At 37.0% G+C, this 70,482-nt stretch overlaps 6 protein-coding genes and 1 long non-coding RNA gene across 11 annotated transcripts; 2 read left to right on the forward strand and 5 right to left on the reverse strand.

Moving 5' to 3' along the window:
• The first annotated feature begins 8,669 nt into the window (after positions 1-8,669).
• Positions 8,670-12,151, forward strand: atp23 (ATP23 metallopeptidase and ATP synthase assembly factor homolog). Of its 2 annotated transcripts, none has more exons than XM_027153943.2 (6): positions 8,670-9,008; positions 10,145-10,190; positions 10,270-10,351; positions 10,562-10,699; positions 10,787-10,870; positions 11,528-12,151. In XM_027153943.2, the coding sequence occupies exons 1-6, from the start codon at positions 8,858-8,860 to the stop codon at positions 11,729-11,731; spliced, it is 705 nt and encodes a 234-aa protein (XP_027009744.1). In that variant the 5' UTR covers positions 8,670-8,857; the 3' UTR covers positions 11,732-12,151. The 2 variants fall into 2 exon arrangements, with proteins under 2 accessions (XP_027009744.1, XP_027009745.1); XM_027153944.2 differs by having other exon boundaries at positions 8,912-9,008; positions 10,275-10,351.
• Positions 12,152-12,642: 491 nt separating this feature from the next.
• On the reverse strand, positions 12,643-13,682 carry LOC113647276. The gene is made up of 3 exons (XR_003441633.2): positions 13,543-13,682; positions 13,295-13,375; positions 12,643-13,070 (listed from the first exon to the last, which is right to left on the reverse strand). It is a non-coding gene; the product is annotated as an uncharacterized LOC113647276 (long non-coding RNA).
• On the forward strand, positions 13,571-23,643 carry rpap3 (RNA polymerase II associated protein 3). The gene is made up of 17 exons (XM_027153941.2): positions 13,571-13,865; positions 15,985-16,154; positions 16,337-16,483; positions 16,574-16,684; positions 16,941-17,068; positions 17,714-17,835; positions 17,970-18,040; positions 18,116-18,253; positions 18,390-18,517; positions 18,688-18,809; positions 19,268-19,338; positions 19,537-19,626; positions 19,814-20,046; positions 20,502-20,703; positions 20,826-20,923; positions 21,131-21,231; positions 23,378-23,643. The coding sequence occupies exons 2-17, from the start codon at positions 16,005-16,007 to the stop codon at positions 23,461-23,463; spliced, it is 1,998 nt and encodes a 665-aa protein (XP_027009742.2). The 5' UTR covers positions 13,571-13,865; positions 15,985-16,004; the 3' UTR covers positions 23,464-23,643.
• Positions 23,644-23,768: 125 nt separating this feature from the next.
• LOC113647274 (hemicentin-2-like) lies at positions 23,769-29,029 on the reverse strand. Its single transcript, XM_047803909.1, has 8 exons — positions 28,907-29,029; positions 28,744-28,806; positions 27,081-27,329; positions 26,698-26,952; positions 25,654-25,902; positions 25,270-25,524; positions 24,107-24,179; positions 23,769-23,897 (listed from the first exon to the last, which is right to left on the reverse strand). The coding sequence occupies exons 1-7, from the start codon at positions 28,968-28,970 to the stop codon at positions 24,115-24,117; spliced, it is 1,200 nt and encodes a 399-aa protein (XP_047659865.1). The 5' UTR covers positions 28,971-29,029; the 3' UTR covers positions 23,769-23,897; positions 24,107-24,114.
• A 1,112-nt stretch (positions 29,030-30,141) lies between these two features.
• Positions 30,142-34,810, reverse strand: mapk12b (mitogen-activated protein kinase 12b). The gene is made up of 12 exons (XM_027153959.2): positions 34,677-34,810; positions 33,862-33,991; positions 33,716-33,774; positions 33,515-33,626; positions 33,277-33,306; positions 32,080-32,127; positions 31,820-31,934; positions 31,272-31,343; positions 31,004-31,083; positions 30,829-30,907; positions 30,559-30,732; positions 30,142-30,457 (listed from the first exon to the last, which is right to left on the reverse strand). The coding sequence occupies exons 1-12, from the start codon at positions 34,793-34,795 to the stop codon at positions 30,381-30,383; spliced, it is 1,095 nt and encodes a 364-aa protein (XP_027009760.2). The 5' UTR covers positions 34,796-34,810; the 3' UTR covers positions 30,142-30,380.
• A 1,338-nt stretch (positions 34,811-36,148) lies between these two features.
• mapk11 (mitogen-activated protein kinase 11) lies at positions 36,149-54,208 on the reverse strand. 3 transcript variants are annotated; one of them, XR_007138601.1, is made up of 12 exons: positions 53,944-54,187; positions 49,059-49,188; positions 44,648-44,706; positions 44,348-44,459; positions 44,171-44,200; positions 42,380-42,427; positions 42,119-42,233; positions 40,609-40,680; positions 40,193-40,272; positions 39,888-39,966; positions 38,407-38,491; positions 36,149-38,280 (listed from the first exon to the last, which is right to left on the reverse strand). XR_007138601.1 is itself a non-coding variant. In XM_027153862.2 (12 exons), exons 1-12 carry the CDS (start codon positions 54,054-54,056, stop codon positions 38,207-38,209), a joined length of 1,086 nt encoding a protein of 361 aa, XP_027009663.1. In that variant the 5' UTR covers positions 54,057-54,208; the 3' UTR covers positions 36,149-38,206. The 3 variants fall into 3 exon arrangements, 2 of the variants coding, with proteins under 2 accessions (XP_027009663.1, XP_027009662.1); XM_027153862.2 differs by having other exon boundaries at positions 38,407-38,580; positions 53,944-54,208; XM_027153861.2 differs by lacking the exon at positions 36,149-38,280 and having other exon boundaries at positions 38,450-38,580; positions 39,847-39,966.
• Positions 54,209-63,527: 9,319 nt separating this feature from the next.
• LOC113647222 (fibrinogen-like protein 1) lies at positions 63,528-70,448 on the reverse strand. Of its 2 annotated transcripts, none has more exons than XM_027153849.2 (6): positions 70,359-70,448; positions 68,207-68,348; positions 66,485-66,576; positions 66,101-66,218; positions 64,990-65,175; positions 63,528-64,453 (listed from the first exon to the last, which is right to left on the reverse strand). In XM_027153849.2, the coding sequence occupies exons 2-6, from the start codon at positions 68,292-68,294 to the stop codon at positions 64,146-64,148; spliced, it is 792 nt and encodes a 263-aa protein (XP_027009650.2). In that variant the 5' UTR covers positions 68,295-68,348; positions 70,359-70,448; the 3' UTR covers positions 63,528-64,145. The 2 variants fall into 2 exon arrangements, with proteins under 2 accessions (XP_027009650.2, XP_027009651.2); XM_027153850.2 differs by having other exon boundaries at positions 68,207-68,312; positions 70,359-70,426.
• Between the last annotated feature and the right edge of the window lie 34 nt (positions 70,449-70,482).

The following is a 70,482-nucleotide window of genomic DNA, read 5'->3' on the forward strand; positions in this document are numbered from 1 at the left end:
GTGTTCTAGCTTAGCATGGACATGAAGGCATACTAGCTTAGCTTGATAAACTTGACATCATTTAGATGTTCTAGTTTAGACTGGACATTAAGGTGTTTTAGCTTAGATTGGACATTTAGGCGTTCTAGCTCAGATTGGACATTTAGATGTTTTGTCTTAAATTGGAAATTTAGGTACTCTAACTTAGATTGGACATTTAGGTGTTTTAAATTAGATTGGACATTTAGGCATACTAACTTAGATTGGACGTTTTAAGGCATTCTGTCTTAGATTAGACATTTACGTGTTCTAATGTATATTGGACGTTTAGGTGTTCTAACATAGATTGAACTTTTAGGCCTACTAACTCTGATTGGACATTAAGGCATTTTGTATTAGATTGGACATTTAGGCATTCTAGCTTAGATTGGACATTAAGCCATTCTGTATTAAATTGGACATTTATGTGTTCTAACTTAGATTGGACATTTAGGCGTTCTTAGATAGGTAAAGTTGGTAAAGTTGTTCTACTCTGAACCGTTTTGGATGATAAAATAATTTGGATGATAAAAAAAATTGTTAAACAGTAAACAGAGCAACTACTGAGATAAATAATCATCAGGGGCTCTGTTTACTCATTCATTCATTCATTCATTTTCTACCGCTTATCCAAACTTCTCGGGTCACGAGGAGCCCTTGCCTATCTCATCGGGCGTCATCGGGCATCAAGGCAGGATACACCCTGGACTGAGTGCCAACCCATCGCAGAGCACACACACTCTCTCATTCACTCACACAATCACACACTACGGACAAATTTCCAGAGATGCCAATCAACCTACCGTGCATGTCTTTGGACAGGGGGAGGAAACCGGAGTACCCGGAGGAAGCCCCCGAGGCACGGGGAGAACATGCAAACTCCACACACAAGGCGGAGGTGGGAATCAAACCCCCAACCCTGGAGGTGTGAGGCGAACGTGCTAACCACTAAGCCACCGTGCCTCCGGCTCTGTTTACTGTTTAACAATTTTTTATCATCCAAATTTCTGATATCGCTTCTACAGTAATGTAGCATTGGGCACCATAGAAAGTTCCTCTGAAGGAGTCCCTTACATCCTATGTAGAACAGGCAAGAGTCAGCTTTTTGGAAAATGGCTACTTTATACAACTACTGAGATAAATAATCATCAGGGGCTCTACCTAAGATTTATATGTAGATGTGAAAAATTAAAGGAAAAATAATGGCTGTGACTGTGTTAAGTGATGTTTAGTTAATGACTGTGTTAAGTGATGTTTGTTTAATAAGCATTGGATAATGCTTCTTTGCTACAAGACACATTAAAAATGAAATCCACATAGATTAGTAAAAATAAATTATAGCATGTTGCTAAATGTTGATACTCCATGTCTCCAGGTGTCGGTACTTGAACTGGTCAATGAGAGCTAACATAAAGAAACCCCACACCCAAATTGAATAACTTTGTCATTTTTCTTTTTCTTCACTTGCTTTCTTCTGACCTCTCTTTTTAGCTTTTGCTCTTTTTAAGCCTTCGTGCTTTTCACTTTCCAACTGTTCTTCTCTTGACAAGCATTCCTTCTAAACCATTTCCATACGCTTACGAATCAAACTTGCAAACATCTGCATTTTCCATCAGAAGTGGTTTTTAAAGAGGCTGTGAGTTTAAAGAGCAGTGGGGAGAGTGGGGGTGACTCGATAAATGCTTGCCGTGGCAAAGACGGCTACTCTGTGAATCAGAGGAGTGCTCATTTATGTGGATTTAAACATCTTGAAGGATTCCAAAAACAGTAAGGAGAGAAAAAGGGCAAGGCAAAGGCAACCCTATGACCAAAGGCTATGAATCAAAACAGTGGTTTGTTCAGGCATCTACTACACAGCTTTTTATTCTGAAGGAAGATTTGTGCATGATACAGATTCATAAATATTACACACTCAAAACTAAAAGAGTTAAAGATTTAACTTCCCGAGTGAGTTATTACTACTGTAAAAATGCTTGCATCGAATAAAACTATTCTTGTGTACAACTATTCTTTATTTTAGTTCAATGAAACTAATGTATTGCTGTTATTTAGAATTAATAACAATAATAAAAATCATCATCATCATCATCATCATCAATGTTTGCATGCTACTTTTCTATTTAATGGTTATGAAGTTATTATAACTTTATTGTCATGTACAATATTAATTCTGCTCAATTCTATTATATACATTATGCATGTTTTCTACTGACAAAACAAGTGAAGTCATTCTTCTCTTCTCTAATGTATAAATGGGAAATTTGTGAAATAAACACAAGTGTCCAGCATACTATTGATCTAATCAGTGTCTGGTCTAATCGCACTGGTAAATTAATGAATCTTTAAAAAATTCACACTGCAGTTTTAGTACAAGGTTTGTAGTTACATCTTCGACATCTACTAATGTTTCTGTTATTCCATTCTTTAAGGCAGTGTTGGCTCAGTGGGTAAGGTACTGGATTACTGATCAGAAGGTTATGAGTTTAAATCCCTGCACTGCCACAGTGTTGTTGCTGCTGGGGCCTTGAGCAAGTACCTACATACAATATGGGGTTCATAAACATTTCTCTTAGCTTTTAGAAAACAGTTATAGATGCTTTATAAGAAGGCTTATGTCAAAACTCCTCAGCTGACAGATTTCATGCAATGTCTTATAGGAAAGGAGAGAAAAGTGTTCCAGTTAATAACACATTCACAAACATTATATAATTATTTTAGTAAGCAATGTTAGACCATTTAGAAAAAGATCTATGGCAAATTTGATCAGCTGACAGACTTCCTCCCCACTATAAATGAGCTCTGATGACTTTTTTCTTCCTTTTTTCCTCTAGTGCATTGTTGCTAAGAGCACAGCTTGGGTTTCTTTGACAGATGTGTGGGTTAAACTTGATTAGACTAAAGAAGTAATCTGTGCTTCTCTACATTTTTAAAACCCTGGACATTTATTAAAGCAAGACACACTAACGTCTGTTGTAGTAAAACAAAAAATATATGAATTAATAAACATAACATTCTATACCATGATGTTCATCACTGTACAAGGCCGTTAAGTCATCTGTTCCATGCGTAAACCAAAATGAGGCTCAGGACTCTAAAATTTCACACTTCAGTGCTTTTTAAATTTTGATAGTTGCAGTGAAAGATAATAAATCAGTGCAGTGTCCAACATAATAAATACATGTTTCAACTTCTCGGGTCACGGGGAGCCTGTGCCTATCTCAGGCGTCTTTGGGCATCAAGGCAGGATACACCCTGGACAGAGTGCCAACCCATCGCAGGGCACACACACACTCTCATTCACTCACACACTCACACACTACGGACAATTTTCCAGAGATGCCAATTAACCTACCATGCATGTATTTGTACCGGGGGAGGAAACCGGAGTACCCAGAGGAAACCCCCGATGCTCGGGGAGAACATGCAAACTCCACACACACAAGGCGGAGGCGGGAATCGAACCCCCAACCCTGGAGGAGTGAGGCAAACGTGCTAACCACTAAGCCACCATGCCCCCCCCCCCCCAAGATAACTTCATTGCTGATTTCTTTTATATAGACTGGGTAATTATGACAAGAGGAAATACTTCAGTATTCTCCAGTGTAGCCTTGTGTAGTTGTCTTTGGTCAAACATTTGAACATTTCAGACTAATAAATTGCATTTGAACAGCTTTCTTTACCATCTGCCTCACTGTTGTTTTCTCCACCACTCCAATTAGTCAAAAACTAATCAAAAACTTTATCAGAACAGACTCGGTCTCCTGGGAAGAAGGTTTGTATAAACAATGTGGAATTACATGAGAATAAACACACTTCTTTAATAGTTTTAATGCAAAGCTACAGTACTTGACTTGATTTTGCCGTTTGTTGTTAGTTTCCACCTTAATGAGCTGTTGCATGTTAGATGTTCAGTGGGGTAAAAAAAATCTAAGCAAACATACTCAAAGGATCTGTAATTACTGGGTGAATTACAAATGTAATTACAGAAAATAAAAGGAACATAACCCAAAACAAGCTTTGCCACTTTGGTGTAGCTTCGGCTTTAAATGGGAAAAGAATTGAAAACATACACTTATTAGACACTACGTTTGTTATTGTTAAGTTTTCCCAGTTTAATTGATTTCAAGTTGCCCTTCTCTGTAACCGTTGTGTCCTCGGGGCTTGGGTATGGGCAATAACGTCCAGTGCTCATTCACTATTGGAAAAAAAGTTGTTGTTTTTTTTAAATTAGATGATAACATCAAATAAATACACAGACAAAAATAACAAGGGCATCACTTTAAATAAGAGAGACTGAATGGAAATAATACTTTTACTTTCTGCTGTAAAAAACAAAAAACAAAAACAGAGATCTCCTAATAAACACTTTTCATAGAAACTAATAATACCAAAGGGTAGTTTATGGATAAGTATTATTTAAAACAATTGTCATAAGGTCTATTACTGTCAAATTAAGGACAAACCAGAATTTGCGATCTACAAACTATTTCAAATACAAGGTATTATAAAGTGTAGATGTTCCTCATAATTAGTATTTTCCTGTCTTTGTGTGTATATTCACATGCACGATACTTACTATGTCAGACGCTTGAGAAATATTGTCAAAAACATTCTCTCTTTCTTTTGTGTGGTTTCTGGTCGGTCTCATATGTAACCTGCTGGTGATTTGTAACTGGTTTGAGTATAATGTCTTTGTAAGGGTTATGGTAGCATGGGTAACTACATAGAAAACTGTATCTTTAGTGACCTCTGGTGGCAAACACACACACACACACACACACACACACACACACACACACACACACACACACACACACACACACACACACACACACACACACACACACACACACAAAAGAGAGCAAAAATTACAAGAGGAGTAATTTATAATAATTGTCTTTAGAGTATTGCTCTCTCTCTCTCTCTCTCTCTCTCTCACACACACACACACACACACTCACACACACACACACACACACACACACACACACACACACACACACACACACACACACACACACACACACACACACAGAGAGAGAAAGAGAGAGAGAGAGAGAGAGGATGCGCTTAAACAAATGTGATTAAATGAAACCAACTATTACATAAAACAGACCACTACCTGAAAAAATTATTTAAACATAGATTTAAAAAAATTTATATTTTACACAGAATAGTCATAACAATCAGGCTACACCGAGCGGCCATTAGAGTGGCTTTTCTTTTATCTCACTGTATCATTAGTGTATACATTTATATTTTTTATGGGTAAATTTTAATTGCTGAAAGCCTGTGGCAACAAAACGCTTTGATACAAAGGCTGATTAGTTATAAGAGCTGTGCCCTGTGCACTGGTGCCTCGCAGTCACTGGTCCCTTACATCTCGGTAGATAATGAGACTGAGAGGTCAAAAAGTTGGTTTGTGGGAGGCAAAAGAAGGCCACCATCCCCACTAATGAACCCCCTGTGGATTTCAGTCGTGTTACAGTTAATGGCCATGCAAATCACAAACCCGGAGTGTCAATGAGCTCAGCGAAGAATAACACGCAAGCTGACGGTGGCATGTTTTCATGATCAAAAGCAGGTTGAAAACTAAAAGCAGCCTGCATGAAAGAGTTCAATGCCTTCAAAATCAAACTGTGCCAAAGACCATAGGGCTAGATTTACAGTTACATCTTCTATATCTATTAATGTTTGTTATTCCATCTTTTAAGTCAGTGTTGGCCCAGTGGGTAAGGTACAGGATAACTGATCAGAAGGTTATGAGTTTAAATCCCTGCACTGCCACAGTGTTGCAATGACCTACATATGGGTTTCATAACCATTCCACTAAGCTATGATTTACATTCATTCAAACTAAAGCGATGCATTTGTTTGTGATATTTGTATTTTACATCAGTTTTACTTGCCTTAGTCAATGACAAACAATTTTATTAAGAAATATATAAATATGATTATTATGAAATGCCAGAAATGCAAATAAAGAGAGAACTCGTTCATTTAGAAAAAAGAGCTTTGATTAAAACTATTGATTAGTTGTTATTAGACTGTTATTAGACTACTTAATTAGTCAACGTTTTGTATGCTGTCCTTTTTTTAGTCAGGTTCATGTCCCTGGACCTGCCCGAGGCCTGCAAGCAAAATGCGTGACAGAGCAGCCAGTGGCACACAGGGTCACCTTATACGGCTCAGAAGGGACAATTATTCTCTCTTTGTTCCTGGTACCTGTGGCCATTTGGACCACTGGGAGCTGTTATATATTGAAAATAACCTTTTAAGCTCAGCAAGTACGGATCTCAAACCTGTCCTTGAAGTAAGTAGCCTAGTTAAATGAGTAAGTTATAACTTACCACATATGTAGTCTGCACATCCTTTTTTTTTTTTTTACTTTATATTGAAGCTGTCGGTTTGGTAAAAAAAATGAACAAAATTGATTGCAAAACTGAAAACTGAAAAGGCATCAGTTTTAACCTACTGCTTCTGACATCCAGCATGATCAAGGTCAAAACTAAAAGACTGTACATTATATTATACAGGTTAATATTATCGTGCAAGTGTATATATATATATATATATATATATATATATATATATATATATATATATATATATATATATATATTATATATATATATATATGTTTTATTATTTACTTGTTTGTTTGATTGTTTGCTTGCTTGCTTTATTTATTTATTTATTACAGAATCATATGCCAACCTGTCATGTTGCTTTGTACTATATTAAGTCATATAACTGTTCATTCTACCATGATGAACATGAATATATTTATTTTGTATTTACTGCATTTTGTTGCCTTACTTATGCATGTGTAATGACAATAAAGTTGAATCTAATCTAATCTAATATTATTATTTGCTCTTTATTGTATCTTATCTTTCTGCAGAGTGAATATAGTTTTGAGGAAGGTGTGTTTGTTAATTGCATTGTAAGAGAAATGAATTATTAATTTTATGAACTATATAAAACTGGATATCTGACAAGGGAATTCATTAACTAACATTCAAATAACCAAGAGAGGAAAACAGATTGCTCTCCGGAGCAGGCCGGTGTTTGCTATATGCTAATCATTTAATTAAAATTACATATCATTAGCATGAGGATTCACATTATGGCTGTAAATAATAATAATTATTATAAAACTTTACTGTGGCTTGAAATGAACGGCTATATATAAATTCCTTATATTACTTCTGATCATATTCTTAAACATACCCTAATGGTGTTCTCTCGCCAACAGTGTGAATTGGTTAATACTGCAATTGGTTTATATTGTAATAGAAATATTATCATTTTTAACAAAATATTAACAGCTGTTACAAAAGAAAGAAACAGTCAGTTTACACCACCAGCTGACATTCTGATGAGTTTGTATTTAACATTATGGGAATCTGGCATTATACACAGGAAATCCCACAATGCACTGCTTGAGCTAGTAGCTAAGGTACAGAATGGTGATTATTGTAGATGTTTACACCATTTTAACGTGCAAAATTCTCATTTGCATATAACAGTGAATAGGAACAATTTAAACACAATTCTAATCCAACTGGTTAAAGTCTAATTTGCAAGTAACTGCTGCCTCCTAGTGGCTGATCAACAAATTACACTTGTTACTCACCTAATGACAGTCACCTTCTAGACCCAGGCATGATTTTATACAAAAAAAAAAGAAAAAAGAAATTAAATAAAGCATTAATATAGGATTTGTGTGCATTGTCTGTGCATTTTAAATTTGACTTAATTACAGAAAAAAAACTTTATTATCATTTATCAGGTCAAATATTCGTTTAAGTGTGGCTCCTCGTATCTCTAATCTAGGTAGGAAATTATTGAAATTAGCTAGTGTTAACATTTAGGGCATTTAGCAGACACCCTTATCCAGAGTGACTTACAACTGAGCAAATGAGGGTTAAGGGCCTTGGCCACTGAGCTACCACATCCCACCAACAATAAAACCAATGTCTGATTACTGCTGACTAAATCTGTAAAGGAAAGCAGATAAAAGAAATGCTGAGAAGAAGTGTTTTTAACTGGTGAACAGTGACCCCATGTTGGCCAGAGTTTTGTGTTCTCAGAGTTTGTTCACAACTACAATTAAATATTATAGATGCTGGTAAACTAAACAAGGTCAATGTTGGTGTAACAACCCTGGAAATTTTTAAAATGTATAGCCTCAGATACTATTTGTGTAGTTATTAAAATAAAAGTTACCATAAAAATATTAGGTGGTAGTTTTTTACTGAGTTTCTTGCAGAAAATCACAAAATCCCACATTATTATTATTATTATTATTATTATTATTATTATTATTATTATTATTATTATTGTTGTTGTTGTTGTTGTTGTTGTTTATTTGTTTGTTTATTTATAAATAATATTTTTACTGAAAAATTTAACATTTTATAATGTTTTTGGTCAGTAAATTAACGTGTTATGGAAAATGGTTCTGTAATATTTTTGTTGGAGAAGTAATCTTACTATAATTACCTTAATTGTTATAATATAACTATAATATAATATAATATAATATAATATAATATAATATAATATAATATAATATAATATAATATAATATAATATAATATAATATAATATAAACGGGACGCTTTCACTTCCGCCTTTAAGTGACGTCATACATTCCGCCCCCTAAGATATCAAAGATGGCGGACGCTTGAGCCACTTCGAGGCTCTTCAGCATCACCTCATTTAGACCTTTACTGCTGATGACCACGTGACCTACAGACACCAACATGACCTCCTTCTAGACTGTAGGATCAGATATTGTGGCTGGAGTTGCGTGAATTCGTCAGAGAGATCAATGGATCAGACTAAAGAGCAGAGTGATGATTATGGCTACAACTTGTTTCCGGAAAGAAAGAATAGCAAGTACAAGAAAGGCTCCATTGGGGAAAGCTTGTTCACCTTCAACCACAAATGTCAGATAATGCTGCATGTTGCAGTGGAGACAAGTAAGCAGCTACTAGCCATGACTATCAGTGTTTATTGTGTGTACGAATAGAATAAACATTAACTTAGTACATATGTCAGTGTACATTACAGTGCCGAGAACTGTGTGTGTGTGTGTGTGTGTGTGTGTGTGTGTGTGTGTGTGTGTGTGTGTGTGTGTGTGTGTGTGTGTGAGAGAGAGAGAGAGAGAGAGAGAGAGAGAGAGAGAGAGAGAGAGATATCGATTAATCCTGTTACCTTATGCTTCTCATAGAGCATATTTACACAGATCTCTTGTTCTCTGTAAGACACGTGTCTTTACATACAATACTGGTGAGTAATTAAGCTGAGAGCTTTTATAAGTGAATCAGATCTCTTATCATATCTGATCTCTCACCATGTTGTTTATAAACAAAAAAAAAAAGAAAACAATTATGGACCCATTGGCTGTACATGATGGGCCCCACTTTGGGAACATGTACAGATGTTTATGTACAGATGTGTACGTCCACTAATAATATAGTCTGTCACAACCATGGTGAGGAAGAAGCCCCTACTCCAAGACCTGTATAAAAAACAGCCTGAAGCTTGCGGTTGATCACCAGCATTGTGCAGGAAATGTATGGAGGACAGAAGGTCTTGCTTTTAATCGGAAGAACAAAAATCCAAGTGTGAATCACATGGAAAAGGGGACTAGTGCATGTTTGAATTTGAATGTCTTAGTTGTATGTCATGGGGACAGAGAGTTAATAAAAAAAATGAACATAAAGGTAAAGATCTTACCGTGCTGAATGCAGTGCATTGTCCACTTTAAGCTCATGCCAGTGTCTATAAAATACAACATGTATGAAGCCTCAGCTGTCTGCTCAGGAGACCCATCACACACCCTTAAAAATTCACTTGTACAGATAAAGTAGGAAGATTATTGTGTTAACTAAGATTTGCGATGCATGTATTTTATCCAATGGCCAGCAAATCGTTGTAAATGTTGTTTACTTTTATCTTTTTAGCAGATGCCTTGATCCAAAGTGAAATACAGTTCCTGTTTATTAGCCCAGTGGTTTTCTGCCAGTTTTTGCTCACATACAGTAGGTCAACCTCACCGTTCCTCGGATACATTGGCGCAGTAGTCTTTAAATATCCCTTCTTTCCCTTTCAGATCCATATGCAAAAGTTCTTCTCGGCGCCCTGAAGAACTCAGGCTGGTACGTGCTGTCATTTCAGCAACTTACAGCTTCAGTGACTATGTTTTCATACATCTGACTTAAAATCTTATCTTCTCAGTGCAGTGTACAAAGACAGACATTTCTCCTGTGAGGACTGTGATGGAACCGTTAGCGGTGGCTTCGATGCCACAACTTCTCAAGTGAGAGGAACAAAAAGCAGCTTGATAAAGATCATATGCAATCAAATACATCAGTGATCTGAATAGAAATAAAAGAAATGAATATTTAATTTTATACCAATGACAACTATTATAATTATCAACCTGCTGTATTATAAGAATGATAAACATTGACATATTGTCCAATTGAACATCGATGAGAGATTAAAACAATCGTGTCATCTTTTGCAGATTGTGCTGTGTCAAAACAACATTCATCAACAGGCTCATATGAACAGAGTGGTCACGCACGAGCTCATCCATGCGTTTGATCACTGCCGAGCACACGTGGACTGGTTCAATAACTTCAAGCACTTAGCTTGTTCAGAGGTTAGATGGGCTTGTAGTAGTAACGCAGTCGCTTTTTTCTCTAAAGGAATCTAAACAGCCGTGTGCTTGTTCCTTTTTTCTTTGTAGATTCGAGCAGCCAGTCTCAGTGGAGACTGTTCATTCAGCAATGAACTCGCTAGGTTTAATTTTGGCCTCAAAAAGCACCATCAGGTAAAGTGACTATCCTGCATATTTCTGTAAAATAATTCAGCTAAATTTAAATGAGTGGCCATGATTGCAAATGAAAAATGATTGGTTTATGCATCGATCGTTTACACTAGAAATCACACAAAAGAACAACTATTGTAAACCTCAACTTGATAAACTTCAAATAACATCATTTGTATTGATTGACACACTTACAGTACATATATATATGGGATTTTTGTCAATAAGGAATTCAGCTTTTTCAAATTTTTTGAAAATCCAGTGAAAAATTTTTATTTGGTTTACTTACACAAACTTTTACACGCAACTTTATAAAAAGATTGGTAAGGCCAAGTGTGCATCATTTTAAAGCATCGAGAAGCTAAATTGGACGGGAAGGTCAAAAGTTTAGGATTGGCCTTGTGACATTTAATGGGGAAAAAATAACAGCTTTTGTGTAGGACAGCAAAATGAATATGCTGTGATCAAGAGATGAATATAACATTAAGATTTATATATCTTATATAATATTTATAAGTTACTATTTAGGTCTGAATGAATAAACGGCTGAACTGACCCCAAACACCACTAACAAAGGTACCCGTATAAATTAGCTGGCCAAGAGAAAGAAGCCGCAATCTGTGTGGCAGCGCTAACTACATCTCTCCTCCCCTAATATAGGAATGTGTGCGGGACCGTGCGACACGCTCCATCCTCGCCGTGAGGAAGATCAGCAAAGAGGATGCGGTGAAAACAGTCGACGAGGTGTTTGACAGTTGCTACAATGATCACGAACCCTTCGGCCGCATGCCACACAGTAAAAAAGACGCCAGGTTCGCCTACAGAGATTTCGAGAACAGGGACCGGTACTATGCAAACCTATAAAGTGGCGGTTGAGTCACACATCAGTGCGAATAAAGTGAAATATTTACCCTAATCCATGCAGCTTGCTATTTTATTACGTAATCCACTTGACTATTTAAATCATTCTGTGATTTGTTATATTACATTAAATAAATTGTAAGTTTTGTTAAATGCTACGTAATGCTTTCTTAAATATATATATATATGCCATAATTTAAATCATATCAGGTGCATTAAATAAAGGAACGACTATTCAGGAAATTATAGTTATTATTAGTAGTTTTAATTGGTCACTTCTGTTATACATTACAATGTAATTGTAAGCTTCTTTTTGAATTTATAATTGACAATATGATCAGAACACATCTGTGACTAAAATCGATAAAGGGCATGTGTGGTACTATCTGTATATTTACAAGGATTATTACATATTTATGAAGATTTCAGCTCTGTTGTGATTTATTCCTGAGATACTAGGAGGCAGCAGTTACCTTCAAAAGTGATAGATCAACTGAAAATACAGAACTTTGATTCAGGATTATGATCAAGCTGTAATTGAATTGTGCCCTGTTTACTGTTAACGTCACCATGTTTAATAATCTTTAATTGATGGGGTAGATTATAAGCTACATTCTGTACATTATTTGAATACTACTTATTGCAGTTTCACCGTAAACTGTCAAATATTTGTCTTTTTCCCCCATTTCATTCTTCTTAGTAGCTATATTTTATTTTTATCTCTCTTCTAAACAATTGTTCAGGCCATTAAATTGTTTCATTAACGGAGTACTTTTTTCTATTTAGCTGCATAGTTCACTTTGAATAATGGGTGCTCTTCCATTTCATTTTCTTTTTCTTCTTCTTATTATTATTCTTATATACAGCTAAATTGTACAGGTTTTGTTTGCATGATTGGTCTTAAGGTTTCTTGCACATCTGATTATTCATTATTATTCATTGTTCGGGTTTATTGGGAACAACACACACACACACGCACACACACACCATGTAAGATGAAGATTGTATAATAAGTTAAAGAACTTTCTACTACACATAGCAATTAGTCTAACATGACAGAGTGGCATAGTTCTGTAGTTACGTAAGTCTATCTCCCACTACGTGGATGGAATCTGTGTAGGGGCTTGTAGGCTCATTAGCACTTACAAAAGGAGAAAGTCACCTCCACTATGAGTTCCCTTGGCATCCCAGGCTCCAAAGCTGTGCTTGCAGACAACAATAGCAATAGACTGCCAGCACAGCCATGTCCAATATGTGCAAATGGGATTTAGAGTGCAAGATTGTGGAAGCCCATAGTGAGCAGTGGTAATGGATGGATTGTCATGTTCCTGGAGATATGATTCTGGAGATGTGTGAAATTACAATATGATATGACACATATAAGCAATATATAGCCTATAAGGCATACAGTATACGTATGTATAATAATGTAGTATTTAGAAGTATCTAGATATTTTTAAATAAAGACAATAAATGACAATAAATGTATAATATGGTAAATATTTTTTCTTAGATATGCCTTAAAAATATTTGAATAATGTAAAAGTTAAATAGTTATTGACTAACCATAAGCTCCAAGATTACTATGTGCAGTTCAACGTTTTGAACACCAGATGCCGCTACCGTGCACTGTATTTACCGACTCATCTGCAAAACAATTAGGAAAAAGCTTTTGATTACGGTTTATTTATTGCTGGTTCCGTTTCATCAATCAGCAGCTCTCGGGTTAAATTATGTATATTTCTTCATAGCTATTTAACTCCGTTTTATACGTAATACTGCCATGGACGTGCTTTGGGTGAGCAAGTGAATACCTGGAATCGATTAATCAGTGTCGACTCGTTTGAATCAGTCCGGTAACTATTACTGATTTGCGTTTCGTTTAAAAAGTCTTTACTCTTGGGGTCACATCGACGTTGGATGTAAATCGACGAGGCACTAAAAATGATAACACGCACACAAAAACGGTGTTTTTATCCAGAAGAATCAGATGTTTCGAATAGCTGTTTTGAGAAAAAGTTCAAGCGCAAAGCATGCTGGGATTCGGCTGTCATGGCGCCGCAGACAAACAGAAAGAAATCAACTGAGCACTGAGTTCTAACTTAGTTGCGTTTTTGTTTTATCTTGAAATTAAAAGGTATGTTAATATCATTTAGATATTATATTTGTTTCTCTTGTGCTGAATTACTGGATGTATTATTCTGTATGCTGTTATAAATGCTAAATGATTAGCACTGCTAGCTCGAGATGCGCGTGCTTCACAAATAATAAACAATATACGATTTATTTCCGTTTATTTTATGACACTGATTTAAAGTTGATTTAATGTTCTGGAGTTTTAACTGAAGTGACTATATAACATGTTTATATAGAAAGTGTTTATGTTTGGTGTGAAATTATAATTCACCTCTGATGTGCTGTTTGTAAATCAGGTAGTCACGTGTATATTTATTTGTAGTTATTGGTCAGATATTTATATGTACTATATGGTCAGGGGTTTGTGGACAACTGACGTCACATCCGTGTTTGTTTGTTTAACATGTCAGATTTGTTCAGTTCACATTTATTCCTCCTTTGTAGTGTTTGAAAATGTTTCAACTACAAAGGAGTGACAAAGTCATTCTGTACAAGTGTGTGTGTGTGTGTGTGTGTGTGTGTGTGTGTGTGTGTGTGTGTGAAGTCAAGAAGCTTTTATTGTCATTTCAGCCATATATAGCTGTTACAGTACACAGTGAAATGAGACAATGTTTCTCCAGGATCATCGTGCTATATAACAAAAAGACAGGGCTAAGGACTCGTAAGTTAGTCCTAGATACACAAAGTGTATCTGTACAACCTGGTACAGACAAGACAGTGCAGGACAAGACAGACAAGACAGTGCAGAACAAAAATTAAAAGACAATAAACAGAAACAGCGCCGATCAGTGTGAATGCTGTACATTCAGACAATATTGCGTGTGCAGTAATACTAGAATCAGAATCAGGTATTGACACACACAAGGAATTTGGTTCCAGCTGTTTGTGACTCTCAAAAGTACAGACATAAATAACACTATACTATACATTTAGCTTGGACTATACAAGACAGTACAATACAGATGATGTGAGACAATATAGACAATACGAGTATTAAATATTAATACAGAATATATGACTGATCAGTTATGTACATAAAGTGTGAGAAGTACATGGTAGTGCAAATAACAGTATTGTGCAATATTATGCTTTTGTACAATATACAGCAGCAGTAGTGTGTGTAACATATATGGATGATGTGATGACTGACAGTTCTGATAATGCAGTACTTATAGATATGAAGTAGGTGAGTTGTTAATACTTATAGATAAAATTATGCTGAGTAATCTGGGTGATTGCTTGGGGAAAGAAACCTTTCCTGCCTGGCAGTTTTGGTAAACAAAGCTTTGTATCGCCTGCCAGAAGGGAGGAGCTGAAAAAGGTTGTGTCCAGGGTGTAAAGGGTCAGTAGTGATTTTTCCTGCCCAGTTTCTGGTTCTTGTATGGTACAAGTCCTGGGGGGACTTGTGTTGCAGTTCCTGTCCTGTTTCGTAGCAATAGCGAAGTTGCTTTAATAATAAAAAACACAAACTTGTATGGAATGAAAACTTTGAATCATTTGAAAAGTAAGAGCTTTATAAAACAAACATTATAAAACAATGAGGAAGTAATTAGTAGAACTAAGACTATCCTGCATTGTGGTTTCGTAATATGAGATAAATCAAGGCAGTCATTCAAATGTTCTAACAGCAAAAGCTTGCTGTGTCAAGAATTTAATAGGAGCCAATTTTTAATTGAGCTTTCACTTTTAGAAATGTGAGATGTAGCCTAAAATCATTCGCATAGATGACCGGAAGATTCCAGCATCTGTCCATGTTTCCATTAGAAATGTGACAATCGCAAACAAATGTTTTGTTGAGATTTTTAAAGCTGAGACTTGTTTCAATTTTGCGTGTATAACCAAGACAAATCCTATTGAAAGTGTCAGACCCATAGTGTGCTTCTAAAGGCTAAAACCATGAGCAATGACAGATTTTGTGGAAAAATACTGTTTTTAATTGCTAAATGCAATTATCCACCTGTATCCATTTAGATCTCTGTTTCTTTGTTTGCCTGGAGCTTGACAGTTTTCTGCGGCCCTCATATCTCATTTATGATCTTCATGGTTCATTTGTTTTTGAAAACTAATTGGTTGTGTTAACATTCGTCTACCACAAAAGCTTCTACTTTGTTCTGTTTCAGACTGACCCAAAAAACTCCTCATGTCTGGCAACAAAGCCTTGGAGCTGCAAATGCAGATGCGTCAAAATGCAGAGGATCTTCAAAACTTTATTAAGGAGCTTGATAGCTGGGAGGAGGACATAAAGGAAAAGGATGAACAGCTTCGTGCTGGAAACTTGGCAGATCCTCCGGTGTGTAACGTCAACAACTTTACATGAAAATAAACTTAATCTCAGTTAAATAAATAAAAGACACTTGTTGGCCTTGTAAACACTGCCGTTTTTGTAATTACATTTTGAGGTAAAAACGATCCGATATTCCAATTCCCACACAAGCCTGACGTGGCTTTCTGATTGTTTTCTTCCCACCACAGAAAACACTCCCACCTGTAAGAAACAAGGATTACAAGAAGAAGCGCAAGGTCAGAAGTAAAGTCCCTGCTGAGAATGGACAAAGGGAGGAGAAGCCAGTACAAAGGTTTAAATCGTATGACTACAAATCCTGGGACAAATTTGATGTGGTAATACATTTCCTCCTCTACACACTTTTGGCTTATAATTACAGATTTTGGTACTGTTTGACTTTATAAATCAGAATTGTATATTTACAGGAGAAGGCCCTTGAGGCAGTCGACAAGGAAGTCAGCCCAGGTGAATCTAATGACTCAGACTCCGAGGAAGTGCAAGTGGACAGAGACCTAGCCATGAAGGAAAAGGAGAAGGTAATGGTGTCGTGTCAGGTTTGATCATTGTTCACTTTATTTCAAAGCCTCCTGAATATTTCCAGCTCCATGCACAGATCTCAGCAGATCCCAAAAGACTGTAACGTTAAATATAGAACAGTAGTTGTTCTTATGGACTTGCTTGTACATCTCAAAAGTTAAGACATTTTCAGCGAACCTTGTGCATACACAGCACTATTTTTATTATTAGTCACTTTTTACAAGGATTTATTTTCCCTCTTCCCTGTTTTCTCAGGGCAACAAGTTTTTCAAAGATGGAAAGTATGATGATGCCATTGAGTGCTATACCAAAGGCATGAGTGCAGACCCATACAACCCCGTCCTGCCCACAAACCGAGCAGCCTGCTTCTTCAGACTTAAAAAGTAAGGATGCTATGTTTATACGGTTTCTATTCTTTATCAGAATATAGTCTAGTGCCGAGGCCCTGTGCAGTTCATAATAGGTTTTGGGTTTATTCCTCAGGCCTCTCAACATTAGGAATAACTTTTGTGTACTGTGTCCTTTGGTCTGGAATTAATAACCCCTGTTATGTGTCATTGTACTTAATTAGCTTGTGGAGTTGTGTAGGACAACAAACACCAGTTGTATTTATATTGTGTAGTTTCATCGCTTTTTTTAAAAGAGGTGCATATTTACTAATAATATCTGGGTGTATGTTTTTTTTATTCTGTCTGAGTGAAGGACAAGGCGATTGCCAGTCTTGTCATCAGACCCTGGAGTAACACAGTCCCATACATTTACAGCATAGATAGCTGTTTGAGATGCCTGGGAGATGCCTTATATGATTATCCCAGGATATGATACGATATAGATCATTTTAAATGTTTAGAGAAATTTGTGATACATATAGATTTAGAAGGATATACTTATATGCTTAGCTGAGCAGAAACAACACTAATGTGAGACGTTCAAACAAGCCACAAATCTCTTATGCAAATTATTACTTTTAATAAATGTTTGGTTTTAAAAATTGTATTAGTCTTCATTTGAGTCATCGTATGTTGTAGGTATGCCGTCTCAGAGGCGGACTGTAACCTGGCCATTGCATTAGACGGCAAGTATGTTAAAGCTTATAGCCGGAGAGGAGCTGCTCGCTTTGCTCTTAAAAACCATGAAGGTGCTCTAGAAGGTGAGGGACTATAAGTGAAATCTAAAGTGCTCTTGTTCTGTGTCTTGAATGTCACACTTTCATGTTATTTTTTTGGGTCAAATGGAGTTGTTTATTGTAATTAAATAATGGTGATTGTAACATTTATTTATCAGATTACGAAACGGTTCTGAAGTTGGATCCGGAAAACCTTGATGCCCAGAACGAGATAAAGAAACTGAACCAGGTTGGTTCTTGCCTTCCTATATTTTTGGTGGTGAAGGATAAGGCTTAAGATTCTTTATTATTTTACATCTCCCAGGTTTTAGGTTCTCAAAAGCAAGAAGGTGGGCAGATAGAGAAGACGTTGTCTGAGGTGAAACTTACCAAGGATGTAGAACCAAGTCAGCTGGAGGAGGAACAACAGAGAAAACAAGAGGCAGTGGTTCAAAAAGACAGGGTGAACATATGATCATCATCATCGTCTTCTGTGTTTATTTTATTTTGTTTCATCACCATTATAAGTAAATTTTTGCATATTGTCTACACTTAGTTATCGAATGCAGTGGTCTTTTTGCTCTCTCATGTTCTTCCAGGGTAATGCTTATTTTAAAGAGGGAAAATACGAGGCAGCTGTGGAATGCTACACTAAAGGCATGGAGGCTGATGCCACAAATGTGCTTCTCGCTGCTAACAGAGCCATGGCATACCTCAAACTTGAGAGGTGCTCTTTGATTTCTTTGACTATTACAATAATTGCATAATAGTATAATTTGGCCACAAATATGCAAAGAAAAAACTCACAACAAAGGTGTGTGTGTGTGTGTGTGTGTGTGTGTGTGTGTGTGTGTGTGTGTGTGTGTGTGTGTGTGTTTGTGTGCACATGTTGGGCAGGTATGCTGAGGCAGAAGAAGACTGCACCAAGGCAATTGCTTTGGACAGCACCTACTCAAAAGCTTTTGCTCGACGTGGCACAGCACGAGTGGCCCTGGAAAGACTTTCTGAAGCCAAAGCAGGTAGATAACTATTCTGTTTAATGTAATTCTGTATATTAGGCATTGTGTAGCATCTCCAAAAGAAAAACCCTACTGATTATCTGGTGTCAGTGTTTTTCTCTCCTTTTCTTTTTGGCAGAACTATATTTGGTCAGTTTGACTCTCTTTGTGTCTGAGTTTGCTGTTTTTATAGAACACAGTGTGTATATACAATATCTTAGGGCAGTACTATGTACGTGCTAATGATGGGTAATTTTGCCCACTTATTTTTTATCGAAATTAGCATGATCTTCACCCAGTACTTTGAAATATTTTTAGAACTTCACAACCATATGTGGACCTTCTTCCAAATGTTGTACCAAATGTGACAGCGCTCAAATTGTCTTGGAACTAAGAGACTCGGACACTGCACGACGAAGCAGAGTATCTCTCTATCATTATTGTGTTAACTGTATTGTCATTCATTTTTTTCTGTGTAGATTTTGAGCGGCTCCTGGAGCTCGAACCAGGAAACAAACAAGCTATGAACGAACTCAAAAAACTCAATATGGTAATCACAATAATAATAAGAAGAAGAATAATGTCAGTACTGTACTAGCATGCAGAAAAATTGTGATGAAATCCTTCCTTTTGTTTCTAAGGACATTAAAGTTATTAATTAGGGCATTTTGCAAGCCCTGTAAGAAGCTTATTTCTTCCAACTAAGCTCTTGGTAAATGTGTAATAAATAGTTTTTTATATTATTCAGGGGATGATGCCTACTGGGCTGCAACAAGCAGATGGCACACAAAGAAGAACAGTTCAGCCAATCGACAAACCAGAGCACCTCAGATCCAAGGTACATCTCAGTTTATTTAACGGCTTTTGTAGGTAAAGAAATAAAGTCATAGAGATTGTTGAAGCCATCTTGTTATATTCAAGGCTTTATTTATAGCTGCACTGAATCAGTTTCAGTTAATCATACAGTTTCATGTCTATAACAGCAGGATCCGAAATGTAAATCTTATCTTGCTTTTCTGCTACAGAAACCACTGAAAAGAATAGAGATCGAGGAAGTTGGTGGAAAGCTTACGTCTATAGCTGAACCTCAGGGAGTCACTGACAAGGCAAGCTCTTCAAATTCTGGCACATTACCCAGTGCATCAGCTTCTTCAGAGGGAGAAATGAAATGTGACGCCTCTCCATGCTCATCTTTCCCTTGTGCTAAGATCCAGAAGATAGAGGAGCTTTCACAGCCTCCATCAGAACCACCTGCCTTGTAAGTCCACACCACACGGCTATTATCCGTTTGGTATTCTCCAAGGGTTTTTATCGATGTGAAAACACAATAGTCTTTGTATTGTCAAGATCAATATCTTCAGAGTCTCGCCGATTTATTTCTGCTGAGTGTTCAAAATGCTTTCAAAATGCCTCGCGTCTCTCCAGACATGACGAGCTGGAAATTACCAGTTATCTTGTCCGGCAGATCAAACAGATGCTTTGAAGATTTTATATTCATATTCTTGGCTGGCTTTGGTTTAACTACACATTCATAGGCAATTGCATAAGATCTGGATTATTAGTACTAATGTTAGTATTTACATTATACAAGTGATGCCAAATCATTCAAGCAAAACATATTCAACAGCAATCTTCTTCTTCTTCTTTTTCTTCTTCTTCTTCTCATTATTATTGAACTTGTTTGGTTTTTTTTGTTTTTTTGCTATATTTCAGAGCCCCACATGGAGTTTCCTTTGCAAAACAAAATGTACTGCACAAAAAGGAAAATCTTCCCAGTAAAACAGACCAAACCTTAACGTTATCATCTTCAGTCCAGCTCCAAGTTATTCCTCCAGCTCCCACAAACAGCTTCCAGCTTGAAGCAGATCTAAGAAAGATCGGTAATTGCCCTGAACGTACCTACCAGTATTTAAAGGTAGGTGTTGATTCTTTTTTTTTTTTTTTTTTTTACTGTTTAGATCTAATGTAATGTTATGTACATGCAGTATGCTTTTGTCTCATTGTGTCAGTTATGACGGTCTTATTTTTTTTTTTCAGCAAATTCAGCCTGATGCTTTTTCAACTATTTTCCAAAACTCTCTGGAGCCTGATGTACTTAGTAAGATTCTGAAAGTGCTTCAGTGTTTTTACACCAAGTAAGCAAAGTGCAAATCATCCATTCATGTACAGCATACAGCAAATTCTACTTTTGTCGAAATCTGTATGATCTATGTTCTTGTACTTTTAACTGTGTATTATATATAGATAGTTATCACCTCTTTATAATAACACTTTCTCATCACATAATATCTACTACATACCGTCCTGTAAGTCTTTCTTGTCTCTAATTTGTTGTTTTTTAGAAATGAGGATCCATCAGTGATTTTGGCCATCCTGAAAAGCTTGTCCATCGTGAGAAGGTTTGACATGGCAGTCATGTTTATGTCATCAGCTGAAAAGCAAGGTGCGTTCTCTTTATTTATGCTTTTATTTACAGCTTACCTTTGGATGGAGTCTATCAGTAATATTATAGACTAGTAGTAACCAGTGTTGTGCTAGTTACTAAGTAATGGTAACAAGTTACCGTTACCAGTTACTTCATTCAAAAAGTAACTCGATTACTTTGTTGATTACGTACACCAAAAAGTAACGCATTACTGTTAAAAGTAATTTTTTTAATTAATTTTTTAAAGAAATAATGAGCATATTTTCACTGAGAGAAACTGGTCTTGCTCTCGCCTCGACTCGCCGTTACTGCCACACATGCATGAATAAACGGAAACACGCCCACAGTGCGGCGTCTTCGTGTTTACATGTCGGCATCCACCAATCCTACAATGTGTCGCTGCTGTAAACAGGTTAGACTGTAGGCTACACTTCAGCCGAAATGTATTAATGTAAAAAAGTAACGGACAAACGCACCATATGGTAACGGTAACGGCGTTACTTTATTTAAAAAGTAATGCGTTAGAGTATTAGTTACTGTCAAAAGTAACTGTGTTACAGTAACGCGCTACTGCCCAACACTGGTAGTAACAAAGGATTTGGCGATCATAGGAATAAACACAAAATCAACCAAACTACACAATATTCCTGTAGATTTTCTGCCGAACTGGGCCAAGATGTCTCAAGTCCTCCTCTGTTCACGTGCATGGAACATTGAATACGCCGATCATAAAAAGTAGTAACGTAGTAAAGTCACCAATTTAAGTACTTTTCCACAAGACAGAGCAAAAAAAAAAGTACATTTTGAAAACAAAGCAGAAAAAAAAGCTTACATTGCCACAACAATCCCAAAAAAGAAAAGAGCGAATATGAATTGTTCATCACATAACCAATCTGAAATTAAATTCACCTAATAGAAAGTTTAGCACTTAGTATTACTGGCTGGTTACATAGTTTAAACACATGAATAAAATTTGAAGATTTCAGATGATCTTTGAAGATTGGACCCCAGACCTACAAGGACCATGCTCTTCTCCTGATGATAAATCCCTCTCATGAACATGCACAAATGAGTTCTTATCTTTTAAATAAATAGTATTGCAGTCGTGTATATTTTGTGTGCCTGTTACACCTACATGCACATTCTTAGTGGATTTTAATGCATTATTGTCAGCTAGCAGCTTTCATCTAATCTTAGCCATGAAGCATTTTTGACAAAAAGCCAAGAATCCAATTTCCATTTTCAGAAGTCAACCTGCATGCTGAGTCATTGTCTTAGGGATACAGTATATAACTGATATTGTTGAATGCACGTGAATATCTGGCATGGCACCATTTGAAACACTGTTTACACACAGTACAGAGTGCTGAGAATTGTCTGATGCTAGTTATCTTGACCATTAGGGGTCATATGATCGTTCTGATGTATGGTGTAGACGCATTTTGTCCAGCAGCAGGTGGGCTATGATCAGTAATTGCACACACGTACTATATGATTAAAGGTTTATGACCAACAGAATATCACAGCCATTTATGAGACTCACTATAAACTGTTGCCTCAATCATTACAATTTCCCTCCAATGGAACTAAGACAAATTCCATGAGCTCCATAAAGACATTGTGTGAGTGTCCTGCACTGAGCCCCGACTCTGACTCAACCCCACTGAACACCTTTTGGGATGAACTGGAACACCGACTGATCCCCAGACCCCAGATCATTGTCTGACCTTACTAATGCTCTTGTAGCTGAATGATCACTAATCTTCAACATCTAGTGGAAAGCCTTCACAGGAGAAAGAGTGGAGCTTGTTATAACAGCAACCACACAGATGTATGTCGTAACCGAACCTTTATTTATAGCACTGGGATTTATACAGAAGCATATCTGTTTCAGTACATATTATATTTACACAAAACAACATGCAATCATTTCACTGCTTTATTGAACAACTTGATTACATTGGTGCATTTCAACTTCAATTCCTGGCCTTCTTAACAATTTTCCACTTTGGAATGGATTACATAATCACAGCACATGTATACCAGCAGAATGTACGCATCCTTCCTTTAACCAACATGCTTCACCTTCCTTTTGTTCATATTTTATTTGTGTTATGTCTCAATAAATGCAGGATATTAATTCTACTCCCTCATTTCCCCACAGTATTACAAGAGCTGTTTCAGTGCATTTCACTTGCTGGACTGGAGGATGATTCAGTACAAACGCTAAAGAAGAAATATGGAGTATAATTTCTGTGTTGCAGAGGGAGAAGAAAGACCTGGAACTCTATATCAGTGACAGTTTTTGAAAAAGTATAGGCTCGTCTTCCAAACAGGCTTGTCTATCATTGTTAAGTCACAAATGTTTGATCGTCTTGCTTCTTATGCCATTAATTTAGAGACAAATGAATTAAACATGTTTGGCTGCGACTTTCTTTTCATTTGTTTGGCTTCCATGAAACTATTCTTTTTAAGATTTGTGGGGTTTTTAATATGTTAAAAGGCCAGTTTGAAATAAGGATGTAGTTGTTTTATGTAAAGATTGATACTAGTGAGTTATATTTAAAAGACAATTTTCTTATCTTAAACAGTAAGATCATAATGTAACCATAATAACTTTATAATGCTTGCAAACACCACTGTTGGCAGAAACTCCACTCTTTCAGCTGTGGACCGGTCACTTCCTGAAAAATAAAGTCACATTTTGAGAAAAAATATAAACACTTCTGTAGATTCAAAAATTTAATATGTAGAATAGTTTTAGACTTGCAGTGTTTTCATATGGCTTTAAACTCATAACTTAAGACAGTAAAAAAAGACACTTCATCAGGCCTTAAATCTACTTACATGATTGAATATGAAGTGATTTTAAAGGGGGAATTTAATGTCAAACCTTAAAAATTATGATCCACTCCAAGTTTTTCTGTCGGAGAATGGAGCTGAGGTTGCCAAAGGTTTACATACACCTGAAGATATTCAAGCTGAGTTTTTCACAAGTCTTTCACATTTCATGTTATAATGCATTTCTATTGCCGGTTTAATTCATCTGCTTTGTTTACATGTGAGATCATTTCAAATCAGTTGATTAGCACTAATTCTCTGTTTCAGAATTCCAGTGCCTGTGCCAGTCCAAATATTACATACAGAATTTTTAAAGCTTTACTACAAATTAAAAGTGAACTTGTCATTAAAAGCCAGAGAACTCATGCAAGACTGCAGAAAAATGTTATTGATTTTCCAAAATTCTGAACAATAGAAAGTTCTGTGAGCATCTGCACAAGTGATTGACGTGACATACGACTAAGTACGGTGACCCATACTCAGAATTTGTTCTTTGCGTTTAACCCATCCAAAGTGCACACACACCGTGAACACACACCCGGAGCAGTGGGCAGCCATTTATGCTGCTGCGCCCAGGGAGCAGTTGGGGATGTTTGGTGCCTTGCTCAAGGGCACCTCAGTCGTGGCTGGCCCAAGACTCGAACCCACAACCTTAGACTCTCTAACCATTAGGCCACGACTTCCCCGTTCAAAATTATATTATTTTAATTGTATTAAAAATATTGTATTAAAATATTGTATTAAAATATAGAAAACTTGGTATGAAGAATGGTTGACAAATGTCTAATGATCAGCTCTATGTTTGGAGGCAAAATGTTGAAGCCAACTGTGAAACCAGGGGTGGCAGCATGGATTATTGGATACAGAAGAAGGATTGAAATACTAGAATCAATGCCTCAAAACAACCAGAATAATCAAACTTGACTAAAAGATGTGAGTGAAGAGAGCCAGCTGACTGACTTATGCCAGTTCTGTTAAGAGGTACAATGGCCTCTTATGGGAAATACGAATGCACTAACTGACGTACTGTATGCCTGGAAATGAATGATAATATAAAAGGTACACAGTTGTCAAAATAGTTTGTACAGCGTTATCTTAGGTGTATAAACATTTGGTCTCACTTGTTATCAGTAAACTGGAGACAGGCAGAACATTTGACAAATATCCAAGCAGAGAAAATATTCATTTACTAACTGGAAATCTGGCATCACTTACTTGTAACATTTAGTTTTCTGACCGCTGTCACAAACAATCCGGACACACTGTTTGTGGCCTTGCAGATGATGGTTCCTGAGGTGGCATCCAAAGGTGCCTTAATTATTACCTCATCCCCAGAGCCAGAAACTGGATCTCCATCAACAACCCAGGTGTAAGTGCAGGAGGGTATGCAGGTCGCACTGCACAGAAAACGCTGATCTACCCCTAGAGTCAAAGTCTGTGGCCCACTGATTGTGACATTTACTGGCCCCTCTGGGAAAAAAATTCAGTGCATAACACAACAGACGTGAGCTGCATTTGAAAACTCCAACAGTCTTTTCTGTTCATAATGAGAAGTGAGTGACTATTAAGCAGTTTGCTCTGATTATTATGACATCATACCCAAAATGCGCAAGGTTTTCCTGGTCATGGTGGATTTTCCGGTGACTGGGTTTGTTGCCGTGCAGGTCAGCTTTTTAGACTTTACCCACTGGCTTAAGGTAAACTGTACCTCATTGCCCACTCCAGTCTGGTCGTCAATACCCATTGTGTAATTGCAGCTAGGTGAGCAATCAGCAGAGCAGATATAGGTAGATGGGACTCCTACAGTCACTGCATTTGGTCCAAAAATGGTCACACTCTGTGGTCCAGCTAAAATAAAGTGACAGAGGTCTTTACTTACTATGCTGTGTTTCTATGTTCATGAATCATCTTGTGACAGAAAAATATAAAATTGTGTCCATGGGAATTTTTTATTTCTTATACACTCAATAAGAACTTTACTGAGTAGGGCCTCAGTTCTTCATGGCATGGATACCACATGATGTAAGAAACATTCCTTTGAGATTCTGGTCCATTTTGACATGATTGTGTTACACAATTCCTGACGATTTTTCAGGTATAATTTCATACTCTGAATCTCCTCAGCTTTTGTACAGTAAATGCACAGACAGCGCATTTATTTTTATATCTATAGTATTGACTCTCATTTGTGTGAAAATTAATTTTCAGATTAACTTCAGTCTTTAATACAATCCTTGGCCTTGTAATACGCACTTTCTGGCCCATGTGTGCTCTAATGTTCATTCATTCATTCATTCATTCACTCATTTTCTACCGATTATCCGAACTTCTCGGGTCACGGGGAGCCTGTGCCTATCTCAGGCGTCATCGGGCATCAAGGCAGGATACACCCTGTACGGAGTGTCAATTCTTCTTACAAATCTACACTACACTACACGACATAACTGACGTACTGTATGCCTGGAAATGAATGATAATATAAAAGGTACACAGTTGTCAAAATAGTTTGTACAGCGTTATCTTAGGTGTATGTAAACATTTGGTCTCACTTGTTATCAGTAAACTGGAGACAGGCAGAACATTTGACAAATATCCAAGCAGAGAAAATTTTCATTTACTAACTGGAAATCTGGCATCACTTACTTGTAACATTTAGTTTTCTGACCGCTGTCACAAACAATCCGGACACACTGTTTGTGGCCTTGCAGATGATGGTTCCTGAGGTGGCATCCAAAGGTGCCTTAATTATTACCTCATCCCCAGAGCCAGAAACTGGATCTCCATCAACAACCCAGGTGTAAGTGCAGGAGGGTATGCAGGTCGCACTGCACAGAAAACGCTGATCTACCCCTAGAGTCAAAGTCTGTGGCCCACTGATTGTGACATTTACTGGCCCCTCTGGGAAAAAATTCAGTGCATAACACAACAGACGTGAGCTGCATTTGAAAACTCCAACAGTCTTTTCTGTTCATAATGAGAAGTGAGTGACTATTAAGCAGTTTGCTCTGATCGTTATGACATCATACCCAAAATGCGCAAGGTTTTCCTGGTCATGGTGGATTTTCCGGTGACTGGGTTTGTTGCCGTGCAGGTCAGCTTTTTAGACTTTACCCACTGGCTTAAGGTAAACTGTACCTCATTGCCCACTCCAGTCTGGTCGTCAATACCCATTGTGTAATTGCAGCTAGGTGAGCAATCAGCAGAGCAGATATAGGTAGATGGGACTCCTACAGTCACTGCATTTGGTCCAAAAATGGTCACACTCTGTGGTCCAGCTAAAATAAAGTGACAGAGGTCTTTACTTACTATGCTGTGTTTCTATGTTCATGAATCATCTTGTGACAGAAAAATATAAAATTGTGTCCATGGGACACAATACACTTTCTTATACACTCAATAAGAACTTTACTGAGTACTCAGTTCTTCATGGCATGGATACCACATGATGTAAGAAACATTCCTTTGAGATTCTGGTCCATTTTGACATGATTGTGTTACACAATTCCTGACGATTTTTCAGGTATAATTTCATACTCTGAATCTCCTCAGCTTTTGTACAGTAAATGCACAGACAGCGCATTCATTTTTATATCTATAGTATTGACTCTCGTTTGTGTGAAAATTTATTTTCAGATTAACTTCAGTCTTTAATACAATCCTTGGCCTTGTAATACGCTCAACTTTCTGGCCCATGTGTGCTCTAATGTTCATTCATTCATTCATTCATTCATTCATTCATTCATTCACTCATTTTCTACCGCTTATCTGAACTTCTCGGGTCACGGGGAGCCTGTGCCTATCTCAGGCGTCATCGGGCATCAAGGCAGGATACACCCTGGACGGAGTGCCAACCCATCACAGGGCACACACACACGCTCTCATTCACTCACACACAACAGGCAATTTTCCAGAGATGCCAATCAACCTACCATGCGTGTCTTTGGACCGGGGGAGGAAACCCGGAGTACCCGGAGGAAACCCCCGAGGCACGGGGAGAACATGCAAACTCCACACACACAAGGCGGAGGCGGGAATCGAACCCCCAACCCTGGAGGTGTGAGGCGAATCACTAAGCCACTGTGCCCCCTGCTAATATTCAGTGATAGATATTATTTCACTCATTTATGTCACATCACAAGTATCCACATCTACGACAACAGCATATGAGGTAGAGACCATGTTGTATAATATTAGCAGGTCACCTAACTGATCATCTCAGGACGTTTTATCTTGCCACCATTGCCTCTAAAAAATTCCGTTTTATATTCCTATGAATCTACTTTAAAACAAAGTCCATTGTTAAAAGCACCATACAAATAATTCTGAACTGAATCGGTTGCCTGATTCATATAATTGTTTACTGAGGAGTTTCTTCAGAATGATCAGCATAGCTTTATTCACCTTGCTTTGATAACAACAGCATATGATTCTGATTTATAATTACTATAGTGAGTCAGTATTGTTTAATCAGTATTTTAGACCAAGTCATCCATCTGGATCTAAAATACTGAGTACTGACAAAAAAATATGAAGTGTAGTCTTTGTGCTCTTATCAGGAAAAACATGAACCTGGGCAACAAATACATACTCATTACTAATTAATGCTTCAGTCAAATCTTCATCTGTACAGAAACTATCTGTACAGACTATTAACTCAGCTAACACCGTTTGAAAGCAGCAGTTACTCACAGGGAACGTTGACATCAAGCTGCGGGTTTGAAGAGTCTTTTTCTGCCAAGTCCACGCCATGAGCTTATCAAAAAAAAAAAGCCAACAAAACATTATATAGGTTAGATTGCTAGGGTTTATGTAATCTATCTAACTAGCATGTTAATATTACATATTAGCTTACCTGTAAAATGGAGTAATTGTAGAAGCAGACAGAAGGGAATAAGTTTATACGCCATGTACGCCATGGTTAGAATAAGTGAAATGTGGAGGATTTTGAGATAGGTGAGGCTGTGTAACAAATGCATGAGTAATACTGCAAACACATTAATCAGGAATATTAAGCAACCGGCAATGTGTTCACTTCTTTTGTACTGCTCTTTCCTTATCTTTATCTTTCATGCGGTCTCTACCTACATGCTCACATATTACTGTTGGCAGGGTGAGTGTACAATAAGAAGTATCACGCTTATCGGCCTTTCCCTCATACACCACTTTTTTACATGTTCCCTTACACACACACACACACACACACACACACACACACACACACACACACACACACACACACACACACACACACACACACACACACAACACACACACACATGTATATATAGGACAACCTGGACAATGACCCCAAACTGCCAATGTCATTAAGACCTTCAGCATAGAGAAGAACAAGGAGTTCTGGAAGTGATGGTTTGGCCCCTCTCAAAGCCCTGAACCCAACATCATCATGTTAGTCTGTGATTACATAAAGAGACAGAAGGGGTTTGAAGTAGCCTAGAAGATCTGTGGTTAGTTCTCCAAGGTGTTTGGAACATCCTAGATGCTGAGATCCTTCAAATACTGTATGCAAGTCTACCTAGAAGAGCTTATGCTGTTTTGCAGGTAAAGGATCACACAAAATATTAATTTGGATTTTTACTCCTGTCGTCTATGAACAGGAATCTGAGGTGATCATGGCTACAGACTGGAGTGCCCAGATGTCTTGATGTTGCTGAAGCTCATGAATAATATTTGCATGGTTTTATGCATGCTGACACATGACTGAATAACTGGATAATATATATACTGTATATGTGTGTATCTGAATCTGTGTTTTAAAGGTTAAAAGCATTTCATGTGGTATCTGACAGTTCTTATTTGTGCCATATGTACATTACCCAAATGTTGATTTTTCTCACTACTTTTAAACCAGAGGATGAAAGAATGTAATTTATTATGTGAGTCAGGAAAGTAACTAATATGTCAACAATACAGTTTTAAACAGATGGCTTTCACACATGGAAAACATTTATTCGATTAAGTTATATGAAGAAACAGAACTACTGGGACAAAATCATTGTTTGGATTAAATATAAGCTGCTGATCCTGTACATTTTATTCAGAAATTGTTCCACTTCTTTCTAAGTTTCTAAGTAATAAAAATATAAAGCTACAGGAAGTACACAAACAATCTGTATACAAAATATAATTCTCACTGTTTTCTAGCATTCATGTCATTTGAATGGCATTATTATTATTTTTTTTTTCATTTCAACTGTGCATATGTGTGTGTGTGTGTGTGTGTGTGTGTGTGTGTGTGTGTGTGTGTGTGTGTGTGTGTGTGTGTGTGTGTGTGTGTGTGTGTGTGTGTGTGTGTTTGTGTCCAGTCAGAGAGAAGTGTCTTTGGAGTCTCTGAGATCTATGATCGGTGGCTGGAAGGACAGGATCTCTGTAAAAGTGTGACCTGTAAAGAAGAGACGAATAAGACGATAAATTTCAACACAAACTCCTCCTCAACCGTGTTTATTTTGCTTTCTGCATTCTAATCTCCCGAAACGTTCTTACGTTTCCACTGCTCGAGCGTCAGGTCAGCATTGTCCATGGAGTGGTCGTAGGGCAACGCCTCAGTCTCTTCTTCAGGCTCTCGAAAGTCAGAAAACATGGGAAGCTCCAGAGCCATGGAAGCACTCACACGCTTGTCAGGGTCCAACACAAGCATCTTGTCCATGGCACTCACCACTTAAACAAAGACAAAGGTATCACATACATGCACTTTAAATAATCCTAGAGCTAAAAAAAAAATAAATAGTTTATTTCATGAATTGTTTTACTTACCATCTGAACTGGCTTTAAAGAAAATTGAGTGCAAGTCTTTCTTTGGCACTTTTGCCAAACTTCTAATGTAGTTTTTGGCCTGAAAAAGTGACACAAGAATATAAAAATGAAATGCCAATAATGTTATCACTGTGATTTATGTTTTCTTCACTGGGTGTATTTTCACACCACTCACATCCTGGCTCTGGAGTTTCACGATGAAATCCTGTGCCGGTGTCCCTGTGATTTTCATAATTTCTCTCAACTGGTCCAAATCTATAGTTTAGGGTCAAGGATGCATTCACACAGAAAAAAAAAAGGTTTCATACTGTAGGTCAAGCTAGGAAGTCAGTCATTTTGGATTGAAATGCTGCCAATCGATGTCACTTTGTAAATGCAGCCATGTTTTGTTTTTATTTGGACAGGGTTTTATTAGTTGGTGTATTATGTTGTAGAAAGGATACGATCATTTCCTTTGAAGAGTGGCTTTCCAAGAAGCATCTCTGCCATGATGCATCCGACTGACCAGATGTCAACTAAAAGACAAGGAACATCAACAACAGGAAATCAATTGGATGAGGAATAATTGTGCTAAATCTTCTGGTTCCTTACAGTTCTTTTTTTTTAATACTTTTTCAGGTCGTGGTTCATATAAATGGAAAAATGCAACTTTTTTTTATTACTTATAAAATGTTTCGTATATATATAAAAAGCTGTGGATCGCACATACGATGTGCGAGATGCACGAGTGTTTTTAAATCGCAGTTGAAAACTCATTTATTCATACAAGCTGTTAAACACGTAGCCCCCTGATTCAACTGCTATGTTATGTTCATTGTGTTCTTATATTTTATTGTCTATTGTTGTTGTAAGGTGCTCCATAAATAAAATTTGATTGATTGATTGATTGATTGATTGATTGATTGATTGATTGATTGATTGATTGATTGATTGATTGATCGATTGATTTACTTCTGTATTACTTCTTCAAGAGAAAACGTTTGCGTGCTACCTGTTTGTGAATAGTGCATCCAGTTCAGGATGACTTCAGGCGCTCTGTACCACCTGGTCACCACGTAACCCGTCATCTGTGAGTCTGCCTGCCTGGCCAGACCAAAATCCAGAATCTGCAAGAAGTACAGGAGGAACATTAAAACCGTCTGGAATGGTCTAGTGGTTCCAGGGAGTATTTTGTAACCGGACCCAGAAGGTATGAGGAAAACACGATAAAACATTCCGTATGTTCTGTATATTTAAAAAATAAATTATTACCTTCAGCTCACAGTTCTGATTTACAGCCAAGTTCCCAGGTTTTAGATCCTGTTGAAGATCAACCAAAGAAGACAAATAACCTTGTTATACACACATAACTGTTTGCATGTGTTGAACATTTACTTTTATTATTATTACATTTACTTCTGATATCTGATAAGTATATATAGAAAACAACACAATTTTAAAAAAAATGAAAAAAAGTATAAAATAAATGTTTTTTAAAGTTTTAAAGTTGATGAGCATGTCAGTTCTAAATTGATAAGCATGTCAGTTCCACAAAACAATGCCAACATAAATACAACAGCAATGGCACAGAAATGTCTTTTACCATAATCAGAAAAACACATATTTCATTCATTCATTTTCTACCGCTTTATCCGAACTTCTCGGGTCACGGGGAGCCTGTGCCTATCTCAGGCGTCATCGGGCATCAAGGCAGGATACACCCTGAACGGAGTGCCAAGCCATCGCAGGGCACTTACACTCTCATTCACTCACACACACACACACACACACACACACACACACACACACACACACACACACACACACACACACACACACACACACACACACACTACGGACAATTTTCTAGAGATGCCAATCAACCTACCATGCATGTCTTTGGACCGGGGGAGGAAACTGGAGTACCCGGAGGAAACCCCCGAGGCACGGGGAGAACATGCAAACTCCACACTCACAAGGCGGAGGCGGGAATCGAACCCCCAACCCTGGAGGTGTGAGGCGAACGTGATAACCACTAAGCCACCCTTGCCCCCCCCCCCCACATATTTCATGAACATGCTAATTGCAAGGTCCTGCAAGAGCTGCATACGTAAATTGGAACATAATTTTTTTTTTTTTTAAAGAGCCAGTTAAAAACAAAAAAAAAACACTTGCAAGTCATCTGAGTGTTTAATGCTATAACTTTCCGGTGAGAATTGCATCAGTCGTTCTCATAAGTGATACAGCAAAATCCCAACAGAACCAATTTCCCTACACTGACCAGACTGCACGTTCGAATTATTTCTCCCAAAAGTCACATTTATCATGTTTCGTCTGACTTCCAGATCCATTCCATAGCAGATAAAGACACAAGGGCTATAGACAGAGAATGAATGTGGGTGTTGAATGGAGTGGCCAGCCTACCACCCAGCCCCCACGCATATAATTAACATGTCAGAGGTCACATACTCTGTGAATGATCCCAGCCGAATGAATATACTGTGGAGAAAGACAGGCAACAAGTCAGTATCTAGAAAACACCAAGGGAAATTGGTACAAGTTCTGTAGAAGTTGCATAGAATGCATGCAATCTGAGGTGTGTGTGTGTGTGTGTGTGTGTGTGTGTGTGTGTGTGTGTGTGTGTGTGTGTGTGTGTGTGTGTGTGTGTGTGTGTGTGTGTGTGTGTGTGTGTCTCTCTCTCTCTAACCTTCAGCCCCCTGAGCATTTGATACACAAGAAACTGCACTCTGTCTTCAGACAATCTTTCCATCTTCATGAGCTTCCCAAGGTCAGTGCCCATGAATGGCATCACTAAATAACTAGCAGAAAGGGAATGAGAGAAGTGTTTGTGATACTCAAATGCCAAGACTAGAGATGTGAATTCTCTAAATGAAAAGAATAAACTCACAAGTCATGGAACCGGTCCAGGGATAATTCAGCTGTGAAGACATCTAACAGTCCAATGACCTGTTTCAGCCGATAGAAGTTTGACATTGATATTCAAACATGGCAGGGGTTATAATCAATGACCATTTTCCAGTGCTGAATACTTACATTCTCATGTTTCATGTGTTTGACTAGTCTGAGTTCTCTGTAAGCTCTCTTGGCAAACAGTCGAGACTGGAAGGGTCGATGGAGTTTCTTGATAGCAACACGTATACCTGTCTTCCTGTCGATAGCACAGCTGTGAAAGGACGGCGATATGATGATATTTTGTCCAGTTTTTAATCTTCACACGTTAACAAATTTTACAAGTGTGTCCCTAAACTCTAATTCTCACACAATGAAGCCACAACTTTAATAATACATCATGTAGTTGTTCACACGTTTTCCCTCTTCTCATAGGGTTGTCACAGTAAAATCTACTGTTATAGTGTTCCACACAGAACCTTCTTGTTTTCTTTTACTTTAAATGCTCACTTAAAAGTTGCTTAAGTTTACTGGATTATTTGTCTTATAACTTTATATGATACAACTCTTTCTTTTCTTTTAATTACAACTGATTTTATCAAGCATCACATCATCCCTTTTTTTTTTGTTTCGTGAGCCAGGCTGGCAGAATATTAAACATGTGCAATATTACCTATGTGCAATATATCTTTCAGTGTAACCACTAATATATTATATTTTGCTGCTGTAACAGAGAAATTTCCCCATTGTCGGACGAATAAAGGTATATCTGATCTTATCTTAAATGTAATGGCTTTGTGAAAAAGAAACAAAAATGGAAAGACTTTGTATCTAAACGTGCTGATGACGAGAGCTATGATTACTCTGAGCTTTGTCTCACAGCTGACTGAGCCACTGTGTGTTCAAATGACAATAGGCTGCATCGGAATCTATGCGTAAAAGCAGTGAACTGAACTCACCAAACTGTTCCGTACGCGCCGGTACCCACTTGGATGAGATCTCGGTATCTTTCCTGTACATCCCAAACTGTTTTGTTGATCTCTTGGCGGTAAAATCCGGTCCTTATACAGAGTGACATGTCAGAAAGTCTAAGTGTGTCTTTTTTTCTGCTCTCGCTTTCTTTCTCTCTCTCTCTCTCTCTCTCTCTCTCTCTCTCTCTCTCTCTCTCTCTCTCTGTCTGTCTCATGGGTTCATGGCAACTGCTCACACAGACACCCGAATACGAGCGCGCAACAAGCACACAGGGGGGTGTTTAACATACTCTGCATTTCACACGCTGACAGTCGGCCATCTATACAGTATAAATCTCTTTCTCTTGAGAACAAAAGCAGTTTGCATTAAAAAAGTAAACCCTTTAACCTATTCAAATTCGCTCTATAAGCCATATGGAAACTGATTCGATTTTTAAAAAAATCTACTACATTATTTAATGTAGTATTATTCTACTACATTAATTTAAGTGTTAAGCCTATTTTTTCTTGTAATCTTAGATAGGTACTTAGTTCATTGATCATTTATTTAACCTGAATATACTAAACCCATGCATAAACACAGACTTGTGTGAGGGGGAGGGTGGGATAACTCACACTTGAATAGTGAGCTAGCAGGAGTCTTAACAAAGGGTCAGTAATTCTTCTTGTCCTTAAAGAGCCCCTAAAGAGGAATTGTTTTACAAACATGAACCAAGATTGTGAGGCAGAACAACAGCACGACAAAGTTATTGTCACATCAAACTGTATATCCTGCACTTACTGCTATTGCACTCTGGTTAGACCTAAACTGCATTTTGTTGCCTTGTACTTGTACATGTGTAATGACAATAAAGTTGAATTTAATCTAATCTAATCTAATCTAATCTAATCTAATCTAATAAACAATAAGCCAGCTAGTATTGACCAGTACTGTTTCCAGCTACAGATAATCTACAATGATGTTTTAGTAATAAATACTTTCACAGATTTTCCTAAACCGCAATCATTTTGTGCAGATTTGAAAAAAATGATAAATAGGGTTAGATGTAGAATGATTATAAATGTAGTAAACAAATAGTATTGAAAATTTTGAGCTACTCATGCTAGAGATGATTCCCTTTAAATCCAAATATATAATGAAATCAAATTTATATGTAAAACATCGAAACAGAACAAATACAGATACTAACGTTTTGTTTTTTCTCACTAGTTTTGACAGATGAAACACTATTCCCAAATATCATAAAGATTTGGTGTAATTCAGACATTTGTTGTAAATACTGCTCGTACTAAATAAAGGATATAAACACGGACAACAATTTAGGAGCTAGTCTGTAAAATCCTGTTTTAGTATGTTTCATTATTGCACTAATGAGTTCATGAAAGAATTCAACTTTAAATCAGTGTCCTCTGAGAAATTCAGTCCAAATATTACTGTGTGTTTTAACTAACAAGCCAAACAATTCAATAGTAGGTTGGTGGAATATATTTATTTATTTTGCAAAAAATGTTTGAGGTCTAAAGAATTTATAACCAGTGCAGTGCAAACCAACTCAACTAGAGATCACATTTCTTTAATAACCGGTGTTTGAGTGAAGTGTTGAAAACACTCGATAATGATATTCAGTTCTGCAGCAAATACACCGAGAGACACTCTACAGTCAATCAAGCACCAGTTCACTTAGCCATTGGAAGAACAGGTATTAAGAACAACATACAACATCTCAATACAAATCATTTCACTTTCAATTCAGACAAATTCACATTCACACACTCACAAAAGCAACTGAGGTATGTAAAAGCTGTTGATATTATGATCATCTTGGTTAAAAGCATATAAAGAAGATCTGTAATGGTGAGATATTATCATGTATGGACATGCTGCATGTTGCGGTATATCGCATCCCTACAATAGTGCTCGAGTTCATTAAGTAATCACTTAAACCTATGTTTATTTTCGACTCATGTTAGGCATGAGCGTTTCAAATATACTTCTTTGTAAGCTTTTGTTTTCTTTGGTTGGTTGGTTGGTTGCTGGACGTCGAGTCAATTGCTTTCGAGTCAAAGAGCTTTCACAACCTTTTAAGGAGTGAATTAATATATCTAGGTGTTTACAGTAACCAAAACCAACAATAAAATCCATTACTGAGAAAAAAATATCAACACAAAAACTGCCAGATAGATTCCAAATAAACAGCATGAGAACTGAAGAGATCTTTAGAGCTACAAAGAAGAGCATCAACATTTAGATCACATTCAGAAATATCAATTTGATAACTAATATCTTAACATTGACTTTTCAGCTGTTGTTAGTGTCACTTCAAATTATGTAAATATACCTGTTTACTTCAATCTCTTTGTACTTAACTCTATATGTATACTGAGCACTTTAAATGACAGTCATAGAAAAATCTACAGGTGAAAAACTGAAGCTAAAACCAATACTAGACTATGCAGTCGCTTACTGTACTGGAGGTGCTGAATATGATATTCCTATAGTTGATGTTTTAATAATAGTGATTAACGATGATCTCAAAAATCACTCGTAAGCGTTTCTTTTACATCGAGACCTGGTTATGTTTAAGATCATAGCAGGATTCACATCATTTTCACACTCATCAAATCATTCAGTGAATATCAGGATAGAAGTGTTTCATAATACGATAAAGGTGATCAGTCAGAAGAACTTGGTAATCCTTTTTAAGTGATCCTTCCCTCTACTGAGGGACAAATGAACACAAGCTATGCAGCAAAAAACCTTCACATCATAACAGATTTTCTTCTAACTTGTCACGCGATTATAGGATTATTTGTCAGTAGTTTGGTTTCCTTTTTTCTTTGGTGCAACAAACCAATATACTTTACTTCTATTATTATTATTATTATTATTATTATTATTATTATTATTATTATTATTATTATTATTATTATTATTATTAAATGAGCAATGTATAATAATTATTCTATAATATATTTGATCCCACGTCATCCAAGTTTTTCCCATTGTGTTGGTCACTCAGTGGTAATGCCTTTCACTCAATCCCTCTCTGTAAACATGAAGATTTCAGGCAGAGATTCTCCTCTTTGCCTTGGTTTGATTGACATCTGTTTTTTCACTTCACATTTCTTATATCGTCCTTGTAATAAAAAAGTACATAAAAACACATGCTCCCTATAATAAATTGGTTGTGCATTCTAGAAAGTAGAGACCTATTTCTTTCCAGCATTCATAAGTCTCACAGACACACACACACACACACACGTGCGTGCACACACGCACACACGCACACACACACACACACACACACACACACACACACACACACACACACACACACACACACACACACACGCACACACACACACACACTTTACACCTATGGAATGCATTGTTCTTGTTTACTAGTTGCCTAACTGGTAGGTCCTCAGATCTTCAGTCATATGAGAGACAAAGCAACAAAGTTTGTCCTTCTTGGGTAGTTGTTTAGACTCAGATTTGGAATGTTTAACAGCGACTTTTACTGCTCGGCCTGGAGGGTGTCTGTTTGGTTGGCCGGAGTTTTAAAACTGTTAACTTCCTCAAACACCAGCTCTGTAGAAAGAGTATGAAGGGAAAATAAAAGAAATCTGTCAGTCAGAGAAAGTTTACACAATGTCAAAGTTATAGCATTATTCTCTAAAAATAAATAAAATGTAAAATAATCTCTTTTCCTCTGACCTTTCCATTCTTCCAGCGTGCGGTCCTTGCTCTCGGGGGTTTGGTCATATAGTGGTGCTTCAGGCTCATCTTCAGGATCGTGGTACTGAGAGAAATAAGGGTGGGACAGGGCTTCAGTGGCAGAGATCCGCCTGTCGCAGTCTAACACCAACATTCTCTTCAACAAATCTACCGCTGAATGTTACAGGGATAAATAGAGAGAAGAAGAAATTAATTTAAGAAGCTAATGAAGTAAAATTAGGTAGAAGATTACAGGAGTTACTACAGTATATGTATTGATCAGCCATAATAGACATAATATAGCTCTTACAATATAATTATACAATTGAATTTGGTTCGAAGCTAAAACATAAAGGCTAAATACTATTTCACACAATTTAAGGATTTCTACCAAACCAAAGAATAAAGTTAAACTGGTACTGTTGAGGTCAAGCCTTTCTATACACACTATTTCACAACTCAACACAAATAGTGCATCAACTTTGTTCACATCAGAGATCATTTGAGAGAAAAAAAAGGTGATTAGATGTAATGATTGATTGATGTAATGACTTAATATCTTCTAACTGAATACATTGGAAGTGCATTGTGTGGTTGTGTTTAGGGACCTACATTTACAGTAGGTAGTGTCCTTGATACCATGGGAAAATACAAGAAACTCAGCCAATACCAGATAAACTGTTGGCCTCCCCAAGTCTAGTTTCACCTTATAAACAATTTGAACAAGTGACTGCACTACGAGTATCTGTGCATACAATTTTATGCAAATATAAATATCTTGGGACCACACAAACATTGAATGTACATTAACTCCCATCGCCATTGCCTGGAAGGTTGTCATGTAAGGTAGAAGTGTCATGACTGTCATTAAAATGCAAACTGAAGTCCTTTTGGAGGACAAAAATAAAACAACGTTTGGACATATTGAACAGATCTATGGATAGAGAAAAGGGTGAGTCTTTTAATCTGAAGGAAACCATTCCAAATGTGAAACAGTGGTGGCAGCATCGTGTTGTGTGGATGTTGTGCTGGAAAAGAAATGTAGTTACATCTAAAGACATCATCCAGAAAGTTAAAACATCTGTTTAAACTTCCGTGTCTTTCAGGAGGACAATGATCCTAAGCATATTACCAGAGAAAGTCAGAACAGGTGAAAACCTGATCTGAATCCTACAGAATCCTAGATTTGTAAACTGAAATAAAAAAAATCATGTCTTGAGTGAGGAAGCCTGACTGAGTTACACCAGTTCTGTCAGGAGGAATGAGCAAAAACTCAGCAAAGTGTTGTGAGAAGCTTTTAGAAGCCTACAACAAGGCTTTGATTTAAGGTTATGCAATTAAAGGCAAGCTGCCAATGTATTTATTTAGATTCCATAATGTATGGAAATGTATGAAAACATGAAATGTGTGGAGTATATTTAGCTTAAGTGTATGTAAAACCTTTGGCTTGTAGACTGTACATTTATCCATCTATGTCTCACCCTGTGGATTGGCTCCTCTGAATATCTTTCCCAGATCCTGCTGGGGCATGTAGGGTAAAGACTGGATGTATTTCTGGGCCTGGATAATAATAAACGTTCAAACATCAAACATCAGCTTCTGTTGGGCTTACCATTAATATTTATTCTATGTCAATGTGATCCATTAAACATAGAAATTATTAAAGTTGACTATTCTACTGGATTCAACATAGCCACTTAAACTAGCCTCTGAGAAAATGAGAAAAAAGTCACCAGAAGTCTTTGTATAAATCTTTCGTACAGAATGTACATGCAATAAATCTCACATGCTCCGAAGAGATCTTCTTCAGAAGCTCAGGATTTGGGGTACCAACCACCTCCATGATTCTCTTCAGCTGATCTATATCTGATGAAGCAGCATTAAAGATCACTGATCATTAGAAAAATGAAAGACTTATGTAGAAGGCACACGCTAACCCTAACCTTAACCCTAACATCTACTACTTCCAATAACAAAATTGACATGAATAAAATTAGTATCAGCTTAAAACCTAATTCTGTCATACACTTAAAATAAAATAAAATATTAAATACATGTGTACTTTCCTGCTATCAGATATATAATTATATAATGTAAATTAGACTACTTCAGTCCAATCTTGTGGCTTTCTCGGGAGAGCAAGCAGCTCTTTCAAAGGCAGCACTTAGATGTGCATAAAATCTTGGGTAAAAAAAAGGATACAGTCATTTCCTGGAAACAAGACCTTCCCTTTGATAAGCTCTCCCATAATGCATCCCACAGACCAGATGTCCACTGAAAAGGAAAATGACCAGAAACATCAAGCAGAATCACACATTTGAACCTTCGGGTGTGTCCCCATCAGCTATAGGGCACTAATCAGGGAGTTGGACATTTTTAGGTCTCTCTCTCTCTCTCTCTCTCTCTCTCTCTCTCTCTCTCTCTCTCTCTCTCTCTCTCTCTCAATTTCAAAATCATTCCAGTGCATTCAAATGTTCCCTTCCTAAGAAGTCCCATAATGCACCGCAAAAACCAGGGAGCTCACTAAGTTCCCGTAATGGAAATAAACTCTCACCCAACACCGTCTACACATGTAATTGCTTGTTAGCATTGTCGTAGCTCTCAAATAATAGCTTAAATTAACAACTTTTAAGTTTATTTGATGTTTTATAGATAGTTTGAATGGAGTTAACAACATATAAATAATGTGTTGTTATATTCATTGTAACATGCCACTGCTGGCATTTATCAAAATTGGCATGATACAATGCACATAGGTAACCACGTCACCTGCAACTGAGTCATCAGTGAAGTAATATGTAGTGAGTGGCTGTCTCTTACAATGCCCCGAACTCTTGTGCACAATATACTGATTCACCACTTAGGGAGCTAGAGAGCTGAGAGAGATGAACCTTGTTACATATTTGGGAATATTTGGCATGAACTAATTGCTATTCTACTGTTGAAATATTTAAGCTAAAATTAAAGATACATATTAATGTCAAAGATTCAAGTTAATAATCTAAGCTGTGCAGTGACAATTGCAACATTAGAATTATGGATTCACTTTATCTACTGACAAGCCAGTTAAACAAACTGTAAGGGGGGGCACGGTGGCTTAGTGGTTAGCATGTTCGCCTCTAAGGTCCCCGTGCCTCGGGGGTTTCCTCCGGGTACTCCGGTTTCCTCCCCCGGTCCAAAGACATGCATGGTAGGTTGATTGGCATCTCTGGAAAAATTGTCCGTAGTGTGTGAGTGAATGAGAGTGTGTGTGCCCTGTGATGGGTTGGCACTACGTCCAGGGTGTATCCTGCCTCGATGCCCGATGACGCCTGAGATAGGCACAGGCTCCCCGTGACCCGAGAAGTTCGGATAAGCGGTAGAAATTGAGTGAGTGAGAGTAAACAAACTGTAGTAGCAGTAGGATACATGTAGCTCTTTTAGATTTATGTGTTTGTGGCCTCAAATTTATTGCAAGAGCTGTCAGCATCATAAATTACTCACTTCTTTCTAATTTCTTAATGTTGAGGGGAAACCGTGCCACATCTCCATATAATAGGCACATGAATGACTGAGAGCCTTAGTAAACCTAGAAGTGAGATTTGTGCAATTCATTTTTAAACTTAAAAAGTATTTGTTAATATTAATATACGTTGCCTGTCATTAATAACAGCACATAAGTGAATAACATAAGACTATCACGTGGTACTGATTGCTTTGATAAGGCTCTCACCTGTCTGATTATAATGCATCCAGTTGAGCATAATTTCAGGTGCTCTGTACCAGCGTGTCGCCACATACCCAGTCATCTCGTCATCTGTCTGCCTGGCCAATCCGAAATCCAGGATCTGAGGACACAATCAAATGCAATCAGCCATTCAGACCGCATTATACTCCGATATCGTCAACTGTTAAGTTTAATCTGTATTATATAACATACTCATATTCTTGGTTAGAGACTGATTCCCAAATGCATGTACAGTACAGTTCTCACCCTGAGTTCACAGTCTTCATTCACAGCTACATTGCTTGGTTTTAAATCCTATAAAACAAATATTTGATTTTTAAAATACACAATATACCAATGATGTACATGATGTACACATAATTAACACCAGGCTGCACAATGTTAGGATTCCTGAGACTTTGAACTCCAGATTCCTAAAATAAACTGTGGTCTACAAACATGGACTACACTTCCCACAATGCACAGTCACTTCCTCATTCACAGTCGCTGGTCATCTGATCATACACATCATAGACACCTGTGCTTAATCACAGTCATTGTATTTAAGGATTGTCACGCCATGCTATTGTTGTAAAGTATGCACCCAGCTTGCCGTGCTTTCTGACTATACCAAGCCTTGTTTTTGTGTTTGCTTATCTGGTTTTCTGATTTTTACCTTTCCTATTTTACCCTGTTTGCCGAACGCCTGATTTGTGCATTTTCCCTGATTTAAAATTTGTTGTGGTCTGTCTGCTATCGTGTTTCCTACCTGCGACTGCATCTTGTCTCAGTCTCCATCTTGTGACACACAAACTACATTAATCATATACTTACTTCCACATATTTTTCACACACTATTATACTTTCCTTCTTGCAACAATTTTAATGTTCTGTTTGTATCAATACTCTAAATAATACAGTACATATATGTAGAGTCAACATATTTTTTGCTAGTTTTTATGTGTTACTATAAGCGTAATCTTACTTTTCCATATATTCCAATGGTTTAATTTTTACCAGAGGCCAATCTAATTTGTGCCTGTTTTGTTGTGTCCATGTTCAGAATAAAATGTCTTTGTCATGTCACAAATGTGGACAATGTCTCAAATAAAAGTAGACACACAGTGCTTTAAGAATTTGCAGAATTTCGTAAGTGTTTCTGTTTCTACTACACATACTCACATTATTCATTGAATTATATATAATATTCATTTATACATCCCAAAAAAAAAAGTAAAAATAGTTATATTCTCCAAAGTAAATGGTTATATCGAACGCATTTGTTCATTCATTCATTCATTCATTCATTTTCTACCGTTTATCCGAACTTCTCGGGTCACAGGGAGCCTGTGCCTATCTCAGGCGTCATCGGGCATCGAGGCAGGATACACCCTGGACGGAGTGCCAACCCATCGCAGGGCACACACACACTCTCATTCACTCACACACTCACACACTACGGACAATTTTCCAGAGATGCCAATCAACCTACCATGCATGTCTTTGGACCGGGGGAGGAAACCGGAGTACCCGGAGGAAACCCCCGAGGCACGGGGAGAACATGCAAACTCCACACACACAAGGCGGAGGCGGGAATCGAACCCCCAACCCTGGAGGTGTGAGGCAAACATGCTAACCACTAAGCCACCGTGCCCACCCGCATTTGTTCATAAACCTCTAAAATTTGAAGAGTATACAGTAACTTCAACCAATAAAATTCTGTGTAAGGTTATTCCAAGAGAGGTAAAAACATCTCTATCCGAAAGCCAACCGTGTCCTGACTAATATTTTCAAATTTTATATCGGACATGCAGAATTGCATTATTTTAATTTTAAAATAATTAATTTGGTTTTACTGATTAAAAATGTCTGATAAGTTCATTTCCATTCTGCTGGCCTACTGGTATAAAATGTTAAAAAAGCATGCAACATTTAATTTGAGGAAAAAATAATTTCCCAATCACATAATGTATTACCGCAATACATGGGTACATGGCTCCTCATACAGTAGCTTGTTAACAGACTATTGAATAAGCAAAGAAAAAGGGAAGAACTCACTCTGTGTATAAGTCCAGCTGAATGGATGTACTGTTTTAGGAGAAAGGAAGAAAGAAAATGAATTATAGATATTGATGTAAGGAGGAAATAAAGAGAAACTGCAGAGAGAAATCAGAAATGCATTTAAAAGCTATGGAAAAAAAATGTTGAAAATATTTTTTCCAATCCTTGAAATACCTTAAGGCCACGAAGTAACTGATAAATGAGGAACTGGACATGCTCATCTGAAAGGCGTTGGAACTTGACTATGTTGTTGAGGTCTGCTCCCATCAGATTTGTGACAAGGTAGCTGAAAAGATTGAGAGGTGAGAGATGACACGGTATAGCAGCAGGGTGATACAGTATTTAACTAAAAAGCTTATTCCATTATTCCATACATGGGCACTTGCAATAGCCCTTATCACATACATGTAACACCCCACAAGCAAATTCACCTGCTGCAACTAGTCACAATTGTAGTTATAGGGTGATACTTACACCTCATTGAATTCTTCTAGTGATGCTGCAGGAGAGAAAACATCTAGCAATCCAATAACCTTGAAAAATGCATAAACACAAATGATCAGTACATGTTTAGTTAGATTGTGTGTGTTATTAAAGGTACAATCATAGCCAAAAGTTTTGCCTGGCCACGAATCCAAAATTTCAATGTAATGATCTCTAAGCCGCTTGATTATCACTCTTGCCTCGAGACAAGGTGCTCCGCCATGATGCACGGATCATCACCAGATTGCTCCTGGATCGTTGGGAGAAGTTGCTCTTGCAGGACATTTTGATATCGTTCTTTATTCATGGAAGTGTTTTTGGGTAAAAATATAAGTGATCCTACTCCCTTGGTTGAAAAGCAACCCCACACATTGATGGTCTCAGGGTGCTTCACTGTTGGCACGACACAGGACTCATGGTAGTGTTCACCTTTTCTTCTCAGGACAATTGATTTTCCAGAGGTCACTATCATTCGGAAGGGAACTTTGTCAGAATAAATAACTTTGCACTAGTATTCTGCTTTCCAATCCTTGTATATTCTGCAGAATTTTAATCTGTCCTTGATGTTTTTCTGGGAAAGAAGTGGCTTCTTTGCTGCCCTTCTTGACACCAGGCCGCTGTCCCAAAGTCTTCAATGCACTCACACCCACCTGAGCAAGCTCTGCACTGGTGGGGAATCGATTCCGTAGCTGAATCCTTAGGAGGAGACGATCCTGGTGCTTGCTGGATTCTCTGGGACGTCTCGACGCCTTCTTCACTGCAGTCGATCCTCGCTCCTTCAAGTTTTGACGATCTGATAAATGGTTATTTTAGGTGCAATATTCTTTTTTAGCAATTTCCTTGCACTTGAGGCTATTTTAATGCAATGATAGCTGCATGTCTTTCTTTGGAGGTAACTTCCAAATTATCATTGCTAACAAGAACAAAATGATTGGAAGCACGTCATCCCTCCTTTTATAGTAATCAGTCTGCTCTTAAATCCAATCAGTATGATAGTGATTTCACATGACTAGTGCTTAATGACAGTTTGTGCTGATGATATGATTAGAGAAATGGTGTTGGCTGGTTCTTTTCTGCCAAAACCAGTAAAATTTGTTTTTTTCTTTGGCGGGGAGTTCTATTTTTTTTTTTTTGGACAATAAAGGTTTTTGCAATTATTTAAAATACATCTCATTACTCTGCACAATAATCTAGTAACAATGTTTACATTTATATTTACAGCATTTGGCATACGCCCTTATCCAGAGCGACGTACATAAGTGCTTAAATCTCTAACATTGAATACATTAATGCTGGTTCACTAGGTTACATACTTAAGATACCATGAGTTTAAAACATTTGTTCAAAGTTACAATGAAAAAGTGTCAAATTTTTTATTTATTTATTTATTTTTAATGCAAAAGATAAGGAAAGAAGTGCTAGTTGAAGTGTTTCCTGAATAAGTAGGTCTTCAATCGCCGCTTGAAAATAGCCAGTGACTCAGCTGTCCGGACCTCTAGGGGAAGTTCATTCCCGATCACAATGTGATTAAACAACACAACAGCTTAAGCAGCAAACTTTGCAAAACAGAAAATTTATATTATTGCCAACACTTTTGGCCATGTAATGTTACAAACCATATGTTAATTCCACACAGGGTTACTCCAGCACTTTATTTAATCATGCAATATCCGTTGTAGTTAAAATGCAATCATATGGTGTGTGAATTAGTCTGTCATTGGATGACAGATTTTTGTTGTTCACAAGATCAGGTGTCACAAGATGTGGAACTATATAAGAAATATTGTAAGTTGTTGTAGCATACAAAGGACCTACCCAATTCTAATACAAACACAAACACGTTAATAAGACACTTCACTCCTTCATACACAATGATCTGTGAATTTGTGGAAATTGGTTTATAATTTGCAGTCCTGGAGTTGCCATAGTCTCCACTGGGCTTTTTCCTTTTATTACATGGGTAAAAGTTCAGGGAGTGTTGGATGTAATTAAATAAAGCTCAGAGGACACTTTTAAATCAAGATTTAAAAACACATCTGTTTAACTCTGCATTTACTGAATGAGCGCTGTGCTGCTTCACACTGACTGCACTCTTTATCCAAATCACTTTTACTCCTGTTTTATTCTTTTTAACATATTTTAAACAGTTTTTATTAAAATCAGATTTATTTTCTTTAATTGTTCTTTGTTTTTATTATGATTTTATCTCTATCTATATTATCTCTTATAAATTGTTTCTGTCATTTCTATGTAAAGCACTTTGAATGACCTCTGTGTATGAAATGTGCTATACAAATAAACTTGCCTTGTCTTGCCTTGCCTAGTCCAACACTCAATAATAATGGTGTTCAGTAGGTTTGGGATCCGTAAGACCCAAGGGTAGAGGTTCAGGATGTGAGGAAACGATTGATAGAGATGACAGCCTCAGTGTATCCAAGCCTGAGAGGATACTCCAGTTGTCAGTGGACTTGTGCAAGATTAATGCTGTTTTCCACAAATTCACTTTGATTATGGAAAAAGTAGAGTTGAGAGTTTCTGGGGCTGGCAGGATCATATTGCAGGTTTGTACCCAATTATTCAGGTCTCAGAAACACACTAACTGATCTCACTAAACAGAGAGCAACAGAGCAGTGTCTTGCTTGCTTCATGTCCCTTTTTTTTTTTGTTGCCTTTTTGTTGCACACATAATGTATTGGGCCCAAGGTTGTGGGCCATCCTGTCCCAGGTAGTGGCAAAGGTGAGCATTAGCTGGGAGCTCTTTATAGGAGATCCAAGCATTGCACCACTGACAGGATGGTCTGGCTCTAGTGGGCAATTCTCAATCTCTAATATTACTTATTGGGGCAACAATTTTCTCTCCTTTCAGACATCCTCAGTGCCTGTCCCTATCTCGTTACGAATACCAGAGTCACTCTTTGTTATCTACCATTATATCCTTTTAAGTTTACAGCGGTTCACAATCCAGGGACGCAGATGGTAGTGCAGAATCTCCCTATTGTCAGGGTGGGGGAGTAAATCCCAGTGTCAGGCAGAGGGAGTGTGGGAATCAGGTGGGGCATGGATTAATGGTGTTATGCAGCAAGAGGGAAATGTTTGGGGAACTCCAAAAGAGATAATTTATAATGTGGCCCATCTGAGTGTTGTTTTACCACATATATTAATGTGATCTCTCTATATACATGATACACTTGATTTGCATTTTGTTTTGCTGTGCTTTATGAATGTCATGCAACACTTTTCTGTTTTTTTTTTTTTCTGTTTAGGGTAATATTCTGAGTTGGCTTCCAGAAGGAACATTGATCCTAATATCGAAAAATATTATGTTACTTAATATTATATTAAGTATGTGAGAATGGAGACAGCACTCACTCCCTACTTTTTCTCCACTGCTAAAATGGATATAAAAAAAAAGGTGGATATAAAAAAAATCTACACACCCATGGCTTTGTGATGAGAAGGTGTAATCTTTCTTTATCTTCTGCTATTGAACAAAAGCCAGAGGGATTTTCTGTCAAAATAGATTGGAATTTGGTCCTATCCATGATTCCCTCTAGCTTGACTTCAACCCCTGTACCAGCTAAAGAGCTGCAGCCATGCGTCACCTTGTGTATAGTGTTCTTTAGTTGATAAGCTCTCTTATTTTCAGGCTAAATATCCAAATATAACTTATGTCTAAAAGGTTCTCCCTTGGTCCCATCCCTTGGGCACAGTTACAGGCCACACTATTAAAGGGTATGCAAACTTATGTTAACCAGGTTATGCTTTTAATTTATAAGGGGAATTTTGGAGTTAGAGATGGAAAATGATCTGAAGTGATTTACCTCGGTTTAATTTTTTTTTTACACCACAAAAACCTATTTTATATATTTTATTCTTAAACCATGCATATATGCAGTCTTTTTATATTCGCTGTATATCTATGACACCTGCTTCTGCACGGCCTCTTTATAAATACTTAGAGTTACTAAATATTTATGAATACTGCAGTTTATGTCAGAGTGCTTACAGGAGGATGAGTATAGTGCTAGTCTGGTCTACTGTAGCTACACCAGATATCCTGAATCACACCCTCTGTATCTTCTGTCATTTAATCTGTAGAGCTGAGTGGTGTGGAATCTGATTATCCAAATTCGGCTTCCTGCCTAATAGCACTATGTAGTCATCTCTCACAACATATATGAATACGGACTGGCATTCTGGACAGTCTGTTAAAGACATTTGCATGATTTGGATAGGACAGCATGCATTTCTTCACAGACAAACAGACTTAAACAAAAGTTTAAAACTAAAATCATAGAAACCCTCTACTAAATAATCTGTAACCAAGTATATACTTAGTGAAAAATGAATTACTGTCCACATTTGAGTCATTTATTTTATTTGTTGTGTGTTACAAACTCACATTTTCATGTTTCATGTGCTTTAGCAATCGCAGTTCTCTGTAGGTGCGCCGACTGTGAATGAGAGACTGAAATGGCCGAGAGAGCTTCTTAATGGCTACCTTCTGACGAAGCTGCACATCATAGGCCGAGCTATAGGAAAGCACAGGGATGTAGAGAAGAGAAGAGAAGAGAAGAGAAGAGAAGAGAAGAGAAGAGAAGAGAAGAGAAGAGAAGAGAAGAGAAGAGAAGAGAAGAGAGGAGAAGAGTCATAGAGCAAACACAAACATGAAACATTAGAGCTTGTAGAAATATCATGAAGATAATGAAAGTGAAGTCTGGATTAAAATCTTGAACATGTCGTAACTATTACTATCTAGTCCCAAAACATGGCTCCGCAAAGCTTAATAACAAAGAATCAGCTAAAACCTTAGGCTGCCTCTCTATGGCTGATTTCAACTATGTTTGTTGCTCTGCTGACAAAAGGCAGGTCTTGATCACATGTACATTTTAAATGTCGTTGTCTTCCGTATATGGATCTCCTGCTCACTAATAGAATATAGTGCACCTAAACAAAACAAATTAACTGAACTTTCTTCATAGAAACAATCCAAGAAGTGCTCTGGCTCAAACGCTCCAAACACAGAACAATAACACGTCGACAGCATTTAAAATAATGTCAGCGGTACATGAAGTTTAAGAGGAAAGTAAATTAGGGAGTTCCTAGCATTGAAGTCACCACACATCTGCAATACCCAAAGACCAATGGGAGGGGCTTATTTATTTTAGATCCTGCCAAAACACACATTTGTGCTGTTCTTTTAGACACAAACACACTCATCTTCCTGACACTAGTAAGAGGTCACACTGTTAGACATTTCGAAAAGGTTAAGTTTAGAAACGAAGTTTACCTGCTACGTTATGTGAGTAAACACAACTTGAAAATAACTCATGAGTAGTCAAGACAGTGGATTACTTTTAATAACGTTTACATTTTGAAAAACCTGAGTTTAGCGTTCATGACATTTAGAGTTAAAGAGAAGTTCACATAACTTAATAATGTGATCATGTTTTACAGTGCAGGGAAATCAGGTGTTGTAATAGCAACCTATACTTTTAAAGGCCAATCAAATTTGTCACACGATAAACAACAAAACAGCTTTTAACTATTTTTCAGCTCTTAATGGCTTCAAATCTAACAACATACAAAGAATAACAAAGATGTGAGAAAGCATGTAAGCAAAAAAAACCCTTCAAGTACAGCCTTGTGTATGTTGCATGTAAATTACAAGTTATGAGCAGATTCTGGGAGTTTAATGGACTTGCCAGTTGTGTCTGTCAAATACCCGAGCATTACAAGACAGGTAAATTGTTTATATGAAGGAATACACATGGTCAGCAACAATACTCCTATAGCCTGTGGCATTCTAGCAATTCTAAACTGATATTAATGGTCCTAACGTGTGCTGAGAAACATTCCCAACACCATTACAACACCTCCACCAGCCCAGAGATCTGAATGTCACAGCAGACAAGGTGATATTTCTCCAGTCTTAAAGAAACTGGCAAGATTCGGTGGTCATTCTAGCCCCAGATTCCTGTACTTGGATGACAGGAGTAGAAGCCAATGTAGTTCTGTCCTGTTGTTCTAGTTTATCCACATTAAGGTTTGATGTGATGCGTGTGCTGAGATTCTAATTTGCTCACCATGCATGCAAAGAGTGGTTAACTCATGCTAGTCTGGTCATTTTCTTCTGACCTCTATAATCAACAAGAGCAGTCTGTCATTGTTTGGTTTTAGTTTTCTTACAACATTCTGTATGAATTCTAGTGACTGCAGAGTGTGAAAATCACAGACCATGATTTTTTTTGGAAATACTTACACAAGCCCATCTGCAACCATTCCATGTTATCACACTTGGCACAGAGATCACACTTCCTCTTCATTCATGTTTGGTCAAAGTCACATATTTTTCCAGTCTGATGTTTGACCTGAACCTGCACTGTTGTCACATTATTAGCTGATTGTACAGTTACATGAATTGTGAACCAACTCTGTTTTAGTCTTTTATGCTATTTTATGTGGAACTCTACTTAAATATGAAATTGCAAGCAAATGATTCTTCTTTTAAACTACTACCAGTGTTGACACATATGCATTTACATTCTATGATAAATGTACTCAAGTTCGATGCATGCAAATAAAAGAGCATGCACATTTTGATGATGGCATGTGACATGTTTTGCATAAAATCTGTTAAAAATCTGCTGTGATTTTGAAAAATTTCATGCTACTCTGAATATAGTACTTTGCTTCCTTCTGCATTCATTTAAATGATCGCAAAAATTTTAAATATTGGAGAGACTGATTCTTTGGAGAAAGTCTTGCAAAGCTCCAGTCATACACATCAGTTTTAAGGAGGACAAAGCAGAAACTAATTACAGTTTTCAGCCCACATTCAGCGTTGTATAATCCAGCACTAAAAATATAGACGTGCAGCTCATGGTAAGTCTCTAATATTTGAAGTAATGTTAATCTCAACCAATAAACATGTTTACTACATTCCATCATAGAAATTAATTATTTTACAGATATAACAAACTCCCTTGTGAATCCAGCATTACTACACAGCTTGCATTTTACACTGAGGCATGCAGAGTTTGGTCGGCATCTGCCAAATTCCCAATTATCCACTTGCCTGCATGACAGAGAAGCATTAAACATCACTGCAGAGAAATTTCTCACTGGCAGAGTTTCTATACAATTTATAGCATTCTAGTTTACAGTGGGTATTGTGCTGCTATTTGTTTGTGGGAGTCCACTTAGTTTCAATCCAGATAAATGATTACGGTTGTTTTAGAAATGATTCCTTCTTTATGAACTCCCCAAATGAGAAAACATACAGTATAGAGCAGCCATTCAAGTGCTGCTCTTGGCTCAAACTACATGTTCATATATAACACTCTAGAAACAACTTTATAATCTATTATACCAGGCTCATTTAGGGATTCCATAGATCATAAAAGGGGAATATCAGTATGCAATATAGACAAAACTGTGTAGAAACCTGAGCATAACAACAATAAAAGACTTTCCCAAAAGGTTGCCTTAAAGCTGGAAACACACAATTGTTAAGAATGACTTTGTTCACTGTTACATTACAATTTCCCTTCACTGAACTAAAAGACTGTTCCAGCATGACGATGCCCCTGAGCTCCATGAGGACATGGTGTGTTAATGTTGGAGTGGAAGAACTGGAGTGTCCTGCACAGAACCCCAACCCTGGATGAACTGGAACACCGATTGAACCCCAGACCTCCTCATTCTTACACCATCAGTGTCTGATCTCACAAAAGGTCTTGTAGCTGATTGATCACTAATCCCCACAGACACACTCCAGCATCTAGTGTTAAGCTTTCACAGAAGAGTGGAGCATTTTATAACATTAAAATGGCCAAGGTTTTGGAACAGGTTTTCAAATGTACATACTTTTGGCTGTATAGTGTATACCAATCGATGGGTAGTTCATGGGCAGAAGTCCAAATGAGCACACATGACTCCTAGAAAGATCCTCTCTCCTGCTAGTCCACCAGCTGACTGTTCATGGAGGTCTGGCACCTCAATACACACACTCATGCCATAGATTGGTTTACTTCATTTGTTCTGTGATGTTGTCCAAGACATTGCAAGAGCAAAAATTTAACACTCCTGTTGTCACAAGTACTGTATGTAGTTTTCTTCATATTTTCACATTTCCACATTAGAGGGACTTGAGAAACATTTACAAATACAGTCATATTTCTCAGTGTAAATCATCATCATCATCATCATCATCAACAACAACAACAACAACAACAACAACAACAACAACAACAACAGAGATAATAATAATAATAATAATAATAATAATAATAATAATAATAATAATAATAATAATCGTATTGTTGACCAAAGGTACTAAGACTAGACAGATATATTAAGATATATTAAGGAAACTATATCACCATGACAGCTCACCATGGCAACCATATTGGGCATGTCAGTGGGTTGTCTAAGCATATAGCTTCGAGGCATTTGAATGTACTATAACAGAAAGACTATGGGCATAAATTTTGTTTTGCTGTAATGAAAATTTTCTGCTTAAATACAGCTATAGTCTTGCATTTGAAATGAATCCTCCAAAACATTCTGAAAAACTAGATGTGAATATCAAAGCACAATGAATTGTTCAAAAACCTTTTGTTTAGGCACCAAAACTAAAATGAGAGATATTAGATCATGCAGTGGTGTGTAGAATAATTGTCTATATTTATCTATGATCTACATTCTTACAAGCTGACACGGTGAATGATATCATCTTCACTTTTGCTTTGCTGGGGTTGTATTGTTTCCATTGTTCATCTAAGCGCAGCTGTATAAGGGTTCACATCAAAAGTGAAAAGGCATAGTAGGATTTATTGCTTTTAAACGCTTCAATCAGAACCATATGGGAAATAAATGAGGAGTTGAAATAGACCAGACGCAACGTCACTGACAAACCCCTCATTTAATATCCACTTTCCCAGAGCATCCTCTCCATATACAGTACACTCAGTAGTGTATATGTGGTTATATACAATGTAGTTACTGGGGTTTGTTTACGTAAGTTTCAGCACATGAAAGCTTTAGGGGTAACTAATAAAATTCGTTTAAATAATAATTATTATTATCTGATCATCTGATCTTGGTGATAACTGCTTTAATAAGACACTGTGTGTTTACAATGAGCTCGGACCACACTAGGCCATTTTACTGGCAGAATTAAAAACAGACTGGATTCTTTCTTTTAATTTGATTTTGATATGATGGAGCATTCTCTGGGTGTGGGCTATACCCTGCTCTGTCATGTGTCTCAGGATCAAACTCACCACACGGAGCCGTACGCGCCCGAACCGACCGGCGTGAGGATCTGGTAACGTTCGGGCACCTCCCATACTGTCTTGTTCAGCTCCTGGCGATAGAATCCCGGTCTAGCTGACATGATCACTAATAAACACAGAAAATGTAATATTCCTAAACACCTGCAATATTTGCCTTTCCAGCTACAGAGGATGCACAGGCAGAATATCCCAGCGGCTTTCTGGTCGTGGTTTAAAGAATGGGGAGGCTGCGTCTGGCAGTGTGTGTGTGGGGGCGCGGTGCGCGCGCACGCGAGTCTCTCTCTCTCTCTCTCTCTCTCTCTCTCTCTCTCTCTCTCTCTCTCTCTCTCTCTCACACACACACACACACACACACACACACACACACACACACACACACACACACACACACACACACACACACACACACACACACACACACTGGGACAGCATGGTGTCTCCCAAGCATGAAGTGGGATACACCTAAACCCCTAATCCACTGCGTAATTACACAGCTAATCTAATGCTAATGTAAATAATGTGCCTTTAATTCTGTGCACCACCAATGCATCCTAACTTAAACAAAAAAAAAAAACAACCAAAAAAAACAAACCAGTTAAACACTGTATGGACAAAAGTATATGGGCACCTAACCATGAAACTCATATGTGCTTGTGAAACAACCCTTTCCAATAACATGACATTAATATGAAGCATATTACTCTTATAATAATCACCACTCTTATATTCCCACATTCGACAACAAGAACATTAGTGAGGTCAGGAGTGATGAGTCAGGGCTCTGTGCAGGACACTTAAGTTCTTCCACTTCAGCCTTAACATACCATGTCTTCATGGAGCTCAGTACTATTGTGTATAGGAGCATTGTCATGCAGGAACAGTGTTCGAGTCTCTTTGTTCAATGAAGGGAAATCGTAATACTACAACATACTAAGACATTCTAGGCAAACTGATTTCACAATTGGAGAAAGAAAGTTTGCATTTTAGAAAGAAAAAAAAACATAAGGGTGTGATGAAGTAATTCTCCGTTATCAATCCAGTGTGATTGTTAGAAATGATGGATAAAGGGAAAGGTTTTTACACATTATGTAATTTACTTTAATAAGTATGGTTACTTCTCTGAACAATTTAGCTATTTAACTATTTTGAACTGATTATTTATAAGGTTTTATGCTGTACTGGAATAGAGTCTCCCAAACACAAGAATACCAACAGCTGGCATCTTTTCCTCTTTTCTTGTCCTTATACACCTGATTTAAGTAATCAGCTACTGTAAATATGGTGTCCATCACAGCTGTATACCAAATTAAACTGAACACATGTACTTACTTTATTCTTCACAATAATTCACATAATTAATTAGAAAACACAAAATAGAAACGTCTCACTTAAAAATACACAAATGAATATGATGTAGGTGGATTCATCATTAAAATATTCAATTTATTAAATGGATTATTAGACTTATTGGACTTATTTGTAAACAATGCAAAGCTTCAATCGGAAAGTTTCAACATTTCTAATCAAATATGTGTTGATATGTAAAATGCTTCTTAAGGTGCAAATGATGGTGCAGACTTAAATTTGAAAATATAAATTTGAAACAGTTTAAAACATTCATTCATTGGGGTTTCAAACTACTTTTCTTTAAGATTGAAAGAGTTACTTAGTGCATAAGCATGAGGTTTACTATTGATGTTTAAGTGTATTCCTTTACTGTACAGCTGATTGCATACACTAATTATAACACTTTTATTATAAAGCCTTTGACTTTAATGGCTGCCGGGATATTTGTACCACGTCTCATGCGATTTCAGAAAATGGCAAGGTTGTACATCCCTACAGAGAATACTTTTATCACTCGTGCCTCGTACATAAACTTTTCTAATGAAAGACCACCATCTAGTGGCTGCATACCGTTAACGCAAAACGCAAAGCAGATTTGGTTCTTTTTCAATTTCATGGCGCTCGCTTTGTGCACAGGAGCATTGTCATGCTGGAACAGGTTTGGGCCTCTTAGCTCCAGTGAAGGGAAACTGAAATGATACAGCTTATAAATTCATTCTAAACAACTGGATGTTACACTGTTATAATACTTTCATTGACATAATAATAATAATAATAATAATAATAATAATAATAATAAGAAGAAGAAGAAGAAGAAGAAGAAGAAGCAGGGGCGGTTCTACACCTTTTTTAGGGTGGCTTCAGCCCCCCTGTGTGTGATCCCAGCCACCCTAAAACTATAAGTATAATTTTTACTTTCATAAATAAACAATAAAAATTACGTTAATGTTATGACTCAGCCCGGACCACGTGCATTTGTTTGTTTATGTTCCTTGTCACATGTCTGTCCTGCCCTTGTCTGCCCTGCCCTGTTTCCACGCCTGCTCCTAATTGTATCTGATTGTATTGTGTATTTAACTGTGTTTTAACTGTGGAATCAACTGTTGTCTTTGTCCTGCCTCTAGTCCGTGTCGTGTTTCGTGTTCCTATGTTATTAAACCCTGTTTTGTTTTGCTATCCTGCCTTTGGGTCCGCATTCTGCCGCACTAGGACCCAGCAGGATAGCAGCTTTTACCGGCTTACCGTGGGAGCATTTTTGTTTTTTGTTTTTCTTTCCCCCTGGACTTCGCGGGATTTTTTGGATTTTCTGTTCTGTGGAGGATTTTTTTTTCTTCCCCACATCCCTCCCTTTCCGTTCCTGAGAGGTGGGACTGGCTGCGGTGCGTTGGGGGTGGCCCTGCCCTGTTTCCACGCCTGCTCCTAATTATGACAGTTAAACTGCAGGATATGAAGAAGAAGAAGAAGATGAAGTATTATAATATGTTGTTTCTTACCTAGTGATACAGTAATAATATGCTTTTGCAGTTTATAGCTTTGCAGCGATGGTTGTTGCATTTGCAAGAAAGGAGTAGTCTGAAACCCATAGTTAAGCTTTTGTTAGGCTTTAGATAGCAGTAAAATTAGATTTGAAAATAATGTATGTATGAGGCATCTTGTACAGTATATTCAACCATAGTGATGGTTGTTACCAGTTTAAACGTACTTGCTGACCAGTTATATCCAGATGAAATAACTTTATGAAAGTTCTTACCAGGGGGAAGTAATTTTTTTTTTTAGATGCAAATTTTGTAAATATTGATGGCAGCTGGAATTATTGATGGCAGCTGCAACTGGTAAGAACTTTCATAAAGCCTCACGTCGTACTTGCTGACCAGTTATATCCAGATGTGAGGCTTTATGAAAGTTCTTACCAGGGGGAAGTTTTTAGATGCAAATTTTGTAAATTGCTACCCCACTACATGTCTCCACTTTCAAATATTGATGGTAAATTTTTTTTTAGATGCAAATTTTGTAAATATTGATGGTATACCAATTCCAGCTGTCATCAATGTGTAAAACTCAAACTCCACCCTGTCAAAAGATTTTTAGTGTCCTCTGAAATGTCCAATTAATATAAAGATGACCGAGATGTACAATATACCCTATATGGGTAAAAGTGTGTGAAAACCCGGATACCCCCCCTTTACTGTAATAATAATCTCTAAACTTATGGAAAGACTTTCTACTTTCACAAAAAGTGTGGTGATTCCTAATAAATCATGGATGTATGATTTAGAAGTGGTCGTTTAATGATAGTGGGTTGATTTAATTTATGTAGCTGATATGTCAGTAGTTGATGTTGCACACCACCCAACTCATAGTAATTATGCCATGTTTTCTGTAGAGCTTTAACTGCCTCCTAGAAACAATACACTGTATTTAAGCTTGGTGGTAAGGAGCTGTTTAAGGAGGTCAGGGTTTGGTGAATCTGAATATTGATATTTGGATGTTAAAAGATAAACCCTTTTCTCAGCAACAAGTTTTCTCTTGTAAGTGGAATAATATATGATTTTTCCACATAGGTAGGGCTTTACTACACAGCAGCTGCTGAAACATCTCATTTGGTGTTAATGGAGGTGAAATTAATATAGCAGTTATATTGTAAAGAAATTCAGCGTATAAGTACGGCATCAGATTGAAAAATATGTGAGATATGAACTGCAACAGTTACATGGTCAGAAATTGGCAAGAAATAAAAAAGAACTGACAGAGGGAAGTAGTTTGTTATCTTAAAACATCCATTAGTGAAAATGTGCAATAAACAGAGCAGAAGAAAGAATGTTGCTTAATGCTGGTGTTAAAAAGTACATCTGACACAGCAAACTGCTCCATGAAAGACTGAATGATGCTTGACGATTTAGATAAAGCAAACGGTCTTTTAGATGAGCAATCTAGAAAATGGTCTATACTGCAATTTAAATCACCTCACAATATGAGCTGGTGTAACGCCATGCCTCAGAGTCCATCATTATCCCAGTTTGCCTTTAAATGTATGCCATTTGACAGATGTCCTTAGAGCGAATTACGGAAATTGTTTCACTGTCTCTATCACTGAACACATTGACACTGGTTCACTAGGTCATAAACTGAGAATACAATCAGTCTAAAACACTCTGACCTTTTTTGAACAAGTGCTAGCCATTTTTATTTCATTTGTGTACAATGCATTGTATTCAGCATGCTGCACTTTGGCACTTCGGCACGGAGATCTGTACATGTGAGTAATATGTCCTTCATTGCCTCACTTGCGAGCCTCTTGTACTGTATGACTAATTTTTTTATCTGGAAAACAATGATGATAACCAGCTGCTGTTTTCCCTGTAAGAGATCAGTGGCAAGAGATCAGTTGACTATATCCAACTCTAGGGTTGGCTGAAGTCACTGAGGAGCTAGGTGGAGAAAGAGGTCCTTCAAGTTGTTAGGCATTATGAAGCACATTATCCCCCAGCTAATAGTTCACACAAGGTACACTTTTAATGCTAAGCATAGGTGGTGAAGATCCTTCTTCATCCTTGTGAGACAGTTTGCCTTTTGTTTAACATTGTCATTTCTTTGTAAATTATCCATTATTGTCAGCTAAATGTTTGTCTATACTGTAGCTATTTAAAAGATCAATGTTTGAAAGAACACTATAATAAATGTATTATTGTACATAAAGCTAGATCTGTCATATAGCCAGTTCTGTCATACTAGAAGTCCCCAGACTTTAGGTTCAACATGGTACTTTATTTTATGATTAGACAAAAACAGAGGTGTTTTTTATTACTTTGCATGTAATAATTGATGTAATAATTGATATACTGTAGATTATGTTTATAATGACATAAATATTTATGTAGTTATACATTAATTAAATAACTGAATAGTTAATGAAAACTATGAAGAGCACCCAACATTGATAAAGATACTATGGTCACCTCTTCCATCTCCTCCTTTATGGCATGAAATTCAGCTCAATAGCTGCTTGCATGTTCAGGTTGAGGATTTAATAATAATGCATTAATACTTTCTTTCACAGAGTAATCACTCTTATTAACATTAGTGAAAAATACCACACAAAGACAGCACAAACTGTTATGAATGAAGCACCTGTCTCGCCTCTCGACCACCACCAGAGGGAACCTTTGCCCGAGTTCTAGTGACTTTGGAACTACATCTCCCACAATCCACCGCTCCTGTCATAATTACTCCACCAGCTGCTTTCAATCACCTGCTTCCTATATAAGCTGAACTTGAACCCCATTTCTGTGCGAAGTCTCGATTTGCCTCTGCTATCCGTCTGAGCGTTTTCCTGTCTGTATATTCCTGGTTATTCACTCTGTTTTGATTTAACTCCGTTCTATGATTGTTTGCTGCCTGCCCCGACCTCCTGCCTGTATTACTGTTTCTGGTTTTTGCCTCTTTTTCGATATTGTGTTTGCTGATTCTGACCTACGTCTGTTGTACCCTGAGCTTGAATTAAAGAGCGTGCAAATGGATCCTCCGTCCCTCGATCTGTCATTACAATACCCTATATGGGTAAAAGTGTGTGAAAACCCGGATACCCCCCTTTTACTGTAATAATAATCTCTAAACTTATGGAAAGACTTTCCACTTTCACAAAAAGTGTGGTGATTCCTAATAAATCATGGATGTATGATTTAGAAGTGGTCGTTTAATGATAGTGGGTTGATTTAATTTATGTAGCTGAGATGTCAGTAGTTTATGTTGCAAACCACCAAACTCATAGTAATTATGCCATGTTTTCCGTAGAGCTTTAACTGCCTCCAAGAAACAATACACTGTATTTAAGCTTGGTGGTAAGGAGCTGTTTAAGGAGGTCAGGGTTTGGTGAATTTGAACATTGATGTTCGGATTCGGATGTTAAAAGATAAACTATTTTCTCAGCAACAAGTTTTCTCTTGTAAGTGCAATAATATATGATTTTTCCACATAGGTAGGGCTTTACTACACAGCAGCTGCTGAAACATCTCATTTGGTGTTAGTGGAGGTGAAATTAATATAGCAGTTATATTGTAAAGAAATTCAGCGTATAAGTACGGCATCAGATTGAAAAATATGTGAGATATGAACTACAACCGCTGCATGGTCAGAAATTTCAATTGGGTAAGAAATAAAAAAGAACTGACAGAGGGAAGTAGTTTGTTATCTTAAAACATCCATTAGTGAAAATGTGCGATAAATAGAGCAGAAGAAAGAATGTTGCTTAATGCTGGTGTTAAAAAGTACATCTGACACAGCAAACTGCTCCATGAAAGACTGAATGACGCGTGACGATTTAGATAAAGCAAACGGTCTTTTAGATGAGCAATCTAGAAAATGGTCTATACTGCAATTTAAATCACCTCGCAATATGAGCTGGTGTAACGCCGTGCCTCAGAGTCCATCATTACCCCAGTTTGCCTTTAAATGTATGCCATTTGACAGATGTCCTTAGAGCGAATTACGAAAAGTGTTTCGAAGTCTCTATCACTGAACACATTGACACTGGTTCACTAGGTCATACACTGAGAATACAATCAGTCTAAAACACTATGACCTTTTTTGAACAAGTGCTAGCCATTTTTATTTCATTTGTGTACAATGCATTGTATTCAGCATGCTGCACTTTGGCACTGTGATCGGTACATGTGAGTAATATGTCCTTAATTGCCTCATTTGCGAGCCTCTTGTACTGTATGACTAATTTCCTGATCTGGAAAACAAAGGGCCTGGATGATAACCAGCTGCGGTTTTCCCTGTAAGAGATCAGTGGCAAGAGATCAGTTGACTATATCCAACTCTAGGGTTGGCTGAAGTCACTGAGAAGCTAGGTGGAGAAAGAGGTCCTTCAAGTTGTTAGGCATTATGAAGCACATTATCCCCCAGCTAATAGTTCACACAAGGTACACTTTTAATGCTAAGCATAGGTGGTGGAGATCCTTCTTCATCCTTGTGAGACAGTTTGCCTTTTGTTTTAAACATTATGTAATTTCTTTGTAAATTATCCATTATTGTCAGCTAAATGTTTGGCTATAGCTATTTAAAAGATCAATGTTTGAAACAACACTATAATAAATTTATTATTGTACTTAAAGCCAGATCTGTCATATAGCCAGATCTGTCATACTAGAAGTCCCCAGACTTTAGGTTCAACATGGTACTTTATTTTAAGATTAGACAAAAACAGAGGTATGTCTCAGTTATTGTCTCAGTTATTTGTTAGTTTAAACTTTGCATGTAATAATTGATACACTGTAGATTATGTTTATAATGACATAAATATGAATGTAGACATTAATTAAATAACTGAATAGTTAATGAAAACTATGAAGAGAACCCAACATTGATAAAGATACTATGGTCACCTCTTCCATCTCCTCCTTTATGGCATGAAATTCAGCTCAATAGCTGCTTGCATGTTCAGCTTGAAGACTTAATAATAATGCATTAATACTTTCTTTCACAGAGTAAACACTCTTATTAACATTAATGAAAAATACCACACAAAGACAGCACAATCACTGGTCATGGGTATTAACAGCATGGTTCTACATGCAAATACAAGGCCTATCAGCAACCTCTTTAAGTGAAATACTTGTGCAATAACTCCTCGTTATTGATCGTTGTGCATTATGGGTTGGTTGGAACATATGTTGTGTGTGTGTGCAGGGGGTTGGATGAAAGCACTTATCTGCTGTTGCATGGATGGGTGAGAAAACTGACAGTGCACAAGATTACACACACTGGTGTCATTTAAAGAAGGGCTGACGGCTGTGTGTTAATGCTTTACCATCATGGGAACACAACACACTTGGGCAGCGCTGCCTGAAGACAGCAGCGAGGATCTTTAAGTATCCAACCCACCATCAGCATTCTGTTTGTCCTCCTATCATCTGCTAGGCACTGCTGTATCAGGCTTCATGGACCATTTCACAACTGAATGTCAACAATGTTCTGAATGTGAACAAACTTCCTAATCCTAAATGTGTAATAACATGCAATCCCTCATATGTTCAATATTAATCTTGTATTCTCTCTTGTATTTGCAATTTATTGCCATTTATACTGAAGTGTTCTTTGTAATTCTGTAAATTTATTTAAAGCCTTAGCTCGGGAATATTACCAACTGAATTTCATTTCAAAACATTAAATCCTTAAAGCCTCCTGCCTGTCACTATGTAGACAGATGTCCTGCATGCCTAATGGAGAAATTAATAACAATGCTCTATATTTACATTTACATCATTTGGCAGATGCCCTTCTCCAGAGCGACATACAAAAGTCTCTATCATTGGATACATTAACTCTGGTTCACTAGGTTACATACTAAAGATACCAAGAGTCTAAAACACTGTTCAGTTTTTTTTAAATTTATATATACCTATACATACAACAAACAGGGAGGAAGTGCTAGTTGAAGTGTTTCATGAATAAGTAGGTCTTCAACTGACATTTGAAAATAGTCAGTGACTCAGCTCTATCTGGGCTCGTGTCTTTCCCACCATTCTGACTTGATTCTCCTGAGCACAAAGCACTGACTATCAATTACTATTACTTGATTGTCAGGAAGACTCAGTAACGTATTTCGTTTTTTTTTTTAGCTTAAATGCATTTTGGTTCATGTTCAGAGTTAGGAGTTAAGAAAGACACATCAGTGTTCAGACCTCAGATTAATGAAGGGACTTCATATATATTCAAGTAGTTCAGACAAAAATATGATAAAAGATATGTCTCAAGGACTCAGCACACCCTATTACACATCTCATTATTCTCCTTCTCTCAGATAGGAATAGCTGCTTAATTCAGGAGGTATTTCCTTCCCCCCAAAGGAAGATACCTGCCTGAACAATGCACTATATAATATTCACAGTGAAGGTACAGGTGCTAATTTTAATAACAGTGTATTGATAAGTTAAACATGCTTGAGAACCAAAAGATAACTACAGTATGTGCAATAACAAAATAAACTGGTATGTAACTAAATGTTTGTGTAATATCTAATATATGTACGGTATATTTGGAAGGGAGGGTATAAGAGAAAGGAAGGATGAGAGTGCTTGTCTTTTGTTGCTGTTTGTGTGTATAATATTTGAAATGTCACTATACGTTTGTTAAAAAAAGTATGCTGGGAGGGTAAGGATTGTCTTTTTGTCACTTAGATGCAACTTCATTTATGTTGTCTTTATCAATGACAATAAACATTAAAGCCTTGAAAGCATTTTATTACTTGCATTTCAGAAAGCCACTAAAACAGCACACAATCAAAAGCTTTTTTATTCATAAATGCATAGTTCCTTTAAAATGGACAAACAGATTAAAGACACACACCATTACCAAGGACTTTAACCTCTGTATACAATAGATGTGTGTTTGTAAGGAAATATTTAATCAACTTGAACACATTTAAAATTTAAAATAGAATGTCAAGTCCTGAACTGTATTGAATATAGTCACATTCATAATTTTAAACAGAAAGAAGTTTAGAAAACAACGTTAATAGTGAAAATATACTTTTCATTTATGCTTAGTAACCGCTTTGTCGTGTTCATGGTGGATCTGAAGCAAATCCTGGTGGAAGAATTCACCCTGCAGATGACACCAGTCCATTGCAAAAACACAAATAGTTACATACTAATTACACTTCTGGGGAATTTTCTATAGCTAATTAGCCTATATTTATGTTTATGGAAACTGGAAAACTTGGAGGAAACCCATACAAAATGAAATTAAACAGACTAATGAAATAGTGTATGTTCATTGTCTGTTAAAAACTAAAAAGCATTACTGTATATAATGTTGTTGCTTGCAGTAGATACACAGACCTATGCCCTTTTAATGGTCTTGACCATCATGCGTGTTTTCTTAGCCGAGTATGGCTCAGGGGATTTCCAGGTGCGCCAATGGAGGCCAGATGCCCATCCCCTATTATTTCCCTCAGAATGCCAAATACCATTCAGGTTAGCTGAGCCACACTTACTGAACCACCAACCTCCATCATCACTACTGCTGCAGCTATTAAATGCAATATCTCCAGAAATACATGGGGAGCAGCCATCATTGTCACGATCATGTGTACTGAAACCATAGTTATTCTGGTCAATGCCAGCATATGCCCCACGGATAGCATCACCTTAGACAAGAAAAAGTGGAGAAAAGAATGATTTGCACTGATCAAAAACTCAAGCATCCGATGCAAATAAAAAAAATTGATCATGTCCACAAATTGATGATTTAAATGCTTAAAGCGTAAGTTTAATATACTCAACAGACTGTGCTGAAAACTATGCTTGAAAAAATCTATTTTATGTACTGTATGTTTGGGTCAATTTGGTTGGTGAGAAAGTGGGAGAAAGCTATTGGTACATTATATTTAAGTCCATGTCTATTCTTACTGGCACTCCTAAATGTACCCACACACACCAGCCAGAGTAGTAAATGTATATATTCCATTCTTGTTCATGTTTCATATATTGACATTTTTTGCCAAAACATAAATTCATGGTCTTGGTTTCAAAATATACTAATATACACATTATTGCTGAATTAAGTTGTAATTTAAAAAATATGGCAGAGTATACTACGTAAAAGAACCCAACATGAATTAAGCAAGGAATTAATTAGTTGACTGCAACATGTGTATAAATGTGTAGAGATTAAATAGTGTACCTGCAGTGCCCTGGTATTTCCCAACATGCAGCTTGTAGGCCGTTTTCTCACCACCGATCCTAAAACCTTGGTAACTAGCATAGTCAGAATTATTTTCAAAGTCCCACAGATCTACTCTGAGCGTTGATTTATGACGCTTGCTTTTGGTTAGAGCCCATATCTTGGTGAGGCCCAGCCAGTGGTCATCTGAAAAAAATATATTCATAACATTTTTTTATATGGTGCAAGTAGTATTCCAACAAATTTCATAAAAGGATTTTTAACAAATTTCATAAAAGGATTTTTAAAACTGGAAAATTGGCCGTTTGCCTGTTATTTTCTCATTATTTCTCTTACAAGTAAACAGATAAAATGAAAGCACTTCTATCTGTTAGTGTTAACACTCCAGCAAGCCATCTTTACGTTTCAAATAAAAAAATAAACAAAACCATTAGAGAAATTGCAAAAACAATAGGTCTGGCCAAGTAAAATATTTGGTACATTCTTAAAAAAGCAGAGAATATCTTATCCCCGGAGAAGCAAAAACACTTCAGAATAGTGTTCAGAATGGTAAGAGAAGAAAATGGAGAAGAGAAGGAACCGCATCATCTTTTGTATTTATTGATGTGACTGCTAAATAAATAAGCAGGATGAATTAAGTAGTGTATAGAGCTATACAGTGTTATATGCTCAGGTTCATGGCAAAGACAAAAGCAAAACATCTCATGAACAAGGAGGAAGTAAAGACTGCTACAGAAAAGACCTGACAGAATATAATCAGGAAAGAAACCCAGTGTCTGGCAATAATAACCTAGTGTCTGGCAATAATAAGGGTTCCAGATATGATTGTTAGCTAGTCTGATTACTAACAGAGTAAATGTATTTAAATGTCCTTAAAATAACTTTGAACATCTGCTCTTTAAGCACATTATTTATTATTTAATTTCAACTCCAGTATTCTGTGTTAAAAAGCTAAAATAACAATACCGTTGTCCATATTTTTTTGTACCTAACTGTAAAATCTATATCTACAGCTTTCAAAAGTTCAGTCCAAGTGATTACTCTAAACATGTCTGCTTTAATATGTGAGGAATCACAGGTGGGTAATTCCTCAGAAGTAGAGAACACTTACACTGAATATTTCCAAACCCATTCTTATATTCTTTCCAGTTCCTCTCAAAGGAAAGTCTTCCATCAGACCTCCTCTGGATAACAGTCCAGCCTCCATCCTTCCGCATTTCACAGTAAACCTGCGGAAAGTGTTAAATCGTGTACGTACAATGAGTAAAGGGCTATTTTACATGACTGTTCACAGTTAACATGTAGAATAAACTGTGAAATTTACTTTAATATGAATGTAAATTAACATTCATTTTAATAAACATTTAAGTAAATTTAAATCTTAGCAAGTGTACTCTTCTTATAGCCATTACTGAAAACTTTACTGTATGTTATTTAATAACAGTCTTTTAGCTTTTTCCCTGATTAGACAATTTAATATATCAGATGTAAGTACCCGGAATGGATTTTTAGTTCCAGGTGGCTTGATGGTGTAGATGCCACTAGATGCAAATGGAGATTTGTTTTTTATATCTGTGCAGTCTGTCCCTGAGAGAGAGAAAGAGAGAAAGAAAGAGAGAGAGAGAGAGAGAGAGAGAGAGAAAGCGAGAGAGAGATTACACTCATAAACTCATCCCCCAAACTACCAACTCTTTCCTGTGAGTCAAATGAAAATCTTCATTTTTTTAGTATTAGATCCCCCAAATGAGTGTGTGTGTGTGTGTGTGCCCTGCGATGGGTTGGCACTCCATCTAGGGTGTATCCTGCCTTGATGCCCAATGACGCCTGAGATAGGCACAGGATCCCCGTGACCCGGGAATAGTTCGGATAAGCGGTTGAAAATGAATGAATGAAATCCCCCAAATTGTATATTTTTTTCATATAATCTTCATTTCCTTCTCGTAGCACTTCAGAAAAATTTGGTTCTGTTCAAATTCTGTTGTGAAGAGTTTCATTTGATTCTCTCTCTTATTTTAACTCCATTCATGTTTGAACCAGAGAATCATGCAATCAAGCAAAAACAAATCCCAGTACCAGGAATCTGGATCTAAAAAGACTGAAGTGCTTGAATTAGATCCCCTGGGTGATTGTAAACTCCAGGTAAAGAGAACCCTGGGTTTCACACATCCTGGGTACATGAACCCTGACAACATTCTCATTTGCATATTTTTTTGGGACAAACCTTTATATAACATTTGGAAAGAGCATTATGAATTTTTGAGCAGGTCTGTAATTTTCTGTAGTAAAATTTTATACCCTTACGTGTACTTAGATAAAAAATTTAGCAGATGAATATTTTTTCTAATCGTTTTGCATAAATCTGTTAATCAACTTCAGTTCTAATCACTACTAAACATTTAGAACTTTCTTTAACTTTTTAATTAACAATTTAATTAGTGACGTCCCTAATATGCATAAAAATACACACAAAATGACAAATTTTTAATATAAAAAAGGAAACTGGATTTTTTTTACTTTTTATCACGATCTTGGAAATATCAAAAATTACTAACATCATTGGCTTTTATGCATTGATAGTTTTTTGAAGCATCAGATTTAAACTTTTTGTGACCCCATTAATTATCATCCCTCATTTAGGGTGGCTGGGCTGGGATGTTGGTTTTTTTTTTGTATTTTTTTGTGTATTTGTGCGCACACACACACACACACACACACACACACACACACACACACACACACACACACACACACACACATAGAAGGACAGTGCAGTGTGAATATCCCTTGAATTAATTAGAATAGCATCTATACACCAATTATTTCAGATTAAACAGGGCCTGGACATATAACATGCAAAAAAAGTTTTTTTTAAAAGGTTTTTAAGTTTCCATAAATTTCCCCATCATCATGTAAAGACACATGTTTAATACTTGGCATGTCATGGCCCTGTCCTTTTATTGAATATTCTATTTTTAAGTGTATTTTAAGTTTATTTCTGCCAAAACTAAACCTATCTAGTGTCTCAGCGTCTCCTTTCTCTGTTTTATTGATAAACACATTGTGAAACATTTTCATTCACATGCTTATTTATTCACAAGATTTCATTTAGAAAAACTCTGTAGAAAACTGAAATGAGTAAAGAAAAAGCGAGGAACTAGACGAGAGAGATTGAATACAATATTTTTTCAGGATATTTTGTGACTTCATCATGACTCACCATTCACAGACAACTGGGCCTTGGTCCTTACCAGGGAAGTGACCATGCACAATGACAGTAAGAGCAGTCCAGCCCTGCTAGTCATCATCCTTACTGTGACGATTAACTAAAAGGAAAGAATTAGGCACTGTGTTTCACCGAACTGTGAACACAGTAAATGATGCAATAAATGTATATATACAGTGTTAGATTAGCAATTTCATAGTTCTCTTATACACATTTTGTCTATGTATTATTGCTAAAAACCTTCATATGAGCTTCAGGGCTCTCAAGTGTGAAGCATTAACGTGACAGTAACTCATTTCGGTCTTTTGTCACGCTCTCCCGCCACACATTGTATCCTTTTGACTATTTATCATATATTTAATAAGCCGCAGCACCCAAAATGTATCTGTCCGCACTGCTGTCTCTATGGAACCGGGCAGGAATCAAGCGCGTCTCCCCTGGAGTTCTTAGTCGAGCCTGACACTAATCAGCCAATCAAAAATAGAGGCTACACAATAGTTGGCTTTATGACATTTTAAAAATAATGAATTTATAATAAATTCTGTGTAATTAAATCTCAGAAAAACAAGGCTACTAACCAACAGCACTACGTTGTATAATTTAATATGTTTTGTTTAATTCAAATATTAAGCTTTGGAATGTTTTATGTCAGAAATTTCTTGGGGGCAAGTATTGTTGTGTTTGGGTGGGGGGTTGGACATGTCACTCTTGCCTGTCTTCTAAACTTGAGAGCCCTGAGTCTTATACACACTTTTTCTATATAATATTGCTAAAAACCTTCATATGAGCTTGCTATTTCGAACACAGCAGACACAATTTTACCAGGAAAGCTGTTTTGGAAAGTGTCTTCAGTGCCTCACAACTCTAGATTAGCAATAACAGCTTCATTTAACTGTTACAAGCTGAATGACTACTTTGTGTCGTGTAATTCTTAGATAAACATTTTAAAATAATCCAGATGCAATAATCAACTGGAAAACATCTCAGGACTGGAAAAAACTTGCACATGCTTTTCATTAATTGCTAACAGCACATATGGAAGACAGGTTTCTTTATTTTAAGTTAGTTACGCAAGTCAGGGTCTAAACCTAACATGTCAATACATGATCAATACATTGATAATATTTACGTTAAATCTGGTATTTATTACTCACATCCAAATAAACATAGGAACTTTGTCATATTAGACCTGACATGCTCTAGATAGAAGTTTAAAAAAGATCTATGGCTCCAAATAATGGGCAGATTATCATTATACAAATGTAATAATAAGTCTAATATTTCAACAGGTTGATGTAAAAGGCACCGATTGTTGAATTTTAGGAACTTAAGGCAGAAACCTGATCTAACATAAACAGGCATCCATGGTCAATGTAAGCTTTACTTCAGGGTGGGACATTTAAATAATATTCAAAGAGATCACTATACTGTACAGTTAGTAGTAACTCAAAAGTAACTCCTGTTTTTTTTTTTCCTGTGCTTGTGTATTGCTTTTTGTTTTCCATTTGGTTTACATAGTTTTTACGTTTTCAATTGGGTTTACAAAAACTGCTTAGTACATCCCATAACTGTGGAGCCATTTCTTTGTTTATATTATTCTCTTTTATAACTCTGAGCAGTAATGACTATGTTGGGATGGATATCTAAGTAGAGTAAAAACAAACAAGCTAATTATGGTTTACATATAATTAAATGCATTAGTATAGTATTGTGTTTCTTGAGATTTTAAACACTTGACTGGAAAAAAACACAACTTTCTCGGATTGACAATAATTTACAATCATTTTACATGATTTTGAACCCAACATTTTAATAAGAAATCAATAAATAATCCACAAATATGGGCACATGAAACAAAATTTGCTGCATTAACTTAACACCACATTATAACTATGACTTTTAGTAGTTTAAGTCATTTAAGATTAAAGGGCATGGTGAAAATGAATCATAGAGTCTGGGTTCTACTTGTGCAGGTGACAGGTACAACCAGAGAAAATAGCAGATGTTCCCTATAACTAATTTTCCAAAACCTTGTCCAAAATAAACAACAAAACATAGTATAAATATAGTATATAAAGAATTGTACATTTACACTTTTCCTTCTCTGCTCTTGTAGCACTATAACTACCAGTGTGTTTACACTCACCTTGTCCGAGGCTTGTTTCAGAGTGTTAGGCAGAAGAACTGAGGTTTTATAAGCTGTAGCAGTATAAATATCTGACCCCACCCACTTATTATGATCCAGAGCAAACAGCTTTAAATTCCTTATC

Source organism: Tachysurus fulvidraco, chromosome 19 (assembly GCF_022655615.1).
Source record: "Tachysurus fulvidraco isolate hzauxx_2018 chromosome 19, HZAU_PFXX_2.0, whole genome shotgun sequence".
Lineage (NCBI taxonomy): Eukaryota > Metazoa > Chordata > Actinopteri > Siluriformes > Bagridae > Tachysurus > Tachysurus fulvidraco.

What these genes read in the sequence shown, in the direction of transcription:
- LOC113647274 (XM_047803909.1), bottom strand. Translation starts at nt 28,970, where the DNA reads ATGGCGTACATGGCGTATAAACTTATTCCCTTCTGTCTGCTTCTACAA. An exon ending in GAAAACCTTGCGCATTTTGG is followed by an intron (nt 25,525 to 25,653) that starts GTATGATGTCAT and finishes TTTTTTTCCCAG; the next exon opens with AGGGGCCAGTAAATGTCACA. An exon ending in CAGAAAACTAAATGTTACAA is followed by an intron (nt 24,180 to 25,269) that starts GTAAGTGATGCC and finishes GAATATCTTCAG; the next exon opens with GTGTATGTAAACCTTTGGCA.
- atp23 (XM_027153943.2), top strand. Translation starts at nt 8,858, where the DNA reads ATGGATCAGACTAAAGAGCAGAGTGATGATTATGGCTACAACTTGTTT. An exon ending in GCATGTTGCAGTGGAGACAA is followed by an intron (nt 9,009 to 10,144) that starts GTAAGCAGCTAC and finishes TTTCCCTTTCAG; the next exon opens with ATCCATATGCAAAAGTTCTT. An exon ending in GCCCTGAAGAACTCAGGCTG is followed by an intron (nt 10,191 to 10,269) that starts GTACGTGCTGTC and finishes TTATCTTCTCAG; the next exon opens with TGCAGTGTACAAAGACAGAC.
- mapk11 (XM_027153862.2), bottom strand. Translation starts at nt 54,056, where the DNA reads ATGTCAGCTAGACCGGGATTCTATCGCCAGGAGCTGAACAAGACAGTA. An exon ending in CAGCTGGACTTATACACAGA is followed by an intron (nt 42,428 to 44,170) that starts GTGAGTTCTTCC and finishes TTTGTTTTATAG; the next exon opens with GATTTAAAACCAAGCAATGT. An exon ending in CTTGTTTCCAGGAAATGACT is followed by an intron (nt 40,273 to 40,608) that starts GTATCCTTTTTT and finishes CTGCTTCATCAG; the next exon opens with ATATAGATCAGCTGAAGAGA.
- rpap3 (XM_027153941.2), top strand. Translation starts at nt 16,005, where the DNA reads ATGTCTGGCAACAAAGCCTTGGAGCTGCAAATGCAGATGCGTCAAAAT. An exon ending in CCTGGGACAAATTTGATGTG is followed by an intron (nt 16,484 to 16,573) that starts GTAATACATTTC and finishes GTATATTTACAG; the next exon opens with GAGAAGGCCCTTGAGGCAGT. An exon ending in CAGTGGTTCAAAAAGACAGG is followed by an intron (nt 18,254 to 18,389) that starts GTGAACATATGA and finishes ATGTTCTTCCAG; the next exon opens with GGTAATGCTTATTTTAAAGA.
- mapk12b (XM_027153959.2), bottom strand. Translation starts at nt 34,795, where the DNA reads ATGTCACTCTGTATAAGGACCGGATTTTACCGCCAAGAGATCAACAAA. An exon ending in AACACATGAAACATGAGAAT is followed by an intron (nt 33,775 to 33,861) that starts GTAAGTATTCAG and finishes CGGCTGAAACAG; the next exon opens with GTCATTGGACTGTTAGATGT. An exon ending in TGAAACTCCAGAGCCAGGAT is followed by an intron (nt 30,908 to 31,003) that starts GTGAGTGGTGTG and finishes TCACTTTTTCAG; the next exon opens with GCCAAAAACTACATTAGAAG.
- LOC113647222 (XM_027153849.2), bottom strand. Translation starts at nt 68,294, where the DNA reads ATGATGACTAGCAGGGCTGGACTGCTCTTACTGTCATTGTGCATGGTC. An exon ending in GGCCCAGTTGTCTGTGAATG is followed by an intron (nt 66,577 to 68,206) that starts GTGAGTCATGAT and finishes TCTCTCTCTCAG; the next exon opens with GGACAGACTGCACAGATATA. An exon ending in TGGGTTTGGAAATATTCAGT is followed by an intron (nt 65,176 to 66,100) that starts GTAAGTGTTCTC and finishes TATTTTTTTCAG; the next exon opens with ATGACCACTGGCTGGGCCTC.